This window comes from Arachis hypogaea, chromosome 20, assembly GCF_003086295.3.
Source record: "Arachis hypogaea cultivar Tifrunner chromosome 20, arahy.Tifrunner.gnm2.J5K5, whole genome shotgun sequence".
Classification (NCBI taxonomy): domain Eukaryota; kingdom Viridiplantae; phylum Streptophyta; class Magnoliopsida; order Fabales; family Fabaceae; genus Arachis; species Arachis hypogaea.
The window spans coordinates 6,443,600-6,504,547 of record NC_092055.1 but is presented as its reverse complement, the minus strand read 5'-3'; the positions used below and the strand labels follow the sequence as shown (position 1 = coordinate 6,504,547).

The 60,948-nt window shown below is 33.3% G+C and overlaps 2 protein-coding genes, 1 long non-coding RNA gene and 1 other non-coding gene across 5 annotated transcripts; 3 read left to right on the top strand and 1 right to left on the bottom strand.

The window, feature by feature from the left end:
* Positions 1-1,875: 1,875 nt before the first annotated feature.
* LOC112784898 ((3S,6E)-nerolidol synthase 1) lies at positions 1,876-7,427 on the top strand. Its single transcript, XM_025828252.2, has 6 exons — positions 1,876-2,347; positions 4,246-4,663; positions 4,909-5,127; positions 5,211-5,349; positions 5,813-6,061; positions 6,879-7,427. The coding sequence occupies exons 1-6, from the start codon at positions 1,915-1,917 to the stop codon at positions 7,170-7,172; spliced, it is 1,752 nt and encodes a 583-aa protein (XP_025684037.2). The 5' UTR covers positions 1,876-1,914; the 3' UTR covers positions 7,173-7,427.
* Positions 7,428-12,998: 5,571 nt separating this feature from the next.
* LOC140182917 (uncharacterized) lies at positions 12,999-14,696 on the top strand. Its single transcript, XM_072230889.1, has 5 exons — positions 12,999-13,109; positions 13,574-13,632; positions 13,747-14,083; positions 14,192-14,376; positions 14,474-14,696. Exons 1-5 carry the CDS (start codon positions 12,999-13,001, stop codon positions 14,694-14,696), a joined length of 915 nt encoding a protein of 304 aa, XP_072086990.1.
* A 1,161-nt stretch (positions 14,697-15,857) lies between these two features.
* Positions 15,858-21,394, bottom strand: LOC112785197 (uncharacterized). Of its 2 annotated transcripts, XR_003194184.3 has the most exons (3): positions 21,002-21,394; positions 16,451-20,215; positions 15,858-16,222 (listed from the first exon to the last, which is right to left on the bottom strand). It is a non-coding gene; the product is annotated as an uncharacterized lncRNA (long non-coding RNA). The 2 variants fall into 2 exon arrangements; XR_003194183.3 differs by having other exon boundaries at positions 15,858-20,215.
* Positions 21,395-57,390: 35,996 nt separating this feature from the next.
* On the top strand, positions 57,391-57,498 carry LOC112787013 (small nucleolar RNA R71). The gene has a single exon (XR_003194452.1). It is a non-coding gene; the product is annotated as a small nucleolar RNA R71 (small nucleolar RNA).
* Positions 57,499-60,948: the final 3,450 nt, after the last annotated feature.

The window sequence follows — 60,948 nt, the reverse complement described above, 5'->3', positions numbered from 1 at the left end:
ACATCATAAATTTAAAGGAAAAAGGGCAAAATGCCTTTTATTTGTGATTACAAATTTTCATTATATGATTAAAATCTCAATTAATATTTTCTTTCTAATTAACGTTTAAAGGATATAATAGGTATAAATTAATTATGGGCTATCAAAATTGAGAAATGGAAATTAATTTAAAATAAAAATAATGTTCCATCTGTTGAAAATTAAAGTTAACAAACGTATTTATAAAGATACCCAAAAATAAACGTATTTATAAATAATTCCTTGACACTATATCCACATACGTAAATGATATGACGTTCTTTAATTTCTTCCACAAATAACATGAGCACTAGCAACAAGATAATGTTAGTTAGGGAGGATCCTTGCTATCATATGTTTTAAGAGTATAAGACCATCTCCAGTAGAGAACTCATCTCAGTCCCTATTTATGGTCCACCTGTCATAAAAAGTAACTCCACATCAGCTTTTGCGTCATAAACGGTAAATAGGAATTCAAAGTATCTTTCTCTTCTCCATTAGGAGGAACTAATTTTAGTTTATATTGTGGTTCTACTTAATTAATTAATTAAAATACTTAAAATTAATGTAATTAATTTTTTTAATAATATTATTTAAATTTATAAATTTAAAAATAATTCACTATTAAAAGATATTAATATTAAATAAATTCATATATAATAATAATACACAATATATAATTCGGGATTACACTAATTTATAGTTTTGTGTTTACAATTGCTAATTTTAATAATATCGTTAGCATTTTAAATTTTAAAAATAAAAATAAGTAACTCAACTAAGAATTATTTTGTAAGGTGTAAAAATTAAATTTATTTTTTAATGTAAGTAAATTTAATTAATTATGATATAAATAATTAATATAAATTATTAATTAAATAAAAATTTAATTATTTAATATAATTTTTATTATAATTATTACTAATTTAATTATTATTTCATTATTTAATATAATTATTTAATTATTTCAGATTTTATATTATTATTTTTTAAAATAACTTGCCAAATGGCAAGTTATTATTGGTTAACTTGAGTTCCTGTTTAGAGGGACTCCCTCACCTTGAGACCCGTGCGGGAACTCATTCCTTCTCTCCTCCAATGGTTAGAATTCTTATGTGTCAGAAAAAAGTGAAAGAGGAACTCATCATTGTAGGTGTTCTAATACCATATTCTTTTAAAAAAATATATAATTTTTATATTTTTAATATATTAAATACATTAAAATGTAAAAAATAAGAGTGGTATACTTTTTCACATGTTGAATATATATAGGATATTGTTTAGGAGCTAATACTTTTCAGTTTTTTAAATTATTTTATTTATTTTACATTATATATCTTAAATTATAAAGTTTAATTTTTTTTTAAAAATTATCTTAATATTGATTAACTAAAAATTAATTCTATGCTTTCTCTTACCAACAATGATAGACAAAAAGCTATAATCATGATGATACAAAAATTTGTCGAAAAATCTGACTGTAATTACTGACAAAAAAAATTGTCGGAGAGTTTGTCGCTTCGGGAAATAGATGGAGAATTTACAGAGGAAAAATTCGTTGGTAACTGGTAAAAATCTGTTGGTAATTTTTCGACAAAAAAAAAATCCGTCGATAAATAATTTTTGAGGAAGCTTTTACAGAAGGACAAAATCTGTTGGTAATTTCATCGGTAACCAAATCTGTCTGTATTAATCCATTTTCTAGTTGTAATATTATTCAATTATAAAAGTTTCAATTTTTGTCTATCAATTCATGATTACAATATGTTAGTGGAGGTATGTAGGGTCGCAATGATGGAATGAAGGAAAGAGGAAAGTGGTTATTTAAATACCTGCATGAATCATGTTATTATTCAAATTAAAGCAGATCCCTACCATCATAACCAATTGTGTGCCATGGCACTCCATTATTCAAAATGGTGTTTCCCAACATCTTTCAAAAAGCCTCATTATGTTGCAACAACAAAGGCACATCTTTCTCATGCTAACCAATGGAACATTCTTCAGCAAAACCCAAGAACTGTTTTTCAGGATGATATAAGCGTTAATCATGCAGAGAAACTGATGGAACTGAAGCATGCACTACTTAGGAACAGTAGTAGTAGTAGTGAAAATAATAATTCACTGCAAGGAATGCAAATGATTGATGCAATGCAGCGTCTAAATGTTGATTATCACTTTCAAGAGGAAATTAATTCATTCTTACAGAGGCAATATGTCGTCATATCCAGCACTTTTGGTCATGGGGGTGCCTTTGCCCACCATCATCTTCATCACCTTGCTCTCTGCTTTCGTCTCTTCAGACAACAAGGTCACTTTGTACCTCCAGGTATGCTAATTATTCATCTTTTTTTTTTTCAAATATTTTCTTAAGATTTATCTTATTTATTAATAATACAATTATTTTTTACGTAAAATTAATAGTTAAAAATAGTTAAAAATTAACGTATGATAATTTAGTTAAAAATATCAAATTATATATTTAATAAGAGAAAGTTTAATAATCAGTATTTTTATAGTATTTTTATTGAAATTTGGTCGTCCAACACTTAATCATTAAAAGAAAAAGAGTAAAAGACAAATACGTTCCTAACTTTTTAAAACGCAGACATTTTCGTCCCTCAAAATTAGAAAATACATTTCAATCTCTCACCATGTAAATTCCGTGACAATTATGTCCTTGCGTGAAATTGGTGCTCGAAACAGTAACAAAAATTGCTGAGGTGGATGAGTAGAGAATGATGAGAAGGGTTTAGGGTTGCTGAAGTGGATGGAGAGTAAATTGTTAGAGGACAATTTGGTCCTTAATCGCCATAACACTCAAAAACGACGCCATACCAAAATCCAAAAACACCCAATTTTAATCTCCAAAAATTGAAAATACCCATTTTCCTCAAACGTTCTCCTTGTCTTGCAATCCAATTTCAATCTTCAAACCAATAAATAAACCCACAAATAAATAAGAAACATAGAACCCAAATCCTTCTCCCAAAAACAGCATCATGCACATAAGCTTATATATTACTCAGACTTCAATTATAGATTGTGAGATCACAGGTTTAAAAATATCTTATACAAACCTTAAGTTATGTATTGCCACATGAGTGAAAGTGTTTAAGCTATTTACTATTTGAAAATATTTGACTTTTTTTTTTAATATTTAGCCAATACAATAAAATAGAATAAGAACAAAGAGAGAATTATTGAACCAAACCACGATCTCACGACCCAGAAGCTGAAAGGGCGTTGGGTACCGAGGGTTCAGATCCTCCACCAGAAAAACTGGGTACCAGTGATCCTTCCATGTGAACTTCGTGGACGAGCTCTTTTCATCGGCACCTTCATCAATTTCGTTGCTTTCTTCGGTTTCAACCTTTGTTGGTGGCACAGCAACACGTGGAACTGTTAGAGAGAGGGTTGTTCTAGTTCTCCATGTGATGGAAATGGAGTTTGGTTCGGTTAAAAATGGGAGCTTTGTGAAGGAGAAAAGAGGAAAACTTATGGGGGTTTGGTTCTCGGTGAAGAGAGTGTTAGTGTGGTTGAAAAGGTTGAAGAAGAGTATCGCAGTGCCATCAATGGTGAAAAAAAAAAACGTTTTCTTTTTGGGGCTTGAGGTGTTGTTAAGGTTTGAAGAGGGTTGTTAAGCTCAATCCACCACACGGCGTCGCTAATTTGTCCTCCACGTAAGGATATAATTGTCACAAAATTTACATGATGAGGGATTGAAATGTATTTTCCAATCTTAAGGACAAAAATGTCTGCGTTTTAAAATGTTAGAAACCTATTTGTCTTTTACTCAAAGAAAAATGAGTAATTTTACACCATTAAATATCATTGCACACTATTAAAAATATTAATGATGACTAATTAATGACTACATATTACAAATTTTATTGATCTCCTAACACTCTTCGTTTAATAATTCTCGATTATTAACTCCACATAAAAATAAAAATATCTGTATATAAATTTTTATCATATTTATCAGTTTCAAATAATTTGTTATATATGATTTATTTATAAAAAATTATTCACATTAAGTTGTTTAATTTTCATACAACTTCATATACGTGTGCACGATAATTTGAGAATAGTTAAATTTAATTAAATATATTAAATTATTTAATAGTTCTTAATTATTCTTTTTCTATAAAGATAACTTCGTATGATCACTCCTCTTATTTGTACTTTATTTGATCATGATCAATGGAAATTAAACATCCGCAGAGGTGTTTGAAAAGTTCAGAGACAAGGAAGGAAAATTCAGGCAAGAACTATTAGTAGGAGGAGGAGGAGACATCGTGAAGGGAATGATGGAATTGTATGAAGCCTCACAAATAAGCATAAAAGGAGAAGACATGGTAGATGAAGCTGGTGAATTCAGTTGCAAGTTCTTGAAGGAAAGATTGGCTTACCTTGACAATGATGATGATGAAGCCAAGTTTGTGAGGAGCACTATTGAAAACCCTTTCCACAAAAGCTTGCCAATGTTCACTGCCAGAGATTTCTTAAGAAACTTTCATGGTGGCATGAATAGTAATAATAATAATGATGATGAATGGTTTGGTTCCTTAAAAGCACTTGCAAAGATGGATTTCACTTTGTTGCAACGCTTACACCAGCAGGAAATCATTCAAATCTCTAAGTAAGTGTGTTTTTTATTATTTTGGATAGTACATTATTTTTTTATAATTATTAAAAATAAGGTGAAAATTCAAGCGAAGTCGACTTCACGTGAAATTGATATTGAAATCTGTTAAATGATTTGACTAATTTGACTGAATTTTCATTTAACGAAAATCAGATATTAACTTTTTTCACCTAAAAATAAATATATAAACTTAAATATTCATAATAAAATAAAAATATAATATTCTTTTTCATGTACAGATGGTGGACAAAACTTGGTTTAGCCAACGAGTTACAGTATGCAAGAAATCAACCATTGAAATGGTACATTTGGTCGTTGGCATGCCTCTCAGATCCTAATTTCTCAGAAGAGAGGATTGATCTAACTAAATCAATCTCTTTCATATACATAATAGATGACATTTTCGATGTGTATGGGACTTTAGATGAACTCACTCTTTTCACTGATGCTGTTTCTAGGTACATATGTTTCACTAATTACATATATTATATGAAACCAAAAATTATGGTTTGTTTAATTTGTTTAATATATAATAATGCAGATGGGATGTTACAGTTGCTGATGAGTTACCAGATTACATGAGAATATGCTTTAGGGTCCTCTATGATCTTACTAATGAAATCAGCTTCAAGATCTATCAAAAACATGGATGGGACGCCAACAATTTTCTTAGAAACGCAGTAAAATTAATTTCTTTTTTTACTTTATATCCTTTATTATATTATTTTCACTTCTATTAATATATAATAGTTATATCTGAACACATTTTTCAGATAAATTTTTTTTTAAGATTAATAAGAATTAAATTTTAAACTTTTAAATTATAAAAGTTCTAATATCATATTATAAAATAAATTCTTTTAAAGTTAATAAAAAAAAACATACATGAAAATTGTTATATCGGTTTTTATATTCTCTTGAAATTGACAGTACATGTTGACAAACCAGGTGTTCCATGCATCCATCACCAATATTTTAAATGTGTAGAAGAAAATAAAAAGTGACATATAAATAAAACAAAGTAGTGTACGTTTAAAAGAAATTAGAAATAACAAAAAATATGTTATTATTATTTATTATTACAGAATGTGGACTTAAGGGATTATATATATATATATATATATCCAATAATTTTTGGTGCAGTGGAAGAGATTGTGCAAAGCCTTCTTAGTTGAAGCAAAATGGTTTGCTTCAGGGAAGAGTCCAAGTTCCGAAGAGTACTTGAAAAATGGAATAATAAGCTCTGGGGTGCATATTGTGCTGGTTCACATTTTCTTTATGTTGGGTGAAGGATTGAACAGTGAAAATGTTAAAATCATAGACGGAATCCCAGATATAATTTCTTCTTCGGCAACTATTCTTCGGCTTTGGGATGATTTGGGAAATGCTGAGGTACAGATATTTTTGGTAATAATGCCATATATAATAATTAATTTGGCAAGCAATCATATACACAGCTACTACTTTATAGCCACAAAAATTCTTCATCTAAGAAAAATTGACTAATATTAGTTGAAAAAATTTGGTCTCTAATTAATTAAAAGATAAAGCACTAAATTAGTCCCTACATTTTTTGGCGTAATCCTATTTTAGTCTTTAAAGTTTAAAGTGTTCTATTTGAATATAAAAAATTTTCATTTAGTTTCAATGTAGCCCCATCATGAGGTCAAAGTTCAATAATTAACAAAATGTCCTACATGACAGCAATACAAGAATAAAGTCGATAATCTGAAGAATAAGTACAAGTTCAAGAGGAACAAAATAAACCGTGAATGCATCAATATATTTATTTATTATTTTTTTTACAATTTAAATAAAATATTTTCTATAGAACTAAAGAGAATGATAAATAAATTTATTGATGTATCCACGGTTGATTTTGTACCTTTGGAGCTTGTACTTATTCTCCAGATTATCGATCTTGTTCTTGTATTACTGTCATGTAGAACATTTCGTTAATTATTTAATTTTGACCTCACGGCCGGTAAGACTATATTAAAGCTAAATAAAACTTTTTTGAATTCATATAGAACACTTTAAACTTTAAGAACCAAAACAGGATTATATCCAATCATAGGGACTAATTTAATACTTTACCTTTAATTAAATTTAAAAAGAAAAAGAAAGAAGAAAAAAATGTCAGATATCCATATTTATGAGTAGTATTAGGCTTAATTAAGTTGAGTGTTTTGATATTTGATTTGTGAAGGATGAGAATCAAGAGGGGAATGATGGGTCATACGTGGATTGTTTATTGATGGAAGACAAAGGGTTGGCAAGGAAAGAAGCAAGAGAGGAAGTTATGAATATGATCAATGATGCATGGAAGAGGCTCAACCAAGAGTGCTTCTTTGAGAGCACATTCCCTAAGCCGTTCACTAAGGCCTCTCTCAATCTTGCAAGGATGGTTCCTTTGATGTATACTTATGATAACCACCACTCCCTTCCCATGCTTGAGCCTCAAGTCAAGTCTTTGCTTTATGACAATTCTCTTTTTCTTTAATCCATATAATTCAACCAAAATATTTTATTTTGTATTAAGTTTATTATTTTACATTCTTTAATTACTACTAGAATAATTTGATATTCTTAGATGTATTAAGTATGTAATTATAAATTTTTGAGAAAATTTCACTCCCCTTCCCTGCGAGATGCTAAAATGACATTTCCCTCCCCTCTATTTTATAAATGTACATTCCCCTCCTTTCTAACTTTTAAAAAATATCCTCTTTAATCCATTTTAAATTTTTTGTATTAACTAATATTAACTTTATCCATTTTTTAAGAAAAAATAAATTATTTTTTGAAAAAATACCCATTAACAAATTTTTTTTTATCATTAAATTTTGCTTACCAAAATACTCTTTAATAAATTATTTTTTATTGATTAAATTATATTTTTATTAAAATACTTTTTAAAAAAATTAATAATTAAATTATTTTTTTATAAGATACTTACCTTTCAATAATTTTTTAATTATTAAATTGTGATTTTACCAAAATTTTTGTTAACAATTATTTTATATTTTACTATTAATTTTTTGATATCAATATATATTATTTTAACATTAAATAAAAAAATCTTACCACTGTTAATATATATAACAATTAATATATATTGATATTGAAAAATAATCTTACTAAAATTTTTTATTTAATGTTAAAATAATATATATAAATATCAAAGAATTAATAGTAAAATATAAAAAAATTATTAACAAAAATTTTGGTAAAATTATAATTTAATAATTAAAAAATTATTAAAGAGTATTTTAGAAAAAAAATATGATTATTAAATTTTTAAAAAAATACAATTTAATCAATAAAAGAATAAATTATTAAATAATATTTTGGTAAGTAAAATTTAATGATAAAAAATAAATTTTTTGTTAATGGGTACTTTTTAAAAATAATTTATTTTTTCTTAAAAAATGGATAAAGTTAACATTAGTTAACACAAAAAATTTAAAATGGATTAAATATGAGGTTTTTTAAAGGTTCGAAGGAAGGGAAATGTACATTTATAAAATAGAGGAGAGGAGAGTGTCATTTTAGCATCTCATAGGAAAGGCGAGTGGAATTTTCTTTAAATTTTTTGTGCATACAATTATGAATGTTAAATTAAAACAAATAAAATAATTTTAGATTATTATCTTCTTAAAATTATTGATAATACAATATTTTCAATAATAATGATGATTAATGAGAGCTGACTTAGGTTATTTTCATAACTCAAGAGTTGTATAAAAACCCTAATTGCTTGAATTCAATAATAAAACGTATATAATCGAGAGAGATAAAAAATGTTAAGTTGATATTATGCATCTTAGCTTGCTAGTTGCTACCTTTGTTATTATACACATGATTCAGAAACCCAACATATTTACGTACTTACCCCTAATAATAATAATAGGCTAAGAAGGTTTTTCTTTTTATTGTTATTGTTTTTAATTAATACTAAGAAAAGAACAAAGTAATTGCATTGAGACTTAAACTTAAGTGATACATGTGGTCCCTTGGCATGGAATATGTAATTTTCTGTGAATGGAAATTCATAAGATCATATACTGTTGATCCATATGCCATCATATAGGTAGGATGCAAATTTTATTTATTTTCTTGTATGTGGTCCTTTTTTATTCAACTTTGGGGTAAGCTTGGTATTGTAAATATTTTTTAAAAGTTGCCTATTTTATTTTATTTTTTAAAAACATTTTTCTAGAATTTTAGCTGTTATATTCGGTCAAATAAAAATTATTTTTAACAATTACACTTTATAATAATAAATAATAATAGATAAAATTACTTCTAAAATTTAAAATAACTATAATAGATATAAATATATAAAAAATATTTAACGTATATATTGGTAGATTATATTTTTAAAATTTTGAACGTACAAACTATAGCTATAGCTTTTAAAATTGGTAAGGATAGCAGATAAATAAAACATAAAGTATTCAATCATGTTTTCTGAATATATAGTTTGTTAGGTGTCGGCTTCAAAATAATGAAAATAAATCCAAACATGAAAACACCTTTTAAAATAACTATATATTACTATATATACACGCACAAATCTTAAAGAATAAACTACCATTTCTATCTACGAAAGTTAAAAATGCTGACAAATCTATTCATAAAAAAAAAATTACTATTTGTACCTATAAAACATGAATTTTATATAACAAAATTATCCAAATTTGTACCTATAAAACATGAATTTTATATAACAAAATTATCCAAATTTGTACCTATAAAACATGAATTTTATATAACAAAATTATCCAAACACTAAAGAATCACATAAAAATCCCAAATTATCCTTATTACATCATCCACCCCTTCTTCTCTCCTTCCGTCTCACCTCGCCTGAGCCAAACTTTGAGTTTAAGGTTAAGGGTATCACCACCTCATTTCCTTCATCACTACTACCACCACCATCACCATTATACCTCTATCATCATCTTTTTCACATAAAGCAACAACAACAACAACAACAACAACAACAACAACAATAGAAAAAGCAAAGAGAAAAAATGAAGAAGACAGTGACATATCCACATAAAAAGCAAATGCTATGAAATTGAGAAGGGAGAAATTTGTAGGTGTGGTGTGGTTTCAAACGGCAGATGAGTCACTTTCGTGGCCCAATTCATCCATGCCCTTCACCACTTTGAGTTTCCTGTTTTTTATTTTCTTCTCGCTCCTTTCCATAACTCAATCTTCAACCTCCTTAGGCAAGACCCAAACTTTAATTTCAGCAAGAACAAAAGCATTAACTATAGTGTTGCTGTTATTGCTTATATTAGTAGTAGTAGTAGCGGCAGTTTCGACTGAAAACCCTAATTTTCTGAGATCATCGATTCCAATGTTGGAGTTGGGAATTGGGGTTAGGGTTTGGGGTACACTAGGAGGAGGGACAAACGGATTATGAGTCAACTTAAAGAGATTTTGCAGGTAAGAGAGAGTGTGGGGGCAAGGAATCTGAAGATGGTTCTTGTTGTTGATGATGGTGAAGCCCTTTTTCTGGGTTGAGAATTCAAAGAAGAAGAAGAAGAGAGAGAAAAACAAAACACAGAAGGAAAGGGAGAGAAAGAGAAAGAGGAAAGAGTTGGCAGCGTTGACGGAATATGGCAGCAGCGACGAGCTCAGAAAATGGAAGGAGAGAGAGGAGATGGGTTAGTGGTAGTGGTGACAGTGGTGGAAAAAAGATGATGCGGATGATGATAAGGGTATTTTGGGATTTTTATGTGATTTTTTAGTGTTTGGATAATTTTATTATATGAAACTCATGTTTTATGGGTACAAATGGTAATTTTCTTTTTTTTTTTTATAAGTAGATGTGTCAGCGTTTTCAACTTTCGTGAGTATAAATGGTACTCAACCTTAAAAAAAATGTGAGATATAAACAATTTGCGAGTTGTGAGGATTGAATGTTAGAAGATTAAAAAATTTTATTTTAATTATTTAATTAAAAATATTGAATTATTAATTAAAAATAATAATTAATAATAATAAATTTTGATAATTTTTTAATATTTTTCAATTAATCGTGTTGTTTTATTCAGAGAAGTTTATTAGATTCACATTCGAAGATATATTGGAGGAAAATGTGGCTGTGTCACGCGTGATGCATGATGATGATGATGGATAGTGATTTCACTCAAAATTTGAAACATATAATTGGGAAAAAGTTCGTTGCTTTATATAGATATATATACCTGTCACTTCTATGTTCAATTTCAGAAAAGAATTGAGATTACGTGGATCTATCGCTTGAAATTATGTAACTATGGTGGTCATACACACAATAAATGATTTGGCTTATTTTTTAATTTATATCTCCTTTTTAGAACAATCTTGAAGTGTACAAAAACGTGTTATAAATAAGGGAAGATTCTATGATATTTATTGCAAAAAAACATTGTCCACATACATATAGATGTTATGTGGTATTCTTTTTCGCTAACACGTGGCATGCTGATATTTATTTTTGTGGTTCAAGACTGTAATGAAATTGTTGATATGACTAGTGTGATCATTTGTCTTACAATTAATAAATTTTAGTTACGGGAGTATTTTCCTTTTTTATTTATCTCTTTTTGATTAAGTAAATTGTGGTCAAGCTGCTGTTGCTTTTTAAATGTGGTAAACGGACCTATTAATAAAAATGATTTTTTATATGAAAAAGCAAATGATTTTTTACAAAATATTATCATTTAGACAATGAGCATTGACTCTCAATACTGTGATACAATCAAATTTTTGTTGGAGGAAGAAAATCAAGTAGTTAGAAGCACTAAAAAAGTGAGAATGAAGGAAGAAAATAAGAAGGATCATGCTATGGAAGAGGTTGTAGTGAAGCCAAATAATTTGAAAAAGTAAAATATAGATAAAGATGTGAACCAAGAAAACAATCAAGCCAACCTAAATACCAATATAGCTCCCAGAAGATCTTATTGAGACATAGTGGTAGATGATGAATTTAGAAAGCTTAATCCCTATGAAATCGTAGAGATAGTGTCAGAGGAGTATCTCCTAAAAGACCCCTCTATTGAACCAAGTTTAGATGTTTCAGATTCTTCCAATCTTAATCCGATTATAGAAGTCTCTCTAGAAGAATATGAAGAGTGCATATCTTAGAAACTTTTTTTAATTATCAAATCATTGGGTAAGGTACTCAACCTCCAAGCCTTGGATAGGTGAGTGCAAAGAAGATGGGTTAAAAATGGCTCTATAAAAGTTATGGATCTGGCGGAGAATTTCTTCTTAGTTAGATTCACAAGCCAAGATGATTACGTCCATGTCCTATTCGAAGGTCCTTGAATGATTGCGGATCACTATCTCCTAGTTCAGATGTGGAGGCTGCTTTTCATTCCGCAAGAACTAGAAGTCCAGAAAGTTGCTGTTTGGATAAGGATTCAAAACTTACCAGCTGAGTTGTATAACAAATACTTTTTTTCTGAAAAGTTTGAAAATGTTAGGTATTATGCTTAAAGTGGATGATCTTACGTCAATTCATTCTCTGGGATGCTTTGCAAGATTATGTATAGAAATTCTATATTCAATATGAAGGGATACATCACATTTGTTTTAACTGTGGTCGTTATGGCCATAGGAAAGAAAATTGTTCTAAATCTATGGAAGAAGCTTCCAATAAGGTGCCACCAGCGGCGGAGGAAGGTGGGAGGCATGACAGTGAGAAAAAACCCAACGGTTAGGAGCAATCTTCGGGATCAGAGCCAAGTTAGCACTTTTAAGAAAGGAAGGAAATCACTAAAGAGAAAAATCAGGAAACGTCTTCAATGAGCACTAACGATCTCCACAATCAAAAGCAAAAATCATCTAATTTAATATAAGATCATCAAGGAGTTAATGCAGATAAGGAAACTAATCCTTTTGGCCCATGGATGATTGCCAAAAAAAGTCTAAGAAGGAACATAGTCAAACCTGATGGCCTAACCAAAGAAAATAAGGAAGGTCTTTAAGCTTCAAGATTCCACGCTCTTGTCGAGGAGAAACCGGAGGAAAAAAAGGAATTCCAAGATCTTGTGAAAATCAACATTCCAAATGATGCTCAACAATTTGAAGTTAATGAGAAAAAATGTTCACAACAGAAATCCAAATATGGAAATAACAGTAACAAGCAAAAAGGTTTCCAGAAAAGTAAATCAACTATCTTAAGCATCAAAGGAAAGAGTGCTATCATCAGTAAGAAGAATAACCCATAAGCAAAACAAGTTAAATCTATAAGCCAGATACAGAGCATTTTTCAAATCTCTACTCCTAATGAAAGCAACAATTAGTCAAGCTCATCACCAAGATTATGGGAGGGGGGGGGAGCAATCAAAACAACAAAGATTATGCTAGTAAACCCCCTAACCAAAGAGAATCTAGTAGTGCAACAATCATAGATGCAGCCATGGTGATAGCACAGGTCAACAGAAAGGAGGACTATCCCCAAAGCTCTAGCATGGAGGACCTAACTCTTGAAGACAAGCCAATGCATGCTTAAGTCACTGGCTTTTTCAGGATGTTTTTCTCTTTCCTTTATTACTTTATTGTTTTATCATGAATATTATGATTTGGAATTGCAGAGAACCTCTTCTAAATGATTTTATATTCTTATTAAAGATTTTTCCTATCGTTATAAGATGAATTTATGTGTTTTACTTGAAACCCATGTCTCAGGTCACAAAGTTGAGTGCAACATTCGTAAACTAGATTTTGACTCTTGGTGTATTAGTGAGGTGGAAGGCTTTGTAGGCGGTATTTGGTGTCTCTAGAACAAGTCTATATGGTCTGTTGAGCCTCTGAGTATTCAAAAACAATGTCCATATGAGGGTCAAAGACAACAACAATGATAGCTGATTTTTCACAACTATTTATGATAATTCGCAGGCTATCAATATGAGCAACCTCTGGAACGATCTCAAGAATCTTGCTCATGGTTTGGAGAGGTCTTAGTGTATAGGAGGGGATTTCAACTCTATTACCTCTTTAGATGATTCAGTGGGAAGCTCTAATCTATCTCAAGATACTATCATGTTTAGGGATTGCATCCAAAACTGCAGGGTCAGCGACATGGGTTTCTTTGGTCCTCCTTTCACATGGCAGAGGAACAATATAAAGCGACGGCTAGACAGATTTCTTTGCAATCTGAGTTATAATAATATGTTCCCAACTGTCGGGGTGAAACACCTCTCTAAACTCAAGTCAGACCACCTTCCTATTCTTCTCGACGTTAATGCTACCAATGAGGAAAGTAGGGACAGACCGTTTAGACTCCTTGCACCGTGGCTTCTTCATGAAGATTATAATAATCTTGTTAAAAGTTGCTCGTGTAAAGAAGGGGATCTTATTAGAAATATTTCAATCTTTACGGATAAGGCAAACGTTTGGAATAAAGAGGTTTTCGACAACATCTTTAGAAGAAAACAAAGAATCATGCTTAGACTGGATGGTATTAATCATAATCTCTCTTTCAACCATAATCCTTTTTTGGAAAATCTCTAAAAGAAATTATGGAAAGAGTATGAGATTATTGCTATTCAGGAAGAGAGTTATTGGCAGCAGCTATCTAAGTGCAAGGCCATCAATTTTGGTGAAAAAAATCTAAGTATTTTCATCAAAGAGCAAACGGTAGAAGAAGGAGAAACAAGATCTGTTGCCTTAAGAATAATGAAGACAAATGGACAGATAATGTGAAAGATCTAAAAAATTTGGGTGTTTCTTTTTACAAATCCCTTTATTCTCCTATCTTATTTCTCCTCTTTTGTCAATTTACCCTATTTCTAGCAGGTTTCCAAAGATAAAGGAGACTGACTTATCGCTTATAAGCAGAGAAGTTACTGCTGAAGAAGTTAAACATGCAGTTTTTAGTATGGGTAGTTGGAGAGCACCTGAAATGGATGGTCTTCCCGCAAATTTTTTTCAGCACTCATGGGATATTATTACGGTATCTCTTGTTAAGTGGGTTAAAATGATTTTCAACAAGTCGGAGGATATTGTTAGAGTGAATTAAAACTCTCATTTCTCTTATCCCCAAAATCTCTGCCCCAGATACGTTTGCTCACTTTAGACCGATCAGTCTTTGCAATGTCTGCTATAAGCTTATTACTAAAATTATTGCAGATAGAATTAAACCTGTTCTTAATGATATTATCTCTAACACTTAAGCTAGCTTTATTCCAGGAAGAGTTTGCACGGATTACATTTTGATAGGGCAAGAGGTCATTCATACTATGAGGACTAGAAACAACAGGAAAGGCCTTATGGTGATTAAGATTGATCTCGAAAAAGCCTATGACAAACTTAATTGGAATTTTATCATTGATACTTTGAAGGACATAGTTCTTCCGGAGTATATTATGAATATCATCCGGCTCTGTATTTCAACTTCTTCAATGAACCTTTTGTGGAATGCCTCTCCTTTAGAAAGTTTCAAACCTTCAAGAGGCATTCGTCAGGGGGATCCTCTTTCCCCTTACCTCTGTGTTGTGCATTGATAGACTTTCTCATTTTATTTCCTCGTTGGTTGAAAAGAAAAAATGGAAACCTATTCAATTGTCTAGAAATGGACCTAATCTATCTCATCTCTGTTTTGCAGACGATCTAGTGTTGTTTGCTCAAGCTAGTAAGGATCAAGTAAAGATTGTCAAGGAAGCGCTTAACACTTTTGTGAAGCCTCAAGTCAGAAAGTCAACCTTAGCAAGTCCTGCGTTTTCTTTTCTAAAAATGTGAATCACACTATTAGGGAGGAACTCAGCAGAGACCTTGGCATCCCTTTAACAAGCAATCTTGAGAGGTATCTCAGAGTCCCTCTTATGCATGAGAAGTGTGAAAAATAACATTTTCAACATATTATTGACAAGATGCAAGCAAATCTTACTAGTTGGAATATGAAAACTCTCTCTCTCGTTGGTAGATGTACTCTTGTTCAGTTTGTCTTATCTGCCATACTAAGTTATTGTAACACTCCAACTTTTGACACGTCATGACCAATATCAATCGTTTAGGTGTTACTTGTCGTACGGATCTACTTGGCTCTAAACTCGGATTTCATAAGCAAATATTAATATAAGCCTTGACTGGTTTAGCATAATTAACTTATTTACCATAAAAGAAAATCATCTAGTTGCTCACAAGGTTAATACTCAAAGCCATATCACAGATAAATACTTGGTAACAGAAAATAACATATATACATATATGCAAATATACACAGGAGTTAAGCTTAGAGATACATGTCATCTATCAAAAGCTGAGAACAATACCAAGTTATATATATAAATACAAAAGAGAAAGTTAGTCCCAACCCACGCACGAGTTTTCTAAACTGGAACCAACTACTAAGAGGTCCTACCCCTCTAAAAGTACTAGAAAAGTGAGGGAAAAGTAATACTACTGATCGTCAAAAGGAGTAAAAAGTCAGCTAGGTCAATCTTCGCAATGGTCTTCGGCTAGAGTGAACATGTACGGCATGCCGGGATTGAAACGTGGGCGATGCACCGAAACTCGAAACTTAACGGACTCCTCTGTCGATCCCATCTGGGGAGGGAGAGAAAGAAAGAGAAGAAGGGTGAGAACCTAGAGTTCTTAGCAAGATAAACAGGGAACCTAGGGTCTTTGTCTTTAAGTTGTCGTGAAACAGAAAAAGAACAAACATAGAGATATAGGGCACAAATATACATTCAACAAGTAGATAGTATAAGCAATTAGGAAATGGCAATAAACAATTCACAGAAAGTTCATATGCGCAAACAAGATGATGCATACCTGTTCCTAGCGCAAGCCATGAGCTCATGCATCAGTTGTCTACCCGTAACCCGACGTTACTCGAGAAGAACCCCAAATATAGTCTCTTTTACCGTATCAGTTAGGCACAATTATCATCATAGACGAACCCATGTCAATTAGGATATCTTGGCATCACGGTAAGAGACAGGCTATCAATTAGGCGAACATTCCCGCATTAGCAATCTCAGGCTATCAGTCAGGTGAGCACTTTCGCATTAGCAATTTGGCACAAGGCCCATTCAATATACAATTCTCAACTTTTGTTTCATTCATTGTTCCTCATTTTCTTTTCTTTTCTTTATGCCTCCACATCACCATTTATTTACGCGTACCTCTGCATCACCGTTTTATCATACGTACCTCCACATCACTATTTAACTTTAAACCTTCCTAGGGACAACTTACATTCTTATTCATTTTTCGAACTTGTTTAGTCTAATACCTTCTTGGCGATCAATTTTCTATTTAATAATTAATATAACAAACAGACTTAGATTCGCGCAAACTTTATGCCCACGCGTTTGTATTGAACTCAAATTTCTAAAGAATTAAGAATCATATCTTTCTGGGCAATCTAACGCTAGATATTGGAGAAAAATCAAGACAGTTGTTCTAGATTTTTGGAACAGTACCTTGCTATCTTGTTATGTGGTTTTTATGTTGTGAAATCTTATGCACGGACTATCTCTCTTGTTAAGATCATTCTAGAGATTCTAATCTTTAATTTGAATTAGATTTTACTGCATTTGGATTAGAATTGAATTTTATACAAAGTTTTAAAATTCTACTACTGCACTTATAAGGATTCAGAAAACAGCAAACAGCAGTGTTTTTATAAAATCCATAATAATTTCAATTCTAATCTGTTGCTTCTAAATTTTGGTGAGATTATACTCAACAACTCTAAGTTTTAGAATCCACAAGTTTCAAGTTCATATCACTTCATTTGATTATTTAATTGTCAATTGGAAGTGGTGCCTGTTTTCATAAATCAGTTCAGAATTTCCAGCAAGCAATCCAGCTTCCAAGTGACTTAATTAAGTCTAAAAAATAGATATAGACATAAAATTTATACTCACTTAAAATAGATTGATATATCTCTAAAATTCTCTTGAGAGTAACTCAAAATTTCAAATAAATAAAAAGTTATAGCAACTGAAAGTTGGTACTACAGAACCAGAAAATCAGAAAATTCTACAGCCATCACTAAATTTCGAAAATTCATATCTTCCAAACCACTTGGCCAAATTCTCTGAAATTCTTATGGAGTAATCTTGACTTCTTGAAATTTGATAGAAAAATAATTTGGATTGAAAATCACGTCTAGATTGCTCCCAGTTTTTATTTTAATTTGCTGTCCAAAATTCTGCAGAATTTCTGCAGCATAGGTACGTAAGTTTGTAAACACTAAATTGCTTCCCTAAAATCCTAACTATTATACATCATTGATCCTAATTCATTTAGGTCATCTCTTCTTGTTTCATATGGATTACAGCTCCAAGAGCCTCAATTCCATATATTCCAAAAATTTACACTATCAGTACCATGTCATTACACCTTCACAATATCAAACTCTGCACTATACTCAGCAACAATTACTTAACAAATTCATGATACACTAGTAGAATTGTAGCAAGCTATTGCAACATCAAATTTATGACTCCTCTAAAAAATTCCAGTATCAATTAACACACAATCATATAGAATCATCATCAACAATAATATCACAACTGTCAGCTACACATATATCTAATCTAATCACATAACCCCTTACCTTCCTTCGAGAATTCAAAAATCAAGGCCTGTCCTTTGTTACCTTAATTCAAAAAATGCTAATGAGAAAAACTCCAAGGGAATCAGAAAGAAGAAGGGGGTAAGGTTTCTTCTTCGGCTTTGGATTGCAGCTTCTTTGATGGTCTTCTCCTTTCTCCTTGATGGTGATGTACGCTGTTGACGTCTTCCTCCTTCCCTTCCTTGATCAAATGCTACTTTTGCTTCCTTTCTTCTCTTCGTGTGGTTTTCAGAGGAATTAAAAAGGTTTAGCTCTGCTATATATATATCAATAGAAGATGGAGAAAGATGAGTTAGAGTGGCAAAGCTTCATGGCTTTCTCTCCTTGCAACACAAATTCACAGCAATCCTTGAATGAAGCAGTGACTATGGTTTCTTCTGAAGTAGCGTTCGGTGGTGAGAGGGGAAGAGGGAATGAACTTAACCAGAGTTCCCTTGGGTTTTAATTTAATTAGAAGAAACTTAGTTCGGTTGAACCGGGAGGAGAAAAAGAAAAAAAACTGTGACTTTGAAAGGGAGGAAGAAAAAAAAATCGGGTTAAATGGTTGGTAACGAATCTAGGGTAATCCTCCACTAATTCATTACTTATGAATTATTAAGAGGTAGTTAATTTTAAAAGAAATAAATTAACTATAACGGTAGTTATCTAATTACCAAAACTCGCCATTCGAAAGCACTAAAAAAAGTTTTAGCGCTACGTGTTCCAATTCTAATTCGCTATCTATGCTTTATACATACATATATATAATGAGGAATCATAGGCCTCGTGGGATAGGGTGGTTACATTCTACCCCTATAAAAAAAATTGTCCTCAAAATTTTGTTACCTTGAGTGAGGGGATCAATTTCGGTAGTATTTTCCGCATCCAAAACAAACACCCTTCCTGGCTGTTGTTGCCCAGGGAAAACAAATTCAGCCTTCGTCGTATGCATTCTTTAGCTACATGTCCGGGCTTCCCGCAATTATAGCAAATCCCAGATTTCAACAAACAGGGTTTGCCTCCATGATTCTTTCCACACACAGTGCATGTCAATTTTAGTTGGGTTGGCTGCGGCTGTTTGCCTAAGTCTGGCTGCCGAGTTACTTTGAAGTTTCTTCCTTGAGCAACGAGGTTATGATTGAAATCCCTTGCTGAAAGATTCATGTGGTTAGTTTGCGCTGCCACCAGCTTCTTTACACATTCCTCCATCAGTTGGCTCTTGTTAACTAATTCCACAAAATTCTATATTTCCATCGGGCCCACATGAGCTAATAGTTCTTCTCTAAGTCCTCCTTCGAACTTGATGCACTTCCATTTCTCGAATGCAGTTGGTGCTCCTTAACAAACATTTGAGAATCGACATAACTCTTCAAACTTGCGAGTATACTCAGTGAATGTCACGTTTTCCTGCCTCAACTGAAGCAACTCTAGTTCGTTAGCGGTACGAAAACATTGAGAAAAATATTTCTTATAGAATTCAGTTGAAAATTCCTCCCAAGTGATGTTATCAGCTTCTCTTCCCAATAGTTGAAGCAACCCTGCCACCAATGTTGCGCGTCGTTCCTTAGCATGTAGGTAGCAAACTCTACACTTGTGCCTCGAGGACTTGTTGGGCTCGTAGTGCTCGTCCTATTTCCTTAAACCAGTCGTCAGCTCGCGTCGCACTAGTGTTTCCATTAAACTGCGGTGAATTGATCTTTAAGAAAGAGGCTACGGTCATTGGCTAATTATCATTACGTAGTTCACCTTCGCCTTCGTCGCCATTTCCATTTCCATGTCTAAGCTCATGGTTATTTTCAGTTTCATTGTGGCAATCAAGACGTTCAGCTACTCGGTTAGTAGCAGCTACTGAATCACGTACAGAAGCGGCCATAGCGTTTATAGACTCGAGAATAGCCGTTGCATCAAGGAGGGTTCCCTCACTTGTTCCCTCCAGTCGAGGGCGTCCTCGCCTATTCGCAGCCATTTGAGTCCTATCAATACCCAATAATCAATATTAAGGTTATCAGTATTAATATATCAAAATCAAGTATTAATATTACTACAATGGATGTTCACAGACCTTCATGCAGAATATATTACAAAATATCCTAACTGTATAGTATAAAAAGATTCAGAGTATGTAAGGAAGCATAGACAGTCCATCCTAAGGCTCAAAGGACGAACTGCTCTGATACCAACTTGTAACACTCCAACTTTTGAAATGTCATGACCAATGTCAATCATTTAGGTGTTACTTGTCGTCCGGACCTACTTGACTCTAGACTCGAATTTCATAAGCAAATATTAATATAAGCCTTGACCGGTTCAACGTAATTAACTTATTTATCATAAAAAAAAATCATCTAGTTGCTCACAAGGTTAATACTCAAAGCCATATCACAGATAAATACTTGGTAACAGAAAATAACATATATACATATATACAAATATACACAGGAGTTAAGCTTAGAGAAACATGTTATCTATCAAAAGCCGAGTACAACACCAAGTTATATATACATATACAAAAGAGGAAGTCAGTCCCAACCCTCGCACGAATTTTCTAAACTGGAATCAACTACTAAGAAGTCCTACTCCTCTAAAAGTACTACAAAAGCGAGGAAAAAAGTAATACTACTGCCTGAAGAAGGTTGGTATAAACTCAACGTTGATGGGTCTGTTGTTCAAGAATGTAATTTGGGAACCTGCGGCGGTATCCTTAGGAACTCGAATGATATTGTTATTACTGGGTTTATGATGAAGATAGGAAATGTTACCAAAACAACCGCTGAGCTCTAGGCTGTCTACAATGGCCTCCAATTGGTGATCGATCTGGGAATTGATAGGGTGAAGGTTGAGTTCGACTCTGCGTGCGCTACCCAGCTCCTGCAGAATGAGTCCAACCCCTTCCATGATAGCTCGGCTCTAATCCATGTAATAAAGAACCTTCAATCAAGAATGGTAAATTGTGTCATCCACCATGTGCTTTGAGAGGCGAATTTTATCACAGATATTTTCTCTCTAAATATGCTCGGAACTTGTCGATGGGAATACACTGTTCAATGTCCCTCTCCTCGTTCTTGTCCCCTTCTTGAATGCTGATAGTAGAGGAGTGTCTTTCTCTAAGATTTGGGTTAGCTAATTTTATGTTTATGTTGGGTCTTTAGCCCCCTCTTCGTCAAAATTATATATATATATATATATATATATATATATATATATATATATATATATATATATATATATATATAGTGTTTTTTAATATTATAGATATGCTTAAAAATTGTGCAGCACGCACGTCTTACATATTGAAGCATGTTGAATATGAAGATAACATGTGTCTAACTCATTTTTTATGTGTTGAATGAAGAGAAGACACGTGTCAACACACTTCTTACGTGTTGAATAAAAAAAGAACAACACACACCTCACATATTGTCTACCCCAGTGCAACATTCACTTACCTGCAATTACATTAAATTAATCCATTTTTGTCCAAATTGTCAAAAACTTTTTCATATCTAAATTTTTCACCCACCTATTAATTTTTTTCTCTTTGTTTTCATAAATATAATTATAAAAATATTTCTTTTCACTTTAGTTTTAATTTTTTTATTCCTTTTCAGGATTTTGTTTTCTTTTCAAACTTCATCCATTATAAATATTGAAATTAATTTGAAATTAAACTACTTGTTGTAAAATTTAATTTTATTGTTATTGTCATTGTAGTTGTTTTAATTAATTAATGCAAAAACGGTAATTATTAGAAGTAAAATATTTTGAAAATAATACAAAAAATTAAGATGTTAAATATTAAGAAATTTGAGCTACACATTTATTTATTTAATAACTTGTGAATCTATTATTACATTTGGGAATGATTGTTTATTCATAATTTGTTAAAAGAATAAAAAATCATAAAATATTATGTATCCATTAATTAATTTTTCTTAAAAATCATAAGTACTAGAGGAAACATCGTTAAAATCAACAGCAAAATGAACAGCGAAGGTGGTCACTATTAAGTTTGTCGGTTTTTCAAAATTCTAATAAAATCGACGGTTTGTCTAGCCGTCGATAATAATTTAATAAAATCGATAATATTTCTGTCTGTAATATGAGTTTGAGAATTTTACCTTCTTACTAAAATCGACAACGTTGCCGTCGATATTATTATATAAAATCGACGACATTTTTGTCAATATTTGATTCAATAAAATCGACAATATTTCTGTTCATAATGAGTTTGAGAATTTTACCTGCTTGATAAAATCAACAACATTTCCGTCGATATTATTATATAAAATCAATAACAGTTCTTCTCTAAGTCCTGCTTGATTCAATAAAATCAACATAATAGTCGTCGATTTTAATAGCTATGTTTTTTAATTATTTTTTATTTAAAAAATAATAAACTATTAATGCAAATAAACTTTTAAATATAGAAATAAGATTTATACAAAATATTAGATAACAAGACAAATAAAATTTTAAATATAAAAATAAAATTTATACTAAATATTAGATAATAAGTTTACAAACTTATCAAAATAATAAATAATTCTCTAACATAAAGGCTCAAAACAAGATAAATAACTAAATTTAGACTTGTATTCATTTAAATTGCAATCCACTACCAATACAAAATATTCAAAGTAAAGTAAATAACCTACTCATACTCGTCTAAATAATCATCCGAGTCATCAAGATCGTCAGAATTATCCTCCCTTTGAGAACTCTGTGGTTGTTCTGGTTGCTATTTAGTAAAGCATATTTAACACCAAATATCTTAGCTATATAAGAATTTCAAAGGTTAAGTGTTATTTATGAAAACATAGTAAAGTAGTAGTCAAAGCACCAAGAATTGCTGTGAGTTTTTTCTTACTTGTTTGGCCTTAAAAAATTTTCAGAACAGCAAATATCATAGTAAAGATTGTCTTTAAATATTACAGTCTCTTAATCAGAAGAAAACTTAATGTGTCTAATAATGAGATTGCTAGAGGCCAGGATAAGAAGCATGCAAATTGGAATCAAGTTATAAACACATCCTTCATGTATAATATGTTCTTATTCACTTCTTTGCTTACCTATATAGGATGCATGTTTCAGGACCATGCAAAAAAGAGAGTCATTATAAACATAGATGATTAATTGTAAAATTTGTACAAGACAAGTTCAAAAGTAATATAAGACAAGTTCTATCATGCATTTTTATTTTAATCAAATAACTTAAACAATGCATAAAATAAAAAAGAGGATTTTATAAGCAACTTAGCAAGCGTAACTTCGCTTTTGGAAAGGTGGTGCCATAGTTGTCAGAATCAGCCGGTTCAACCGGAAAATTGGTGAATCGGTAGTCTAGACAATTCGGTTAGAAGTTTAGACCATATATGTAATTAAATCGGTGAAAACTGGCCGGTTCATCACAAACCGGCCAAAACTGGTCGATTTAATGCAAATTCGTGAACCGGCTGGGTCCTACAGTGCTCCCACGCTTCCGCAGGTTCTTAGTGCTCCAACGTTGATTGAATATTGGATAATATAAAAAATGCATGCAAGGTGGTTCGAACTCATGCCATTTGGCAAAACAGGAGCAGCCACCAGGTTGTTAGTTTTTTTGTTAGTTATTATTCTAATTATTATAGATACTAGTGTGGTTCTTTTGTTAGTTATTATTCTAATTATTATATATACTAGTGTGTATCCCGCGCGATGCGTGGACCGTGTATCTAATCTATCTTATTATATTATTGTATGGTACATTTATAAAATGGGTAAAATATATTGAAATTACACTTGAATATTTTGTAATGCATTCGAATTTTAATATCAACAAAATGTTGGAATAAATTATTTTATTAACCCAGATCATCCATATTGAATCACCATAAAATATAACATAATGCGGAAGCGTACCTTTACTCATAAGAGTCAGAAATTGATGGAAGAATTTGGATCTTGTGGTTCTTTCGATCTTCCTCAACCAAAGCCTTCTGTATTCCTAGGTGGCTGAACTATAGCTCTTTTGATGGAGAAAGAGCAACAAAGGCGACTTTGGTATATTGGGAACCAAAACTCTAAAGACCTAATTATATTTGAGCATGGCACCCATTAAACCCTTAAACCCAAATAAAATAGTATATAAAGTCCAAAAGATAATATATCTAAAATCTAAAAGATAATTATCTAAGGAACAAAAGATAATATCTGGTTTTATTCTCATTTAATTCCAAATCAAAAGTAATAATGACTTATTCAATTTAACATTTATAACAATAAATGAGATCATCATTATATAAGTCATTTAATTTGAAATAGCATAATTTGTGATTATAATTAATATATGTATTGCCCACAAATAAATTAGAAAATTAAATAATTTCCTAACAATCCCCCACTTGGGCTATACATATATTCTTTCTTGACATAATCACATCTTATAAACTTTATGCGCGCATCTGAATGCTATTTCTCTCATTACTTTAACAATCTGGTTCGTCTCATACATTAGATATGGAACTACCGCAACTTTTATCACATTAAATGACGTGACTAAACCACGCCAATCACCATCCTAATATACTTAACGACATAGATCAAATTTGGATGAGTAATATGGAAATTACATTCCAAGTGATCTCATGCATGTCTATTTCCAGCTGGTCCAACTTTAAAACTTTATTGAGATCAAACACAATACAAATACTACAAAATGAACATTTCATATAACATGAAATAAACCATCAACTTAATTCTGCAGAAAAATAATTCAATAACTGTCATAGGACATATAGCATAAACTCCCACTAAACCAAGGCATCACAAATATTGACACCCATCTGAGCAGTGTGCTCATGAAAGACTTTAGGGATCAATCTCTTGGTTAATGGGTCTGCTAGCATATACTCTGTTCCTATATGTTCTATGAAAATTTGTTTTTCTTGAATTTTCTCCTTGACAACTAAGAGCTTGATGTCTGTATGCTTCGATTTTGCCAAGCTCTTATTGTTATTGGAGTATAGTACTGCTGACTTATTGTCACAAAATATCTTTAATGGTCTTTCAATGTCATATACTATATGAAGCTTAGTGATAAAGTTTCACAACCATATGCCATGAAATCGGAAACAGAGTACCCAATGATCTCCAAATTTTCTGATCTCCGATAAATAAGCATGTAATCATTTGTTCTCTTTAGATAACGCATTATGCGTTTAACAGCTATCCAATTATCCATGCCTGGATTGCTCAAGTATCTACCTAACACTCCCACTATAAGTGATATATCGGGACGTGTGCAGACTTGAGCATGCATTAAGCTCCCTAATGCTGATGTATAAGGTTTATCATGCATTGCTGTCCTCTCAAGATCATTTTAGGGCATTGTTTGAGACTGAACTTGTCTCCTTTAGCTACGGGTGTATCTATTGGTCTACAATTTTCTATTCCATATCTACTTAAAATCTTTTTGATATAGTTCTTTTGTGATAATTCAAGAATACCTTGAGAATGATCTCTTAGTATCTCGATTCCTAATACAAAAGAAGCATCACCAAGATCTTTCATTTCGAATTTGTTCGATAGAAATTTCTTAGTTTCATGCAACAAGCCTATATCGTTACTGGCAAGTAGAATGTCATCAACATATAAGACCAAAAAGATGTATTTACTCCCACTGAACTTGCGGTATACACATTTCTCTATAATATTTACTTCAAAACCATATAAGGTAATAACTTGATGAAACCATATTTACTTCTTGAGGTTGTTGAGCTTGCTGTATGGGTTGAGGTTGAGGAGGATTCTCATTATTTTTGCCTCTATTGTAGCAGTATCTTGAGCAACAACGATATTCTCATTGTTCTTTTGTACTATAACTGGATCTACAGTAGAATTCTCATTGTGCTCTTGTATTATAACTGTATCTTGAACAATAATGGGCACAAAGACTTAATCATTGTCAGTTATAGAATCCTCATCAAAAGCAATATTCCTAATATTTCCTTCCCCCCAAACTCAACATCCTCAAGAAATCTCGCATTTCCCGTTTCAAAAATAGACCTTGATGCAGGATTGTAAAACTTGTACCCCCGTGAGCGCTCAACGTAACCAACAAAGTAGCAACTAATTGTCCTTGAGTCCAATTTTCTTTCATGCGGCCTATAAGGTCGCACCTCAACTGGACATCCCCAAATATGCAAATGCTTTATACTGGGCCTTTTCCCAGTCCAAATTTCATATGGGGTTTTGTTAACTGCTTTGCTTGGCACCCTATTAAGGATGTACACTGTGGTCTTTAAGGCTTCTCCCCAAAGTGATTTAGGCAAGGAAGAATGACTAATCATACTTATCACCATGTCCTTAAGAGTTCGGTTCCTTCGCTCTGCAACACCATTCATTTTAGGTTTGCCTGACATGGTGTATTGCGGAACAATACCACACTCCTCTAGGAAAAGAGCAAAAGGCCTGGGACGTTGCTCACCTGAACCATCATATCTTCCGTAGTATTCACCACCACAATCAGATTTGACAGCTTTAATTTTCTTTCCAAGTTGAAGTTCAACTTCACCTTTGAAAGACTTAAAAACATCCAAGGCTTGAGGCTTTTCATGAATTAAATATAGATACCCGTAACGAGAGTAATCATCTATGAACGTAATAAAGTACCGTTGTCCTTTCCAAGAGACAGTAGGGAATGGGCCACATATATCGGTATGTATCAGTTCTAAGACATCTTTAGCTCTCTCGGCACCTAATTTTCTTTCGTTTGTCCTTTTCCCCTTTATACACTCAATGCAGACTTCAAAGTCCGCCAAATTTAGGGGTCCAAGAATTCCATCCGACACGAGCCTCTGAATTCTCTATTTAGAGATGTGACCTAGGCGCTTGTCCCATAATGATGCTGAATTCTCATTTAGTTTTTGTTTTGTACCTGTTTGTAGTATTTCATTATTATAGGAATTTAATTCAAGCCTATATAGATTATCCACCAAATGACCAGAGCAAATATTATTTGAATTTTAGAAGAGATTGACTTTATTGTCTCTGAACGAACAAAAATAACCTGATTTGTCCAAACAAGAAACAGAAACCAAATTTCGTCTAAATGACGGTACATAAAATGTCTCTAATAAATTCAAGTAAAATCTACTCGTGGAACATAATCTAAAGGTTCCTATAGCTTCGACTACAACTATATTGCCGTTTGCCACATAGATGTATCTTTCAGCATCACTTGGCGGTCGGCTCCACAGGCAACCCTGCATAGTAACACTTACATGAGTAGTAGCAGCAGAATGTACCCACCAAGTATCAACATGTACATAACTTAAACTAGCCTCAGAACAAACGAAAGTAAGAATTATACCCTTCTTTACACGCCATGTGGTATATTTGGTACAATCCTTCTTCATGTGTCCCACCTTCTTACAGAAGAAATAGGTTGAAACTTGATCCTGTTTCTTAGCATTTTTCTACTGAGAAGGCATATCCGCAGTGGTACTACGCTTTCTTTTATACTGAGAAGATGAAGCTATGTGAGCACTTTCAGTCTTATCTTGTTGTAGCCTCTCTTCTTCTTACACACAGTGAGATATAAGCTCATTTAAGGACCAAGTGTCCTTCAGAGTGTTATAACTCACTTTGAATTGCCCAAAGTGTGCAGGAAGGGAAATCAAAATGAAATGCACGAGTAAATCTTCAGACAACTCTAACTTTAGTGCTTTCAATTTTGAAGCAAGATGAGACATTTCCATAATGTACTCCCTTATGTTCCCTTTATCTTTATACCTCATGGAGACAAGTTTGCTCAAAAGACTACTTACCTCCGCCTTTTCATTCTTAGTAAAAAAATTTTCAACATCCTTTAGGAATTGAACCCCGAAACGCCTCAGGAATTGAGCGTTTCATGATCATAATGCTCATTCGATTGGATTTCTCCCACTTCTCTATTTTAACCTCATTGAGATTTTTCGGAGTGAAAGTGGGTTTCTCCTCTCGAAGAGCTATATCTAGATCCATACAACCGAGGACAATCTCCATGGTATCCTTCCAAACTTTAAAGTTTGAACCATTCAACATAGGAATACTACTAATTTGTGCAGAAACATTGGTAGCTAAAGCCATAGTTTCTGGATTAGAACAAATAAACATGCAGTAAACATTAGTTAAATAATGGGGAAAAAAATCCATATTGAGATATCTAAAACAACATTAATTTTCAATCTTTGGATAGAAAAATTAACTGTAAGTGATACTCTCATTGCAGTAATCAAATATTGTCAAAATTCCTGTCACACATGAAGCCTTTCTTTGGATCGACTTAATGCACACATGGAGACTTAAACTTCACAACCTATTTATTACCGCATATATTTTCTATTAATTGGCCAAACAATAACCTTCCTTTGGGCCGATTATTGACCGCATAATTAATAGAAAATAAACAAAAGTGTGCAATGCTTATTATTTGGCCAAACAATAAACTTTTTTTGGGCCGATTATTGTCCGCATAAATAATAAGCATTACTTTATTCTTAATTTGTTACCCAAACATGTATTTTCTATCAATATGTGTATGTAATTCGGCCAAATATAGACCTTCTTTTGGGCCGACCAATATTCGCATGAATTACATAACACCATATTCCTTATGTTTTGAATAAATCAATCTTCACAAAAGAGGCTACTTTGACAGCATAATGTCAATTTATTCCAAAACTAAATCTTTATAAAATTGATAGGCACAATAATCCAAATTGTTACTAGTTTCCTTATGTAACAATTAAATAATAATTTTATTATTCAAATATTATTAATATGTATACATAACTTGGCCAAATATAAATTTTCTTTTGGATGAATTAATTTTTATACCAAATTAATGACACACAATTAAATCCAGAAAAATTATAATTCAATAATGCTCGGTTAATTTAACAAAAGATAAAAACCGTATATAAATCATTAATTTACGAGCATCATTTTATATAAAAAAAATTAATCAAAACACGCTTAGCTTACATTATACGCACACAACAATATATATATATGGCCATATCAGTATGTATATAAGAGCACTATAACCCAAACCACAACTGTATATATTATATAGGGCAAAAAACTCAATTAAGCCAATGGGAGCACAAATTTACATGATTAAGCCAATCTGAAAGCGACTTCATTAATTAACCAAACCACATTTATATGTAATTCGAAAGAAGTAGATTCGAATTACATTTGTATATAATTCGAAGGAGCTCATTTCGAATTATTCACAAACACACGATGACACTAATTCGAGTCTTCTTGTTTCGAATTATGAAAAAGTATAATTCGAAGTAGGTTGTTTCGAACTACACTTGTGTATTATTCCTAAAGTAGTTCGAACCTAGTTGATTCAAATTACTAACATTTGGCATCTAGTTGTAATTCGAATGGGGTTGATTCGAATTACTAATACTTGTGCTTTTTGCTGTATTCCGTATGGATATTCAATAAAGATTACATTTAATAATACCCATAATAAATACAATCAAGAGTACATGCAATAATAAATTATAATATTATTTTTAGTAGGTTATAATTTTTTATTATTATAATAGATTATTTTTTCTAGTATCCTATTTTAGTATGTTATTATTTTTAGAATTATAATAGTAAAAAAAAATTATAACATACTAAAATAAGATTGATAAATACTCTATAAGTTTTGTTGAGAAAGAAAGGTACAATCTTGGAGTGCCCCAATTGTGAATTGTGACAAAATGTTTGTATTTTGGAGATATGAGTTAACTTGGTTTATGAATTTTTGGGTTTGGGATATTGATTTTTGGAATGAGAAACGGTCATAGTCAAATATGTTGCCATTTTGATTTGCAAGCATGTTTTTCCAATAAGAAGAGTCTATCTGCTAAGGACAAAAATGTCATTAACAAGAAGGAAAGAAAATTGGATACAAAAAGATTGATAAGAATGGAGAATTTCTTAAAAGTTATGTTGGGATCTTATTGAGAATGTGTGAGAAAAAAAAAATCAATATACAAGTATTCCTTTATATATAAGCCCAATATGTTAATAACAAATTTAAAAAAATAATAAAAAATAGGATACTAAAATATGTTAAAAAATATTATAACCTACTAAAATAAGATACTAAAAAAATATTATATAATATTAAAAATATACTAAAAAAATATAAAAAAATTATAACAAATTTAAAAAAATAATATTATAATTTATTATTGCATGTACTCTTGATTGTATTCATTATGGGTATTATTAAATATAATTTTTATTGAATATCCATACGAAATACAGTAAAAAGCACAAGTGTTAGTAATTCGAATCAACCCCATTCGAATTACAACTAGAGGCCAAATGTTAGTAATTTGAATCAACTAGGTTCGAACTACTTTGGGAGTAATGCACAAGTGTAGTTCGAAGCAACCTACTTCGAATTATACTTTTTCATAATTCGAAACAAGAAGACCCAAATTAGTGTCATCTTGTGTTTGTGAATAAATCGAAATGAGCTCCTTCGAATTATATACAAATGTAATTCGAATCTACCTCTTTCGAATTACATATAGATGTGGTTTGGTTGATTGATGAAGTCGTTTTCAGATTGGCTTAATCATGTAAATTTGTGCTCCCCTTGGTTTAATTGAGTTTTTTGCCCTCTTATATATATGCAACAATATTGACAGGACAGTGGAAGAATAGTGTTCATCCATTATATATATAATTTTGCGGTGCGATAATATTAACGTAAGCTACGCAACATTAACGTATACCGAATAAAATAATAATAAAATTAAATATTTTCGATGATCAAATTATGGATGGTTTTGATACCACTTGTTGGAATAAATTATTTTATTAACCCAGATCATCCATATTAAATCACCAAAAAATATAACATAATGCAGAAGCGTACCTTTTCTCATAAGAGTCAGAAATTGATGGAAGAATTTGGATTTTGTGGTTTTTTCGATCTTCCTCAACCAAAGTCTTCTGTATTCCTAGGTGGCTGAACTGTAACTCTTTTGATGGAGAAAGAGCAACAAAGGCGACTTTGGTATATTGGAAACCAAAACCCTAAAGACCTATTTATATTTGAGCATGGCACCCATTAAACCCTTAAGCCCAAATAAAATAGTATATAAAGTCCAAAAGATAATATATCTAAAATCTAAAAGATAATTATCTAAAGAACAAAAGATAATATCTGGTTTTATTCTCATTTAATTCCAAATCAAAAGTAATAATGATTATTCAATTTAACATTTATAACAATAAATGAGATCATCATTATATAAGTCATTTAATTTGAAATAACATAATTTGTAATTATAATTAATATATGTATTGCCCACAAGTAAATTAGAAAATTAAATAATTTCCTAACAATCTCCCACTTGGGCTATACATATATTCTTTCTTGACATAATCACATCTTATAAACATTATGCGCGCATCTGAATGCTATTTCTCTCATTACTTTAACAATCTGGTTCGTCTCATACATTAGATATGGAACTACCGCAACTTTTATCACATTAAATGACGTGACTAAACCACGCCAATCACCATCCTAATATACTTAACGACATAGATCAAATTTGGATGAGTAATATGGAAATTACATGCCAAGTGATCTCATGCATGTCTATTTCCAGCTGGTCCAACTTTAAAACTTTATTGAGATCAAACACAATACAAATACTACAAAATGAACATTTCATATAACATGAAATAAACCATCAACTTAATTCTGCAGAAAAATAATTCAATAACTGTCATAGGACATATAGCATAAACTCCCACTAAACCAAGGCATCACAAATATTGAAACCCATCTGAGCAGTGTGCTCATGAAAGACTTTAGGGATCAATCCCTTGGTTAATGGGTCTGCTAGCATATACTCTGTTCCTATATGTTCTATGAAAATTTGTTTTTCTTGAATTTTCTCCTTGACAACTAAGAGCTTGATGTCTGTATGCTTCGATTTTGCCAAGCTCTTATTGTTATTGGAGTATAGTACTGCTGACTTATTGTCACAAAATATCTTTAATGGTCTTTCAATGTCATCTACTATATGAAGCTTAGTGACAAAGTTTCACAACCATATGCCATGAAATCGGAAATAGAGTACCTAATGATCTCCAAATTTTCTGATCTCCGATAAATAAGCATGTAATCATTTGTTCTCTTTAGATAACGCATTATGCGTTTAACAGCTATCCAATTATCCATGCCTGGATTGCTCAAGTATCTACCTAACACTCCCACTATAAGTGATATATCGGGACGTGTGCAGACTTGAGCATGCATTAAGCTCCCTAATGCTGATGTATAAGGTTTATCATGCATTGCTGTCCTCTCAAGATCATTTTAGGGCATTGTTTGAGACTGAACTTGTCTCCTTTAGCTACGGGTGTATCTATTGGTCTACAATTTTCTATTCCATATCTACTTAAAATCTTTTTGATATAGTTCTTTTGTGATAATTCAAGAATACCTTGAGAATGATCTCTTAGTATCTCGATTCCTAATACAAAAGAAGCATCACCAAGATCTTTCATTTCGAATTTGTTCGATAGAAATTTCTTAGTTTCATGCAACAAGCCTATATCGTTACTGGCAAGTAGAATGTCATCAACATATAAGACCAAAAAGATGTATTTACTCCCACTGAACTTGCGGTATACACATTTCTCTATAATATTTACTTCAAAACCATATAAGGTAATAACTTGATGAAACCATATTTACTTCTTGAGGTTGTTGAGCTTGCTGTATGGGTTGAGGTTGAGGAGGATTCTCATTATTTTTGCCTCTATTGTAGCAGTATCTTGAGCAACAACGATATTCTCATTGTTCTTTTGTACTATAACTGGATCTACAGTAGAATTCTCATTGTGCTCTTGTATTATAACTGTATCTTGAACAATAATGGGCACAAAGACTTAATCATTGTCAGTTATAGAATCCTCATCAAAAGCAATATTCCTAATATTTCCTTCCCCCCCAAACTCAACATCCTCAAGAAATCTCGCATTTCCCATTTCAAAAATAGACCTTGATGCAGGATTGTAAAACTTGTACCCCCGTGAGCGCTCAACGTAACCAACAAAGTAGCAACTAATTGTCCTTGAGTCCAATTTTCTTTCATGCGGCCTATAAGGTCGCACCTCAACTGGACATCCCCAAATATGCAAATGCTTTATACTGGGCATTTTCCCAGTCCAAATTTCATATGGGGTTTTGTTAACTGCTTTGCTTGGCACCCTATTAAGGATGTACACTGTGGTCTTTAAGGCTTCTCCCCAAAGTGATTTAGGCAAGGAAGAATGACTAATCATACTTATCACCATGTCCTTAAGAGTTCGGTTCCTTCGCTCTGCAACACCATTCATTCTAGGTTTGCCTGACGTGGTGTATTGCGGAACAATACCACACTCCTCTAGGAAAAGAGCAAAAGGCCTGGGACGTTGCTCACCTGAACCATCATATCTTCCGTAGTATTCACCACCACAATCAGATTTGACAGCTTTAATTTTCTTTCCAAGTTGAAGTTCAACTTCACCTTTGAAAGACTTGAAAACATCCAAGGCTTGAGGCTTTTCATGAATTAAATATAGATACTCGTAACGAGAGTAATCATCTATGAACATAATAAAGTACCGTTGTCCATTCCAAGAGACAGTAGGGAATGGGCCACATATATCGGTATGTATCAGTTCTAAGACATCTTTAGCTCTCTCGGCACCTAATTTTCTTTCGTTTGTCCTTTTCCCCTTTATACACTCAATGCAGACTTCAAAGTCCGCCAAATTTAGGGGTCCAAGAATTCCATCCGACACGAGCCTCTGAATTCTCTGTTTAGAGATGTGACCTAGGCGCTTGTCCCATAATGATGCTGAATTCTCATTTAGTGTTTGTTTTGTACCTGTTTGCAGTATTTCATTATTATAGGAATTTAATTCAAGCCTATATAGATTATCCACCAAATGACCAGAGCAAATATTATTTGAATTTTAGAAGAAATTGACTTTATTGTCTCTGAACGAACAAAAATAACCTGATTTGTCCAAACAAGAAACAAAAACTAAATTTCGTCTAAATGACGGTACATAAAATATCTCTAATAAATTCAAGTAAAATCCACTCGTGGAACATAATCTAAAGGTTCCTATAGCTTCGACTGCAACTATATTGTCGTTTGCCACATAGATGTATCTTTCAGCATCACTTGGCGGTCGGCTCCACAGGCAACCCTGCATAGTAACACTTACATGAGTAGTAGCAGCAGAATCTACCCACTAAGTATCAACAGGTTCATAACTTAAACTAGCCTCAGAACAAACGAAAGTAAGAATTATACCCTTCTTTACACGCCATGTGGTATATTTGGTACAATCCTTCTTCATGTGTCCCACCTTCTTACAGAAGAAATAGGTTGAAACTTGATCCTGTTTCTTAGCATTTTTCTACTGAGAAGGCACATCCGCAGTGGTACTACGCTTTCTTTTATACTGAGAAGATGAAGCCATGTGAGCACTTTCAGTCTTATCTTGTTGTAGCCTCTCTTCTTCTTACACACAGTGAGATATAAGCTCATTTAAGGACCAAGTGTCCTTCAGAGTGTTATAACTCACTTTGAATTGCCCAAAGTGAGCAGGAAGGGAAATCAAAATGAAATGCACGAGTAAATCTTCAGACAACTCTAACTTTAGTGCTTTCAATTTTGAAGCAAGATGAGACATTTCCATAATGTACTCCCTTATGTTCCCTTTATCTTTATACCTCATGGAGACAAGTTTGCTCAAAAGACTACTTACCTCCGCCTTTTCATTCTTAGTAAAAAAATTTTCAACATCCTTTAGGAATTGAACCCCGAAACGCCTCAGGAATTGAGCGTTTCATGATCATAATGCTCATTCGATTGGATTTCTCCCACTTCTCTATTTTAACCTCATTGAGATTTTTCGGAGTGAAAGTGGGTTTCTCCTCTCGAAGAGCTATATCTAGATCCATACAACCGAGGACAATCTCCATGGTATCCTTCCAAACTTTAAAGTTTGAACCATTCAGCATAGGAATACTGCTAATTTGTGCAGAAACATTGGTAGCTAAAGCCATAGTTTCTGGATTAGAACAAATAAACATGCAGTAAATATTAGTTAAATAATAGGGAAAAAAAATCCATATTGAGATATCTAAAACAACATTAATTTTCAATCTTTGGATAGAAAAATTAACTGTAAGTGATACTCTCATTGCAGTAATCAAATATTGTCAAAATTCCTGTCACACATGAAGCCTTTCTTTGGATCGACTTAATGCACACATGGAGACTTAAACTTCGCAACCTATTTATTACCGCATATATTTTCTATTAATTGGCCAAACAATAACCTTCCTTTGGGCGGATTATTGACCGCATAATTAATAGAAAATAAACAAAAGTGTGCAATGGTTATTATTTGGCCAAACAATAAACTTTTTTTGGGCCGATTATTGTCCGCATAAATAATAAGCATTACTTTATTCTTAATTTGTTACCCGAACATGTATTTTCTATCAATATGTGTATGTAATTCGGCCAAATATAGACCTTCTTTTGGGCCGACCAATATTCGCATGAATTACATAACACCATATTCCTTATGTTTTGAATAAATCAATCTTCACAAAAGAGGTTACTTTGACAGCATAATGTCAATTTATTCCAAAATTAAATCTTTATAAAATTGATAGGCACAATAATCCAAATTGTTACTAGTTTCCTTATGTAACAATTAAATAATAATTTTATTATTCAAATATTATTAATATGTATACATAACTTGGCCAAATATAAATTTTCTTTTGGATGAATTAATTTTTATACCAAATTAATGACACACAATTAAATCCAGAAAAATAATAATTCAATAATACTCGGTTAATTTAACAAAAGATAAAAACCGTATATAAATCATTAATTTACGAGCATCATTTTATATAAAAAAAATTAATCAAAACACGCTTAGCTTACATTATACGCACACAACAATAAATATATATATATATATATATATATATATATATATATATATATATATATATATATATATATATATATATATATATATATATATATATATATATGGCCATATCAGTATGTATATAAGAGCACTATAACCCAAATCACAACTGTATATATTATATAGGGCAAAAAACTCAATTAAGCCAACGGGAGCACAAATTTATATGATTAAGCCAATCTGAAAGCGACTTCATTAATTAACCAAACCACATCTATATGTAATTCGAAAGAAGTAGATTTGAATTACATTTGTATATAATTCGAAGGAGCTCATTTCGAATTATTCACAAACACACGATGACACTAATTCGAGTCTTCTTGTTTCGAATTATGAAAAAGTATAATTCGAAGTAGGTTGTTTCGAACTACACTTGTGTATTATTCCCAAAGTAGTTCGAACCTAGTTGATTCGAATTTCTAACATTTGGCATCTAGTTGTAATTCGAATGGGGTTGATTCGAATTACTAATACTTGTGCTTTTTACTGTATTCCGTATGGATATTCAATAAAGATTACATTTAATAATACCCATAATGAATACAAGCAAGAGTACATGCAATAATAAATTATAATATTATTTTTAGTAGGTTATAAATTTTTATTATTATAATAGATTATTTTTTCTAGTATCCTATTTTAGTATGTTATTATTTTTAGAATTATAATAGTAAAAAAAATTATAACATACTAAAATAAGATTGATAAATACTCTATAAGTTTTGTTGAGAAAGAAAGGTGCAATCTTGGAGTGCCCCAATTGTGGATTGTGACAAAATGTTTATATTTTGGAGATATGAGTTAACTTGGTTTATGAATTTTTGGGTTTGGGATATTAATTTTTGGAATGAGAAACGGTCATAGTCAAATATGTTGCCATTTTGATTTGCAAGCATGTTTTTCCAATAAGAAGAGTCTATCTGCTAAGGACAAAGATGTCATTAACAAGAAGGAAAGAAAATTGGATACAAAAAGATTGATAAGAATGGAGAATTTCTTAAAAGCTATGTTGGGATCTTATTGAGAATGTGTGAGAAAAAAAAATCAATATACAATTATTCCTTTATATATAAGCCCAATATGTTAATAACAAATTTAAAAAAATAATAAAAAAATAGGATACTAAAATATGTTAAAAAATATAAAAAAATTATAACAAATTTAAAAAAATAATATTATAATTTATTATTGCATGTACTCTTGATTGTTATGGGTATTATTAAATATAATCTTTATTGAATATCCATACGGAATACAGTAAAAAGTACAAGTGTTAGTAATTCGAATCAACCCCATTCGAATTACAACTAGAGGCCAAATGTTAGTAATTCGAATCAACTAGGTTCGAACTACTTTGGGAATAATGCACAAGTGTAGTTCGAAGCAACCTACTTCGAATTATACTTTTTCATAATTCGAAACAAGAAGACTCGAATTAGTGTCATCTTGTGTTTGTGAATAAATCGAAATGAGCTCCTTCGAATTATATACAAATGTAATTCGAATCTACCTCTTTCGAATTACATATAGATGTGGTTTGGTTGATTGATGAAGTCGTTTTCAAATTGGCTTAATCATGTAAATTTGTGCTCCCCTTGGTTTAATTGAGTTTTTTGCCCTATTATATATATGCAACAATATTGACAGGACGGTGGAAGAATAGTGTTCATTCATTATATATATAATTTTGCGGTGCGATAATTTTAACGTAAGCTACGCAACATTAACGTATACCGAATAAAATAATAATAAAATTAAATATTTTCGATGATCAAATTATGGATGGTTTTGATACCACTTGTTGGAATAAATTATTTTATTAACCCAGATCATCCATATTAAATCACCAAAAAATATAACATAATGCGGAAGCGTACCTTTTCTCATAAGAGTCAGAAATTGATGGAAGAATTTGGATTTTGTGGTTTTTTCGATCTTCCTCAACTAAAGCCTTCTGTATTCCTAGGTGGCTGAGTTGTAACTCTTTTGATGGAGAAAGAGCAACAAAGGCGGCTTTGGTATATTGAGACCGAAACCCTAAAGGCCTATTTATATTTGAGCATGACACCCATTAAACTCTTAAGCCCAAATAAAATAGTATCTAAAGTCCAAAAGATAATATATCTAAAATCTAAAAGATAATTATCTAAGGAACAAAAGATAATATCTGGTTTTATTCTCATTTAATTCCAAATCAAAAGTAATAATGACTTATTCAATTTAACATTTATAACAATAAATTAGATCATCATTATATAAGTCATTTAATTTAAAATAGCATAATTTATGATTATAATTAATATATGTATTGCACACAAATAAATTAGAAAATTAAATAATTTTCTAACACAAAAAATATTCTTAAATAATTAAAAAATATAATAAAAATAATTAAAAATAATATTATTTATTTTGATCTCTTCATTTTTTATTTTATCTTTTAAATTTATTTTTGGATATTGATAAAAAAATTACCAAAAAAAATATACACATAAAATTATAAAATCTTAGGGATAAAAATATATCTTTTTTTTAGTTATGCTTGCAAAAAAGCGTATCAATATTTATTCTCTAAAATATGTTTTAAAAATACATATTTAATGTTAGTAATTTTTGTTGTTTTTTTTAATTATGAAAAATTTTTTTGTTGATAATAAAATTTAAACGTATTTTTATCAACGATAAAATTATTAAGATACATTTTTGATGGTTTACTCTTAAAAAAATTTGTAATATATTTTTTTAAAGGGCTAATTTACGAAGTATACATGTAATATGTTAAAAAATAAACCTGTTTGTTATATCGATATAATTTGTTAAAACATAAATTCTATGTTTGATTAATTGAAGTAGAATTATTTAACACCTTTCTATCTCTGAAAAATAAAATATAAAAAAAAGACAAAATAAGAATTAGCATAATTGTAAATGGAAAACTGATTAATTTTAGTATTATTTTTTTTTATCTGTATAATTTTATTTGTTAAAGTTAAGTTGCATAATTTTTTTTGTTGTCTAATTAATGACAATTTATCAAATTAAAATCAACTTAGAGTAATACATATCATAAAATCATAAAATAAATATTAAGTACCGGATCAAATATTCCCGCGTATCATTATAATACAAAAGAATAAACAAATAATTAAATACTTAGCTATTTAAATAATTATAACAATTTCATTGGAATGTTTTAGTGGAATCTAAGACTGCATTAATAAATTTTGTTATTTAAATTTTACTTACAAATTTAACTTCTTTATTACTTTTGTTTATAGCATTGGGACCTCCTGAAGGAGCCACATGCCATGTGATGTGTCGATTTCTCACATTGTCTCTCAACACTTGTCTCCACATCAAAGAGACATTTTTAGTATTTTTTCACTCGTCTAACCTTTATAAATTCAGCAACTGAAAGCAAAAAATAGTAAACGTTAATTATTTATCATCAAGTGAGTTGTAGAACTTTTTTTTAGTGTTCTTCTTTGTGAAACTTGTTTTTAGTGTTCTTCTTTAATAGGCTTGTTTTTAAAGAGGAAAAAGTTCAAGCTTCCATGTTTACGTTGAGTGGTGGATAACTTTACTATTTTAATATATCAAAAGTTAGTTTTTCAAAAACGGAAGGTCTGAATTTAAATTATACTCACCAACACCAACCACTCATGAACCATGACTCATCCTACATCTACCAATGACATTATTTTTAGATCCATCCATAACAAATAAATTGTGAAAACAGATCTGAAATGATCCTAAAAAACAAACCACTTATACAACACCAAAAAGATATTAGATCATGTAAGCATGAACTCTTCCACTCTACTTGATGGATCTTAGCATTAATTGGTCCCAGGTGAGCCCAATCATGTCTTAGCGATTATTTCTATCTGATTCCTTGTTAATTAAGATCATATTTTCGTTGTATTGGAATATTCTTTGTTAATTAATCTCACTTCAATGATTGTCTTTTATTCATCTACTAACATGCATATCTTGTTAACATTTTTCTTTTTTTCTGGGGTCTTATAGGGTTATTATTTTGCTTCATTTCGGGAGTAAACTTGAGTGGATCAAATTACGAAAGCACCTGTTATTCATCGAGTTAAACCTCAAAATGGTCTCTCAGATTGGCGTCGTGCACTAAAATCGTCTCTGAGATTCTAATTGTACCAATTACGTCCCTGAGATTGAAAAAATGCACCATATTAATCCCTGACCTATTTTCCATTAACGACGTGATGACATGGCATGATGACGTGGACTGTAAGTGACACATGTCACTTCATGATCTGGCCATGTGTAATGGTATGATGATGTGGTGACTAGTGACACGTGGTATGCTGACGTGGATGGTTGTGCCATGTGTCACAAAGTTATTTGGCCACGTGTCCGTTTGTGCCACGTGTCGCAACAGTATTCGTCCACATGTCATCCATTATGTCATCGTTGTATATACACCAAATGAGTCCCTCACTTTACATTAAGTGACTCATTTTAGTCCCTGAAATTAAATGTCGTGCACCAAACTAGTTCCTTCACCAATTTTTTCTCATTTGTTTTAAATTTAAAATTTTAATATCTTGGATACACTAATTTCAATTCTATTTTTTCATATATTGTTTAAATACAAGTGCTTTCATACAAATTTTTAAGATTTTAGTTTTAATTATATAATTTTTTTAATAATTTAACATTAGTAAATTTTGTAATATATAAGTATGTTATCATAAAAAAATAATTATATAATTGATTAGACACATTTTTTTTATAAAAAAATATGTGTTTTTAACAATAAATTAATAATTAAAATAAATATTTTTTTCTTATAAAATACACGTTTTCGTTATGTGTAAATGAGCTAGATTGAAGGCACTTCAAGCACCCTCACTACCATATTTGACCTTTGCAGTCTAGACGAAAGAGGTCGGAGATGGTAATAAGGGAAGCTTGAAATGCCTTCACGTCAACTCCAAGACGGCGGTTATTAGGGATATCCGCAAGAAAAAAATATTTTAAAAAAGTACTGAAAGAGGTCGGAGATGGTAGTGAAGGTGCTTGAAAAGCCTTCACGTCAATTCTAAGTCAGCGGCTAGGGTATTCGCAAGAGAAAAAATATTTTATAAAAATACTTTTATTTGAAGAATATGTGAAAAAATAGAATTAAAATTAATGCATTAAAAAATATTGAGAATTTTGAATTTATAGAAAAAAATGAGAAAAAATTGGTGAAGAGACTAGTTTGGTGCACGATATTTAATTTCAGGGACTAAAATGAGTCACTTAATGCAAAGTGAGGGACTAATTTGGTATATATACAACAATGACATAATAGATGACAGGTGGACGAATTCTGTTGCGACACGTGGCACAACCATCCACGTCAGCATGCCACGTGTCACTGGTCACCACATCATCATACCATTACACGTGGCCAAATCATGAAGTGACATGTGTCACTTACAGTCCACGTCATCATGCCATGTCATCACGTCGTTAACGAAAAATAGGTCAGAGACTAATATGGTGCATTTTTTTCAATCTCAGGGATCTCAGGAACGTAATTGGTGCAATTGGAATCTCAGGAACGATTTTAGTGCACGACACCAATCTCAGAGACCATTTTGGGGTTTAACTCGTTATTCATCACTTGTCCGAAAGCATTTTGGGAGTCATGACAGTTCGAGCATTCAGAAAGCATAAAAGATTTACCAGAGAGAACATGTACATAAAAGGGTGAATGCTAATTTAAGCATGGATTTCCACAACTATATTTCCAATGAGTGGTTGCGCTTACGCTTTTAGAATTGCTTGGAAGTTTGGTTTTCTACATTTCCGCCATGTTCATGATCCTCTTACCAAGCAAGATCATAAAGCTAGATAAGCGAAAACCTCTGAAAGCCTAAATTTTAGTTTTATATTCTTGTTGTTACTGCATTCACTTTGTTCACATTCCCCATTTATTGGTTTCAGGATTAAAGCTGGAAACGGACCGAATACTCAAGCTGGTCCCAGAGTGGCCTAAAAGCGTAAGTTTCTATAATTTGATAAATATACCACGATATACAGGCCATTAGAATTACTATAAGTTTTCTGATCTGATAGTTCCAATGTATAATAGGTTCAAGACAACAGCTTCTTAATTGAACCACTGGTTGGCAAGATATTTGAAAATCTATCAAATGCAATCGTTGTGAAACTCTTGATTTATATATGTTAAGACCTAGCAAATGTTGCTGATCTAGTATTGCATCATGTTATGTTGCATGTTAGAGAACAGAGTTAGTATATCTATATCTATAATATCTTATCTTTTTATCTAGGCAATGGAATAGTTGCACGCATATATTTATATCTATAATATCTATTTTTTCATTAATTTCTCTTCAAGGTTCACAGAGACAAATACACAAACTTCTAATGAGCAAATAGTTTATTCTTTACCTAGCAATTGTAAAAGGTGTTTTTTGAACTTATTTACTCTTTGTTTTATCTTTTATATTATCTACGTACTATCAATTAGCAACATTGTAGAAAAATAGATAATGTATTTACCTCTTGGACAACACCACCATAAAACTTTTGTTGAAACTTTTGTTTGAAGGCACTAAAGACTTTTGACGCTAATGGAGCAGATGCAATCATAATAGCCTGGATTTTAAGCTTGGTAAGATCAAATTTCAAACTCAAGAAGTTTCAAATTCTATAGTTTACAGAAATTAAAAATGAAAAAAATCATGCATTATACAATAGCCAAAAACTTGTTTAACAAAAAATGGAATTGCATAATTCAACTTAAAACAATTACCTTATCATAGTTTGTTGTATCTTGGCAAGAAGAGGGTTATAGTACTCTTTCAATAAGCTTCCTATGAGGCTGTCATCAACGGCCAAGACATGAAATTATCTACATAGATGATAGAGTGCTGTGGATATTTCCATTTTCTTATTCTTCTTGGTTTTTCATATAATTGAGGCCTCAAAATATTTGTATAAAAGACAAAAAATTACAAAATAAAGGATAATTTAGTAATAGTTTTGAAAAGATAACCACCACCCTGATAACAATCAAAAGATTTATTAAAACTGCACTCATAAGAAACTAAAACTTGATATTAAGTAATGAAAGAAAACAATATATTAGATAAATTCTCTATTATCTATGCAATCTAATAATTCAATGGGCACATGTAAATAGATGCACTTTCAAATGCAGATCAAGAAAAAGTCTATTCAATCATTATGGCATCACATAATAAGTTTGAATGATTTCTAATGAACATGAGCAAAAACATAATAAGACACCATGCCTTCTTCTGTATTAAACTTGCAACCTAGGTTGTTTGAATGTTGAAATTTGTATATGCTATATAAAATTAATTAAGCATATGCTATAGCTAATTGGTACAAACCTCAGTTGTAGCATTTGGAAGAAATTTAAAGCTGTTGTCAGGCTCAAAATTTATGCTTTTCCCTGGCAGCTTTGACATTATAGTATAATAGCTCAAAATTTATAGTATAATAGCTCAAAATTTATGCTTTTCCCTAGCAGCTTTGACACTATAGTGTAATAGTTATCGAAAGAACCTATAATTTCATAATACCTTGAAAAAAAGAACAAAAATGAACGCCTGCAAAGATGCAACCGAATAAAACAATAGAAGCTGGAATTAACAATAGAAGCTGGAATTTACTTTATGTAGACAAATTAATCAAAACAAACTACAAAATCAACAAATCCCATGTTGTAAGACATGCTACCTATACATGTAACATCTCTGGGAGGGCAATCAACTTGACACTAATGTAAGAATTCAATATAGATGCAAAAATATGGTGGTTGTTTAAAGAAATTAAACCTTAGCGAGCTTCTCAAAGGTGTTGTTGGTGCGGGGGAGTCTAGTCGCTTCGTCGGCATATCCGCGACGACCATAATCCAGAACGATCATACCTGTGGAGTACCCGCGAATGGATCGAGCCTCGGTTTTTGGTGTTCCAGTGCTGGAACGCTTGCCAAAACCATCACACCTTTCTCCAGCGGTTGACATCCATAATCCAGGACGATCATACCTGTGGAGTACCCGCGAATGGATCGAGCCTCGGTTTCTGGTGTTCCGGTGCTGGAACGCTTGCCGAAACCATCACACCTTTCTCCGGCGGTTCCTTTGCTTGCATCTCGAACCCTAACGACATTTTCTGTAATTTTATTAAAAAGAAAAAAGGAAAAAATTTTCTACTTTTAAAATAGAAAAATGACCTCTCCAAAAAATATGGATGGTATATGGATTTGTCCTGAACTTGTTGTCAACTGCTCCTTCTTCATTGATGGAAGCAACCCCCTAAATCCTACCACTGTTCTTTTTACTTGAAGCTGTATCAATAGCTACCGTTACGTCACCTCTAACTTATTGTTCTTCATCTCTGCTACTCGTCGGAAACAGATTCAGAGCCCATGCCGTGTCTTCTTTGTTCTTTGCCAGACGCTCTCGTAACTGCAGCACTGACCACCGCCATTCTCTATCTTCTCTGTCAGTTATTGCTTTCATCACCGGCAAGCTCCTTCTTCTTCCTCGCAGCGTGGTGTTTTCTTTCTTCACACTGATGTTTTCTTCTTCTCTGGTGTTTTATTTTTTCACACTCATGTTTTCTTCTTCTCTGTAACATTATGTCTTTCTTTCTCTCTTCCCCTACCGTTCTGTCTTTCTCTTTCCCTCACACCGTAAACCATATACCTCTATTTTGAATTTGAATTTTAGCAAAAATCCTGCCCAATGCTTTTTTTATTCACTCTCTCACGGAACTTTGGTTTTTTTCTTTTTTTTTATTTGGTTTTTCCTGCCACGTGTCGCTCAATGAAATCAAACACTTTTCGAGTAATCAACCCACTACTAGTCTCCTTTTTTTTTTTGGTGACTTAAAAGAAAATAAACAAAAACTAAGAAAGAAAAAAAACAAAAAACTGCTTAAGAAAGGCAGTCCCGCTGAATACTACTCTTAAACTCCTTCCAAGGCAATGGAAGCTCCACTTGGGGAGAAATAGTCCTCATCGCAGTCTTTGCCATGATGTTTGCTACTGTATTTGCATCTCTCAAGATCAACCGAAGATCAGCACGCCATTTTCAAGACATGGTATCTCGGATTTTTAACACCAAAGGATCAATAAACCCAGAGCAATTTTGTAAATTATTGACAATAATAAAAGCTTCCACACAGTCTGTCTCACATATAATGTCTCTTTGTCCCGAGTCCCATGCTAAAAGAAAGCCTCTCCAAATAGCGAACAACTCTTCTTGCAAAATGCTACGACTCTCAATTGTTCCCAAACAGCCTCGTTGCCACCTTCCCTTCCAATCTCTACTAACACAAGCAAAACCAACTCGAGCACCACTGCTAGGATAGCTAGCATCACAATTAATCTTAAAGGTACCCACTAAGGGGGGAATCCAAGAGCCACTAATGGTTGAGGGGATAGATAGTCGTTGCAACTCAAAAATATTTCGGAGCTCTTTTTCTAAGGACAAAGCCATACCAATCACCTTGTCTGTGGTCCAATGCTCGTGAGGATGAAAGATCTCGTTATTTCTCGAACACCAAATCCACCAGAGACCAGAAAAGAATCTAAAGGGACGCTGTTTGCTATTATGTAAGAACCAACTCATCAAATCCACTGGTTGATCGGAGATCCCTAAAGCTTGCCAAACAAGTTGGGCTTTTGGACAATCCCAAATACAATGTAAAACCGATTCCTGACCTGAGAAACATCGTGGACAGCTATCCGTGTGCGAAATGCCCCTCCTAAAATGAAATACAGCAGTAGGAAGAGCCTCCCGAAGACATAGCCAGGCCAAAAATTTGTGCTTTTCCGGAACATGTTGATGCCAAAGCCAAAGCCAATTACCCCTATCCTCCCAACTAAACATCTTACTGAGCCACAAATAACCACTATGAGCATCATAAACCTTTGAGGCCGCACCAGTCCAACACCAACCGACCTCTGAACCAGCTTGAACATCTGGGTTGTAAGAGTTAATGTTGCTCTGCAGAGACTGATTCAGAGGAGAATAGATATTCTCAAGGTTCCACTGTCCAGATGACCAAAGGTCCAAGATCCTGAGATCCGAATCAGAAATGTGAACATAATCCATCTCCTGACACAGTCGCCCCTCTCTTCTCCATTTAGAAAACCAAAAGTTCTGTTCCAAATCCCAATGCACCAACTAAAACCTTCCTTCAGGATATTCCAAGCTCAACATATACTCTTCCAAACATAAGATCCCCTTCCTCGAGATCGACTAAAACAATCATCCTTAGAAGAATGGTATTTCTCCGTCAACAGTTGAACCCATAGCTTGTCGGGATGGTAAAAAAGTTGCCAAACTAGTTTTTCAAGAAGAGCAATATTGGCACAAAAAGGATCTCTAATTCCCAGACCTCCAAACTTCTTAGGAGTGACCAATACTTTCCAGTTAACTAGATTCAGGCCTCTACCATCAGCTTGATCCTTCCATAGAAAGTTTCGCATCATGGATTCTATCTTATTAGTTACCCCTTTAGGGAAGAGAGATACTTGCATGCGATAAGTAGGAATCGCAGTCACTACCGAGATGAGCAAACAGAGTCTGTCTGCCTTATTAAGCAATCTCCCTTTCCAGCTGGCTAGCCTTCCCCGAATCTTCTCCAAAACATCGTTGAAACTTGCCCAAGTTTTGGACGAATCTGATGGAGGAGACTCCAGTGAAAATCTCTTTTCTTGTCGCTGAAACATTCTTGGAGCATAGCGCTTTAGATTTTTCCACATTAACCTTCATCCCAGAGGCTCTGCAGAAATTTTCCAAAGCTACCATTACAGTTTGAACTTGCTGTTTTTCAGCTTTACAGAAAAGAAGCAAATCATCGGCAAACATCAAATGAGAAATTCTTGGACCCCCTCTAGAAACCGCAACCGGCTTCCACAAGCCCTTATCAACTTGTTGATTAATAGAACAGGACAATCTCTCCATACACAACACAAACAGATACAGTGATATAGGATCTCCTTGCCTAAGACCCCTGCTCGGAGTAAAGCTATTTAATCTATCCCCATTCCAGAGGATAGACAGTGAGGAAGCAATGACACAACGCATAATCAGATTGACTGTCGGAGGAGGAAAGCCAAAACTCACCAGGGTTTGTTTCAGAAATCCCCAATCCACTCTATCGTATGCTTTCTCCAAATCAATCTTAAAGGCCAGAGTGCCTTTCTTTGACTTTGTCTTCTTCATGAAATGGAGAACCTCTTGTGCTACAATGATGTTGTCTAGGGTTCCTCTCCCCGGGATAAACCCTCCTTGAAGGGGCCCAATAATCTCTTTGAGATGGGGACGAAGTCTATTGATCAGGACCTTCGTTATAACTTTGTAAACCACATTACATAGACTAATTGGTCGGAAATCCTTCATGGAAACCGGGTTTTCTACCTTCGGAATAAGAACCACAAGAGTTTCCATCATCCTTGGATCCATATCCAAACCAGAGAACGCATGACGAACCATAGTTCAAACATCAAAACCAACAATCTTCCAGTATTCTTTAAAGAAGAAAGCCTGAAACCCATCAGGGCCCGGCGCCTTAAAAGAATGCATACTAAAAACAGCCGACTTAACTTCTTCCAGAGTAACTGGCGCTGTGAGGCTACAACAGGCTTCATCATTCAGGGAAGGCAGCGGCACATCACCAAGACAACCTAAGTCTACATCCTCCGACTGGCAGAATAGGCGTTTATAGAAGGATTCAGCTTCCCTTCTAAGGAGAGGAGATTATATATATCTACACAATTAAATTATTCTATATTTATTTAATTTTATTTTATTTTTATACTTTTTTTTTAGTTTACAATTTTTCAGAATTTATACAATTATTAAAATAAATATAAAATATTTTAAATATTTACATAAAATTTTATTTTGATGTATTAACCGTATAAAATATTTTAAATTCACTTATTTTTTCTTTTCATAATTATATAATATCTATTAATATTATTTTTTAATAATTATTTATAGTATATAATAGTATAATAAATATAAATTAATTAATAAATTATTAAAATTTAAAAATAATAGTTATTTTAATATAAAAATAAAATAAAATATTTATGATAGAGTAAAATTAACAAAATACTTATCGTTTCTGTTCCATATTATTTTAAAATAGTTAGATATTCTTAAAATGTTAGTGAAAATATGTATTTTAAATTTTAATTTTAAATTTTTGACTTTTTTTTATTTATATGGGACCGGATTAACCGATTCGGTGATCCACGGTTGAATCAATAATCCAATAACCCATTAACTTGACCGATTCGATCACTGGTTCGATTCTGACAACTATGGGTGGTGCCTCCTGCAGTGTGAGGAAAAATAATAAAACAAAGTTTATGTGAAAGCTGATTACCACTACCAAACCTCTAATCATCCAATCCAAGCTCCTCTGTTTTTCTCTGTTATACCTCTTCACAACTCTTTCTCGCTCTCTACACCATTCTCTCTCAATCCAAATGCATATTCAGATCTTCACCTTTGGATCCAATTTATTAATTTTAGTTAGTCTATTTATTTATTAATTTATTTATTAATTTATTCATTGTAAGTGTAATCTATTTATTTATTAATTTATTCATTGTCTATTAGTTGCAATGTTAGCTAAGTCCATCTAAATCCTTTTTTTTCCTACTTTCCCTCAAACTATGCTGAAGGGACAAAAGAAAAGGTATGCTTCTCTAGTGTCGTGTTTTTAGGCCTCTCCTTAATTATCTAACTCTTTTAACATTTTTGTGTGACTCATTATTACAATCTGGTGGGTGGATCTAAACTTTTTAAGCACCTTTTTTTTATATTATCAACCTCTTTGAAACACAAATTAACATATATACTTCGTCGACTCTATTGATGATTTGATAATTAAAAATATCAATCTTCTCTTACCCTTCCTCCTATGGGGAGCACAAGTATGCTGTCTCAACCACATGTTCTACGTGCACTTCTCCTATTTTCTTTTCAGGTGCTCTACGTCAATTCCTCTGTTCTGTGTGATTCTCTCCCAATGTAGAGAATACTGAATTTGTGTTGTTGTGATAAAGCTGAAGAATTTCCACTAATGGATTGTGATTATCGGATTCAGATTACTTGGATGTTGTGAAAGAGATCAAGATTTTGATCAAGGACTCTTCATCAGCTGAGGAGTCGAATGCTCTGCGCTACATGCAGGGGAATGCAGAGAGTTTTGGTGGGAACTTGAGCACCAAGGTGAGGTTCTCTTATTTCGATCATCAAATTGATAACACTCAAGTACCCTGTGGATTTCTCAAGAAATTTCCAATCAGTGATTCTGGTGAGTTCCGAATTTTCAATTAATTTAAGTGACAATACACAACTCATGCCTGTAAACAATCTGTATCTCAGTCAAAGGACTACTTAAGAGGCTTAGAGGACAAAATAAACACAATTCTATAGGAATCAGTATACTGAGAAATACACATGATGATGCCCAAATCAGAGCACAAATTTACATGAGAATTCCCATTTTCTGAACCAACTAGTGTTTCTTTCCAAATGTCAACATTTAAAGCAGAAGATAAAATTCCATAATATTTGTCAGTCACAAAGAGAAACGAGTCTTGACAAGGGTCTGTACCTTGCATCTCCCAGTTAGATTTGAAAGAAATTTGTGAGTATAACTAGTTCCAATTGAAGCTTAGTGGAAATACGAAGCCCAATCATTTTCACTCTAAGTTTGGCTAAGAGATGACAGAGAAAATTTCTCCCTCAAGATGGAAACATGTATTACCAACAAGTAATTTGGATACCTGTTGCAGTATCATTATCATCATAAGTTCATAACCAATCCAAACGACAAAAGGAAGCATAGTTAGAAACTATAAAGCTCAGAAAGAGGATTAAGCAACTAAATATTTATTATAAAATTTTAATTCTTTGCTGATTTACCAGAATATACAGCATAAAAAATATATACTGCACTTCTGTTTGGCCTATGAATTTTCTTCGGCTGCTTCACATCATATCAAATATCATACATACAAAGAAGCAACGATCATTATCATCTAACAATTATCGGCTATCAACTTCACGAGTTCAACTCTATATATGTCGTAAGGTATTTAATTTCCTTAGCAGCAAAGTGTATCAGATCGTTCTCTATAACTAATTACTCACCCTTGCATTGGCTTCTTCAATTTCTTCCACACAATGCTTTCATTTCTGTATTATCTTCTTCTTCTTGCAATTCCTCTAATGGCAGTAGTGTTATTTCATCACTTAAAGAAACAATAACACAGAAGAACCACTCTACCACCAGCATGCTTAGTTATTAGTGCTTTTCAAATAACTTCTGAATAGACCATAACTAAACAGGATTTATTTACTACCAATGCTAAATCAAGTGGTTCTAATCTTCTAGCAAAATACTACAATTTATGGAGCTGCCAACTCATTCATTATAAGTTGAGAACTGCAACCTGGAACCATTGACTACTCATATTACCATTTTGCCAAGCATGTTAGATCCAAACAAGTGAAACAATCATTCATCCGTTCAAATCATCGCACAAAAGAAATAAAATAAAATCAATCATTCTATCTAGCTCAGCTCAGCATATGCAAGTATGTAAGCCCACATTCAAATTTTAGCAATGAATAACATAGCTATAGAAAATCAATAACAGGAATATAGGCCATAAACCCTAACCAAAGAAGAAAGAGGAGAAACTGACCTCGTTGGAGTTCTACCTCGCCTTGGATTCGTTGTCACGCTTTTCTCGTGCGATTAGCTACCGCGCCGGACTACTGAGTAGTGGGTGCGACAGAGGCACTGGCCACTGGGTAGGGTTTATGGTGTGCTCGTGGTCACCGCTTCTTGGTTTGAGTGGGTGTTGAGGGAGAGTGTGTGTGTTGAGGGGGTGTTTGAGGAGCAACGGCGGTGCAACCGTCACGGAGCGACGACGGCAGCGGAGAATAACGTGGGTTGGTGATGAAAGGGGGAATTTGGGGTAAAACTAGAGAATTGTGTTTCTGAACTTTGACGCGGGAAGTGGGCGCAGGTAAATGTTTTTAGCCAAAAAATCGACACACTTTTGTCGATTTTAATTTTAAAAAAAATTGACTAAAATAAGAGTATTTTTGACTCTTGGTTCGTCAATAATGCGACAATGGTTAGATGAAAGTTAATGCATTATAAAATTATCGACGAACTAGCCGTCGATTTTAATATTTTATTTTGAGTAAAAGACAAATAGGTCTTTGACCTTTTTAAATGCGGACATTTTCGTTTCTCAAGACTGAAAAATACAATTAAATTCCTCACCTTTTAAAACGGCTGACAATTATACTCCTCTGTTTAGTTGGGGCTGAAAATGGCAACGGAGGATGCTGATGGTACGCGGAATCGTGATTACACTTTAACTATGTAAAATTCATTGCTCTTTCTTTCCCTGGCAATGGCACCAAAAACATGATGCCAATACCATGGTTCACAACTCCGTGTAACTGACCAGCAAGTGCACTGGGTCGTCCAAGTAATAAACCTTACGTGAGTAAGGGTCGATCCCACGGAGATTGTTGGTATGAAGCAAGCTATGGTCACCTTGTAAATCTTAGTCAGGTGGATATAAAATGGTTATGGAGTTTTCGAATATAATTAATAAATAAACAGAAAATAAGGATAGAAATACTTATGTAAATCATTAGTGAGAATTTCAGATAAGCGCATAGAGATGCTTTCGTTCCTCTAAACATCTGCTTTCCTGCTGTCTTCATCCAATCAGGCTTACTCCTTTCCATGGCTGGCTTTATGCAAGGGCATCACCGTTGTCAATGGTTACTTCCCCTCCTCTTGTGAAAATGGTCCAAATGCTCTGTCACAGCACGGCTAATCATCTGAGGTTCCCGATCATGCTGGAATAAGATTCACCCTCCTTTTGCGTCTGTCACTACGCCCAGCAATCGCGAGTTTGAAGCTCGTCACAGTCATTCAATCCCAGAGTCCTACTCGGAATACCACAGACAAGGTTTAGACTTTCCGGACTCTCATGAATGCCGCCATCAATCTAGCTTATACCACGAAGATTCCGATTAAGAGATCCAAGAGATACTCATTCAGTCGAAGGTAGAACGGAAGTGGTTGTCAGGCACGCGTTCATAGGGAATGATGATGATTGTCACGTTCATCACATTCAGGTTGAAGAGCGAATGAATATCTTAGAAGCGAAATAAGATGAATTGAATAGAAAAACAGTAGTACTTTGCATTAATCTTTGAGGAACAGCAGAGCTCCACACCTTAATCTTTGGAGTGTAGAAACTCTACCGTTGAAAATACATAAGTGAAGAAGGTTCAGGCATGGCCGAGAGGCCAGCCCTCAAACGTGATCTAAGATAGCATACAACTGATCAAAGATATCAAATACAATAGTAGAATGTCCTATTTATAATAAACTAGCTACTAGGGTTTACAGAAGTAAGTAATTGATGCATAAATCCACTTCCGGGGCCCACTTTGGTGTGTGCTTGGGCTGAGCTTGAGTGTTGCACGTGTAGAGGTCCTTCTTGGAGTTGAACGCCAGCATTTGTGCCAGTTTGGGCGTTCAACTCTGGTTTTGGATCCTTTTCTGGCGCTGGACGCCAGAATTGGGCAGAGAGCTGGCGTTGAACGCCAGTTTGCGTCATCTATTCTTTACCAAAGTATGGACTATTATATATTTCTGGAAAGCCCTGGATGTATACTTTCCAACGCAATTGGAAGCGCGCCATTTTGAGTTCTGTAGCTCCAGAAAATCCATTTTGAGTGCAGGAAGGTCAGAATCCAACAGCATTAGCAGTCCTTCTTCAACCTCTGAATTTGATTTTTGTTAAAGTCCCTCAATTTCAGCTAGAAAATACTTGAAATCACAGAAAAATACACAAACTCATAGTAAAGTCCAGAAATGTGAATTTAACATAAAAACTAATGAAAACATCCCTAAAAGTAACTAGATTCTACTAAAAACATACTAAAAACAATGCCAAAAAGCGTATAAATTATCCGCTCATCACAACACCAAACTTAAATCGTTGCTTGTCCCCAAGCAACTGAAAATCAAATAGGAAAAAAAGAAGAGAATATACTATAAATTCCAAACTATCAATGAAACATAGCTCCAATCAAATGAGCGGAACTTATAGCTTTTTGCCTCTTGAATAGTTTTGGCATCTCACTTTATCCATTGAGGTTCAGAATGATTGGCATCTATAGGAACTCAGAGTTCAGATAGTGTTATTGATTCTCCTAGTTCAGTATGATGATTCTTGAACACAGCTATTTTATGAGTCTTGGCCGTGGCCCTAAGCACTTTGTTTTCCAATATTACCACCGGATACATAAATGCCACAGACACATAATTGGGTGAACCTTTTCAGATTGTGACTCAGCTTTGCTAAAGTCTCCAATTAGAGGTGTCCAGGGTTCTTAAGCACACTCTTTTTTTTTTGCTTTGGACCTTGACTTTAACCGCTCAGTCTCAAGTTTTCACTTGACACCTTCACGCCACAAGCACATGGTTAGGGACAGCTTGGTTTAGCCGCTTAGACCAGGATTTTATTCCTTTAGGCCCTCCTATCCACTGATGCTCAAAGCCTTGGGATCCTTTTTATTTGCCCTTGCCTTTTGGTTTTAAGGGTTATTGGATTTTTGCTCTTGCCTCTTGGTTTTAAGAGCTTTGGCTTTTTCTGCTTGCTTTTTTTTTTCTATTTTTTTTTTTGCCATTTTTTTTCTGCAAGCTTTGTTCTTTGCTGCTTTTTCTTGCTTCAAGAATCATTTTTATGATTTTTCAGATTATCAAATAACATGTCTCCTTGTCATCATTCTTTCAAGAGCCAACATATTTAACATTCTTAAACAACAACTTCAAAAGACATATGCACTGTTCAAGCATTCATTCAGAAAACAAGAAGCATTGTCACCACATCAATATAATTAAACTAAGTTCAAGGATAAATTCGAAACTCATGTACTTCTTGTTCTTTTGAATTAAAACATTTTTCATTTAAGAGAGGTGATGGATTCATAGGGCATTCATAACTTTAAGACAAAGTTACTAAATACTAATGATCATATAATGAAGACACAAACATGGATAAGCACTTAACATAGAAAACGAAAAACAGAGAAAGTAAGAATAAGGAATGAATCCACCTTAGTGATGGTGGCATTTCCTTCTTGAGGAACCAATGATGTCCTTGAGCTCTTCTATGTCTCTTCCTTGTCTTTGTTGCTCCTCCCTCATTGCTTTTTGATCTTCTCTAATTTCATGAAGGATGATGGAGTGCTCTTGATGTTCCACCCTTAATTGTCCCATGTTGGAACTCAATTCTCCTAGGGAGGTGTTGATTTGCTCCCAAAAATTCTGTGGAGGAAAGTGCATCCCTTGAGGTATCTCAGGGATTTCTTGATGATGAGCTTCTTCATGTGCCTGTTGAGATCCATGAATGTGCTCTCTTATTTGCTCCATCTTTTTCTTAGTGATGGGCTTGTGAGATGAATCTTTCCATCTCCCATGGCTCAGAGGTGGAAGCAATTGTCTCCCCTTTCCTCTTTCTTGAGGTTTCTCTGGCCTTAGGTGCCATTAATGGTTATGGAAAAACAAAAAGCTTATGCTTTTACCACACCAAACTTAGAATTTTGCTCGCCCTCGAGCAAGAGAAGAAAGAATAGATGAAGAAGAAGAAGAAAATATGGAGGAGATGAAGGAATGTGTGTATGGATGTGAGTGGTGAATGGAAAACAGAAGGGATGACCATGAATGGAGAGAGGGAGGGTGAGGTGGGTGGGGATCCTGTGGGATTCACAGATCCTGAGATGATCCTGTGGTGTCCACAGATCCTGAGGTGTCAAGGATTTGCATCCCTGCACCAAATTAGGCATGTAAAATGCCCTTGCACGCAACTCTGGGCGTTCAGCGCCAGGTTGGTGCCCATTTTGGGCGTTCAACGCCCATTTGTTGCCCATTTCTGGCGTTGAACACCAGAACCATGCTTGTTCTGGGCGTTCAGCGCCAGCTCTTCTCCAGGGTGCAATTCTGGCGTTCAGCGCCCAGATGCTGCCCATTTTGGGCGTTCAGCGCCCAGCTACTGCCCATTTTGGGCGTTCAGCGCCAGAACCATGCTCTGTTCTGGCGTTGAACGCCAGACAGGTGCTTCCTCCAGGGTGTGATTTTTTTTCTGCTGTTTTTGATTCCATTTTCAATTTTTATATTTATTTTGTGACTCCACATAATCATGAACCTATAAAGACATATAACTAAGAAAAATATAGTTAGATAAATAAAAATTGGGTTGCCTCCCAACAAGCGCTTCTTTAATGTCAATAGCTTGACAGTGGGCTCTCATGGAGCCTCACAGATGTGCAGAGCTTTGTTGAGACCTCCCAACACCAAACTTAGAGTTTGGTTGTGGCCTCCCAACACCAAACTTAGAGTTTGACTGTGGGGGATTTGGTTGACTCTGCTTTGAGAGAAGCTTTCTATGCTTCCTCTCCATGGATGCAGAGAGAGATCCTTGAGTTGCAAACACAAGGTTGTCCCCATTCAATTGAAGGATCAATTCTCCTCTGTCCACATCAATCACAGCTCTTGCTGTGGCTAGGAAAGGTCTTCCTAGAATGATGGATTCATCCTCTTCCTTTCCAGTATCCAAGACTATGAAATCAATAGGGATGTAAAGGCCTTCAACCTTTACTAACACATCCTCTACTTGTCCATAAGCCTGTTTTCTTGAGTTGTCTGCCATCTCTAATGAGATTTTAGCAGCTTGCACCTCATAGATTCCCAGTTTCTCCATTACAGAGAGGGGCATGAGGTTTATCCCTGAACCAAGGTCACACAGAGCCTTAAAGATCATGGTGCCTATAGTACAAGGTATTATGAACTTTCCAGGATCCTGTCTCTTCTGAGGCAATGTCAGTTGATCCAGATCACTTAGTTCATTGGTGAACAAGGGAGGTTCATCTTCCCAAGTTTCAATGCCAAATAATTTGGTATTCAGCTTCATGATTGCACCAAGGAACTTGCCAGTTTGCTCTTCAGTAACATCCTCATTCTCTTCAGAAGATGAATACTCATCAGAGCTCATGAAGGGCATAAGGAGGTTTAATGGAATCTCTATGGTCTCTAGCTGAGCCTCAGATTCCTTTGGTTCCTCAGAGGGAAACTCCTTATTGATCACTGGATATCCCAGGAGGTCTTCCTCCTTGGGATTCACGTCCTCTCCTTCCCTTACAGGTTCGGCCATGGTGATTAATTCAATGGCCTTGCACTCTCCTTTTGGATTTTCTTCTGTATTGCTTGGGAGAGTACTAGGAGGGATTTCAGTGATCCTTTTACTCAGCTGGCCCACTTGTGCTTCCAAATTTCTAATGGAAGACCTTGTTTCATTCATAAAACTTACAGTGGCCTTGGATAGATCAGAGACTAAGTTTGCTAAATTAGAGGTATTTTGTTCAGAGTTCTATGTCTGTTGCTGAGTAGATGATGGAAAAGGTTTATTATTGTTAAACCTGTTTCTTCCACCCTTATTAAAGCTTTGTTGAGGCTTTTGCTGATCCTTCCATGAGAAATTTGGATGATTTCTCCATGATGAGTTATAGGTGTTTCCATAAGGTTCACCTAAGTAATTTACCTCTGCTATTGCAGGGTTTTCAGGATCATAGGCCTCTTCTTCAGAAGATGCCTCTTGAGTACTGTTGGATGCAGCTTGCATTCCATTCAGACTCTAAAAAATCATATTGACTTGCTGAGTCAATATTTTATTCTGAGCCAATATGGCATTCAGAGTATCAATTTCAAGAACTCCCTTCCTCTGAGGCGTCCCATTACTTACAGGATTCCTCTCGGAAGTGTACATGAACTGGTTATTAGCAAGCATGTCAATGAGTTCTTAAGCTTCTGCAGGCGTTTTCTTTAGGTGAATGGATCCACCTGCAGAAGTATCCAATGACATCTTAGCTAAGTCAGATAGACCATCATAGAATATGTTCAGGATGGTCCATTCTGAAAGCATGTCAGAAGGACACTTTTTGGTCAGTCCTTTGTATCTCTCCCAAGCTTCATAGAGGGATTCACCTTCCTTCTGTCTGAAGGTTTGAACAACCACTCTAAGCTTACTCAGCTTTTGAGGAGGAAAGAACTTGGCTAAGAAAGCCTTGACCAGCTTATCCCAAGAGTTCAGGCTGTCTTTAGGTTGAGAATCCAACCATGTTCTAGCTTTGTCTCTTACAGCAAAAGGGAAAAGCATGAGCCTGTAGACTTCAGGATCTACTCCATTAGTCTTAATAGTATCACATATCTGCAAGAATTCAGTTAAGAATTGAAAAGGATCTTCAGATGGAAGTCCATGAAACTTGCAGTTTTGCTGCATAAGAGAAAATAGCTGAGGTTTCAGCTCAAAATTGTTTGCTCCAATGGTGGGGATGGAGATGCTTCTTCCATGTAAATTGGAATTAGGTGCAGTAAAGTCACCAAGCATTCTCCTTGCATTGTTGTTGGGTTCGGCTGCCATCTCCTTTACTTGTTCAAAATTTTCAATCAAGTTGTCTCTAGATTGTTGTAATTTAGCTTCTCTTAGTTTCCTCTTCAGAGTCCTTTCAGATTCTGGATCAGCTTCAACAAGAATGCCTTTTTCTTTGTTCCTGCTCATAAGAAAGAGAAGAGAACAAGAAAAGAAGAGGAATCCTCTATGTCACAGTAAAGAGGTTCCTTATTGTTAGTAGAAGAAGAAAAGGAATAGGGGTGAAGAAGAATGAAGAATCCAAACACAAAGGTGATGATAGGAGCAGAGATGTGAGATGAAGAGAAGTGTTAGTAGATGAATAGATAAATAGAAGGGGATGAGGGAGAAGAATTTTCGAAAAATATTTTTGAAAAAGAGTCAGTGATTTTCGAAAATGATTTTTGAAAAAGGTTTGAAATTTTCGAAAAATTAAAATTTAAAAATTAAAATAATTAGTTAATTAAAAAGAAATTTTGAAAAAGATGGAGATATTTTCGAAAATTAGAGAGAGAGAGTTAGTTAGGTAGTTTTGAAAAAGATAGGAAACAAACAAAAAGTTGGTTAGTTAGTTGAAACAATTTTGAAAATCAATTTGAAAAGATAAGAAGATAGGAAGTTAGAAAAGATATTTTGAAATCAAATTTTTGAAAAAGATAAGATAAGGAGATATTTTTGAAAAGATATGATTGAAATTAGTTTTGAAAAAGATTTGATTTTTAAAATCACAATTAATGACTTGATTCACAAGAAATCACAAGATATGATTCTAGAACTCAAAGTTTGAATCTTTCTTAACAAGCAAGTAACAAACTTGAAATTTTTGAATCAAAACATTAATTGTTATTGTTATTTTCGAAAATTTGATGAAAAATTAAGAAAAATATTTTTGAAAAATATTTTTGAAATTTTCGAAAATAACTAAGAAAAATGAAAAAGATTTGATTTTTGAAAAAGATTTTGAAAAAGATAGGATTTTTAAAATGAAAATTTGATTTGACTCATAAAAACAACTTGATTTTAAAAAATTTTTGAAAAAGTCATCTCAAATTTTCGAATTTATGAGAGAAAAGAGGGAAAGATATTTTTTTATTTTTGAATTTTTATGCTGAGAGAGAAAAACACTAAAAATGCTCAATGCATGGAGATTTTAGATCAAAACAATGAATGCATGCAAGAATGCTATGAATGTCAAGATGAACACCAAGAACACTATGAATGTCAAGATGAACACCAAGAACATATTTTTGAAAAATTTTTAATGCAAAGAAAACATGCAGGACACCAAACTTAGAAATCTTTAATGCTTAGGCACTAAGAATTCAAGAATGCATATGAAAAACACCATACAACACAAAACAAAAAATCATCAAGATCAAACAAGAAGACTTACTAAGAACAACTTGAAGATCATGAAGAACACTATGAATGCATGAATTTTCGAAAAATGCAAGATGAATATGCAATTGACACCAAACTTTTAATTTGACTCAAGACTCAAACAAGAAACATGAAATATTTTTTATTTTTATGATTTTATGAATTTTTTTTTTTGTATTTTTTTTAAATTTTTTCGAAAATCATTTTGAAGAAGAAAAATAAGGATTCCAAAATTTTTAATATGAATTCCAGGAATCTTATGCTCTTTAGTCTAAAGCTCCAATCAAAGGGTCAGGCATGGCTTAATAGCCAGCCAAGCTTTAGTATGTAACTCAGACATGACACGTCTAACATGCCCTACAGTCGTATTAGACATGGCTTTACAGCCAGCCATGCTTCATGAAACACTAGAATCCATTCTTAAAAATTCTGAAGAAAAATATATTTTTGAAAACATTTTTTTTAAAATTTTTTCGAAAGCAAGGGAGAAATTTTTGAAAGATTTTTGAAATTTTTTTTTTTGAAAATAAAACAAAAAGAAAATTACCTAATCTGAGCAACAAGATGAACCGTCAGTTGTCCAAACTCGAACAATCCCCGGCAACGGCGCCAAAAATATTATGCCAATACCATGGTTCACAACTCCGTGTAACTGACCAGCAAGTGCACTGGGTCGTCCAAGTAATAAACCTTACGTGAGTAAGGGTCGATCCCACAGAGATTGTTGGTATGAAGCAAGCTATGGTCACCTTGTAAATCTCAGTCAGGCGGATATAAAATAGTTATGGAGTTTTCGAATATAATTAATAAAAAGTAAAGATAGAGATACTTATGTAATTCATTGGTGAGAATTTCAGATAAGTGTATAGAGATGCGTGTGTTCCTCTGAATCTCTGCTTTCCTGCTATCTTCATCCAATCAGTCTTACTCCTTTCCATGGCTGGCTTTATGCAAGGGCATCACCGTTGTCAGTGGCTACATCCCTTCCTCTCAGTGAAAATGGTCAACGCACCCTGTCACGGCACGGCTATTCATCTGTCGGTTCTCGATCATGCTGGAATAGGATTCACCCTCCTTTTGCGTCTGTCACTAACGCCCAACAATCGCGAGTTTGAAGCTCGTCACAGTCATTCAATCATTGAATCCTACTCGGAATACCACGGACAAGGTTTAGACTTTCTGGATTCTCTTGAATGCTGCCATCATTCTAGCTTACACCACGAAGATTCTGATTAAGAGATCTAAGAGATACTCATTCAGTCAAAGGTAGAACGGAAGTGGTTATCAGGCACGCGTTCATAGGGAATGATGATGATTGTCACGTTCATCACATTCAGGTTGAAGTGCGAATGAATATCTTAGAAGCGAAATAAGATGGATTGAATAGAAAAACAGTAGTACTTTGCATTAATCTTTGAGGAACAGCAGAGCTCCACACCTTAATCTATGGAGTGTAGAAACTCTACCGTTGAAAATACATAAGTGAAAAAAGTTCAGGCATGGCCGAGAGGCCAGCCCTCAAACGTGATCTAAGATAGCATACAACTGATCAAAGATATCAAATACAATAGTAGAATGTCCTATTTATAATAAACTAGCTACTAGGGTTTACAGAAGTAAGTAATTGATGCATAAATCCACTTTCGGGGCCCACTTTGGTGTGTGCTTGGGCTGAGCTTGAGTGTT

Coding starts and splice junctions, on each gene's coding strand:
- LOC112784898 (XM_025828252.2), top strand. CDS start 1,915: ATGGCACTCCATTATTCAAAATGGTGTTTCCCAACATCTTTCAAAAAG. Junction 2,348..4,245: donor AGGTCACTTTGTACCTCCAG/GTATGCTAATTA, acceptor AAACATCCGCAG/AGGTGTTTGAAAAGTTCAGA. Junction 6,062..6,878: donor ATGATTTGGGAAATGCTGAG/GTACAGATATTT, acceptor TGATTTGTGAAG/GATGAGAATCAAGAGGGGAA.
- LOC140182917 (XM_072230889.1), top strand. CDS start 12,999: ATGGGAGGGGGGGGGAGCAATCAAAACAACAAAGATTATGCTAGTAAA. Junction 14,084..14,191: donor CAAACGTTTGGAATAAAGAG/GTTTTCGACAAC, acceptor AATCTCTAAAAG/AAATTATGGAAAGAGTATGA. Junction 14,377..14,473: donor AAGACAAATGGACAGATAAT/GTGAAAGATCTA, acceptor TATTTCTAGCAG/GTTTCCAAAGATAAAGGAGA.